This window comes from Pogoniulus pusillus, chromosome 18, assembly GCF_015220805.1.
Source record: "Pogoniulus pusillus isolate bPogPus1 chromosome 18, bPogPus1.pri, whole genome shotgun sequence".
NCBI classification, from domain to species: domain Eukaryota; kingdom Metazoa; phylum Chordata; class Aves; order Piciformes; family Lybiidae; genus Pogoniulus; species Pogoniulus pusillus.
Window position 1 is genome coordinate 22,499,936 of NC_087281.1, and position 65,979 is coordinate 22,565,914.

Sequence of the window (65,979 nt, forward strand, 5' to 3'; positions counted from 1 at the left end):
AACTGGATTTCCCCAGGGCAAGAACCATAACTTCTAATTACCAAGGGTAAAAGATAAACTGGAGGGAAAAAAAGAATTCTCTCAGATATGGCTAAAATTATGATGTGGTTCTTAGAAATATTTATCTTTCCTTCCATAAGTGAACATTCTTCTGGTAACTTGGAATTTTTCTTGGACTGCTTTTACTGTTTCACAATGATCTGAGGCTATATTTGTAGTCTTAATGCTGCTTATATAATTCCATAAACTTTTAAAAGTTAGGATGTCTGATAATTCTAAATTCCAGTTAAAATGAGTCAATTGAAATAGGAACTATACCTCAGTGGTTCAGCTGCGCTTCAGAGGGTCATGTATTCCTGTTCTCAGTGGGCTACAGAAGGAATGATCTTGTCACAGCAGATCATCAGGAGGGCTTTTTTAATTCCCCAAACTAATTACATGTGTAATGTGTGTTCACAAACATGTTAGGCCACAGGAGGCAGCAGTATCCAAAATCTCTGGTTGTCCTGAAAAAACCCTAGAGGTAATGAGACTGTCTTCACTGAGAGACTGTCTTTGAGAAAGCAGTGAAGAAAGCCCAAGCTGATTATCTGGAAATATGGAATTCAAGCTGACTGAACAGATACTCTCATGCAATTGAGGTCAGGACCAGCTGAACTCTGCTGCAGATGCTTCATCTCTGATGTGGCACTGCCATACATACCTCTGGAGTTTCAGCAACCTACTGCCACTCTGCAGAGTAATTCTTCAACACCAGCCCAGTAATTAAAGCTTATTCTTCCTATAAATGTCAGAATGATTGCACAGGTCCAAAGTGGCTGCATAAAGCATGTGGGGTATATCCTATGATCACCAAACCACCTGGTGGTGTGTGGGTGAGGCAAATATCCCCAACGTGTGTCCCCGCTCTGTGGTTATCCTCGACTTCATAGAAGCCAGCTCCAAAACTGTCAGCTCATGTGTCAGTACAAGGCACATGCAAAACAGTACCTGACCTTCCACCAAGAACTAGGAAGGCTGAAACTCCCAGTCAAATGTAGAAATGGATCAGAATTTCCCCAGGCAAGATTTCCAGGCAGGAAGTGGGCACATGCTGGCAAAGGGAAAGCAAACAACGACGGAGCAGACGCACCAGCAGTGCCAGTTTTGCTATATCATTCACAGCTGTCAATGTATGTTATTGCTGTTGGAAAGTATGCAAATGTAAATTTGGAAAGTCCTTCTGCAGAAGCACATCTTCCTACTGACTAATCAAATCATGTAATCAAAAGTCTGTGTTTTATTATATATTAATGACTGGAGCTGGATCAAACTTGATTTGGATTCGTCGCATAGTTTCCCATGATTACAGTTCACCATTTTCTGCTGCTCAGGTCAGAAAGGTCTTGTTAAAGACATACAACTAGAATAATTTCCCTTGTTTAGGATTAAAGGAAGCCTTGAGGAACAGGCTAAGACATGCTGAGGAATTCTCTCAGTAGCTGTTCATAATGAAAGTCAAACACTTCACAAGATAGGTGACAAAAAATACAAAGCATTTCAATAATGCAGTGTCTAGAAGGAAGCAAAACTTTCAATACGTTGACTAGAAGTAGAATATGTTGCCAACAGAGTAAGCTGGGTTTTGTAGGCAGAGCCCTTCACAGAGCACAATGGATCTGACTGCAAGCTTTCACAGATTACAAAGTAATAGCTTAATACAACAGCTCAGATCTTTTGCACATGCTCTCCACAGTGGTCTACAAGAAACTTTTGTAGGTGAGAAGTCCCTAAGGTTTTGGCTGGCTGCCAGTCTCAGGAAGATCACTTTCAGCATCGGCTAGAGGATAAAAATGGCAAAAGAATAATGTAGGAAAACATTCAAGACATCTCTTAGTACTGGGTCCCACTCATAGTGCACATTGTTGTGTTTGGACTGCTAACAAAAGGAGCCAAGACAGAAAGTTAAAGCAGATCAGAAATCACTCTTATTTCCATGCTGCAATATGTACTAAATGCTGCTGGAGGAGTTTGGCTACCATGCCCTACTCCTTGGAGAAAACATTCTCTGTCTAGTAAGAATTTGTTGAATGTTGAATGCCTCCCTATCAACTGTTAGTATCAGGGCCAAGAAATGTGCACCTGTGGATCCCAATACCCAGCTGGAGAAACATTCCAGAAGGCTCCTGTAATGATTCATCAGCTCTGATACAGTTTATGCCTCCGATTAACATAAACAATCATGCCTTCAAAGTCCAGTTTTAAGCCTTTTATCTAGAACCACTTGTCCATTGATAGAAAAATAATTAATTGCTTCCTCTAACACACACAGAGATTCAGGACATTTTACAGAGAATGCCAGAAAAGAATATTCATCTATGCTTAAAAGCTGATTTTCATGTCAGTGCCTTATATGAGTCTGTTACATTAAGGGTTTTCTTTTAAATAGCACAAAGTTGTCTGCTTAGTGCAGACTCTTATTGCCTCCTTTATTCATGAATTTAGGAAATTATCCAAATATAAGGTAGAAGAAAATCTAGACACTTGTATTGGAAAAGCAAACTGACTAATCGCTGCCAGATTAAGCTTTCTGCTTCAGACTAAACTATCAGCAAAGAAAGGGCAGACACAAAACCTACCTCTTTTCTTATGAGATACAAATATTATCACTGGTTTGGGGTTTTATTTCACATTAGAGCTCCCCCCAATACCTGAGAAGTTCCCTTCTGATTTCCACTAGACTTAATGAAAGCAGCATCAAGCCCTTTATCAGAACTTGGTCTGTCAGCATAGCCTTATTTTTCTTACCCTGAGAGTAACAAATAGGACCTCTGGGTAAAGGCCTTAAGCACTAGGCTTTCAATTTGATGAATGATGAAGTGGTAAATTCTGTCAGCCTTTCCCTTTCATAGAATCACAGAATCAACCAGGTTGGAAGAGACCTCCAAGCTCATCCAGTCCAACCTAGCACCCAGCCCTAGCCAGTCAACTAGACCATGGCACCAAGTGCCTCAGCCAGGCTTTGCTTCAACACCTCCAGGGACAATGACCACCTCCCTGGGCAGCCCATTTGAACACCAATCACTCTCTCTGGGAAGAACTTCCTCCTAACATCCAGCCTATACCTCCCCTGGCACAACTTGAGATTGTGTCCCTGCATTATTTGGTTATGCCATTGTCTTTATGAGCTCTAGGTTATGGGAATTAATACTAAAAATTACCTCTTGATTGCTGGTAGCAAAAGTCACAGTGACTGTTTGAATCTGTTTACCCACAAGATCACTTGAAATACTCTTTTCATTCTTTGAATGTTGGAAAAACAAACTCAGTGAAAACATTAGGCATGGATGAACTGTGAGGAAAAGCAATCAGCCCTGATAAAAGTTACACAATCATTGGGTAACTGCAGAGAGAGTAATGACAAAACACTGTGCAGTCAGCCACAGATTTAATCCAGTCCCTGCTTTCCCTTTGGAGTGCCCACAGCAGAGCCTTGCAGTGGCCAATGAGACTGAGTTTCTGCTAAACCCACCCCCTGCCTCTGCAGCAAATCCTTTGATTCACTCCCAACAGCTGCTTATTCCGTGGTCAGAAGGATGCCAACACAAGAGGGGGAGTCCTGTCCTGCTCCAAGGGCTGCACACCCTCAGTGTGGAGAGTCCTCAAGCCTTCTGTGGCTGTTGGAGCTAGATTTCCAGCTCAGGAATAAACAAATCAGAACAGAGAAACTTAGAAGCTCTGAGTGGAGAGGTGAACATTGTAGGGATAGGCCACATAATGGCAACAATGGATAAGTTAATATAATTTCATTGGCACATCAAGAGCTTTATCTCTGGAACACAGCTTGTACCTTCCCCTTGCTGCTTCTGCTGCTCCTGCTGCTCCTGCTGCTGTTTTGACTGCTGCTGCTTTTGCTGTTTCACCACTGCTTGACCACTTCCCCATCTTTGATAAGGTGATTACATTTCTGTAGTAGTTTATTCTCCTTATACTCTTATATTTAAACTATAAGAAATACAATTTAGTGTTCCCCTGACTTTCCAAAAAGAAGTCTGTGTTGTAGTGAGTGTGTTTTGGTGAGGAGAACTAGATCACAGGCTGTGAAAGGAAAACAATGGTGATGTCTACTTCTCTCATAGAATCAACCAGGTTAGAAGAGACCTCCGAGTTCAGCCAGTCCAACCTAGCACCCAGCCCTAGCCAGTCAACCAGACCATGGCACTAAGTGTCTCATCCAGGCTTTGCTTGAACATCTCCAGGGACAGTGACTCCACCACCTCCCTGGGCAGCCCATTCCAATGCCAATCACTCTCTCTGCCAACAACTTCCTCCAACATCTGCCATTTCTCTACGAATCCACTTTGCTTCCTAACCCCCTGGCCAGACCTCCATTTTTCCTTTGGACTGGGGTAAGGTTGAGAGGGGTAGGGGGTAGGTGAAGGGACAGTTGGGAGCCCCTCCTGGGGACTCAGGTTTCTGGGAGGGCTGCTGTGTTTCTGTATTACCTTTAACTTGTCTATTTCTGTCTATAACTGTATCTACTGTAAATATCTGCTTGTATATTGTGCTAGCTGTAAATATAAGCTTCATTCAATTTCCAGAGCCAGCTGAGTCTAGTCTGGGTGATTTCCAAAGTGGGGGGGCAGGGAACACCCAAACCATCACAGTGAGTTTATTCTATCTGGGGAAGGATCTGCCCTAACCCGGGACACCTTCCTACTATCCCCTGCTCATCATTCTGCACCTAATTACAGGTAATGACTGTGGAGGGAGAGAAAGGCTGATTCCTAGAAGGCCATTACCTCTGGAAAGCCAAGAAACACAGTATGGATGCTGTGGAAAGAAGTTTTCAGTGAGATGCAATCAAGGGTAAGGTGTGGCTCATGTGTTTTGAACCTAGAGAGGGATGACTCTCACGGTCAAGCCAAACTACCCCTGCAGAACTGGCCTGAGGCCTGTCTAAACTGGTGGATCCAGAAGCACTTCCAATCCCCTGGGTGATGGCAGCTCAGCTGCTTCCTAGCTGTGTACTGGAGCCAGAAAAAAGCTGCCTCCTCCCAGCCCACGTTTCTGCAGGAAAGGGAGCAGAGAGCTCCACATGCTCAGGGCAAGACTGTTACAGAGCTGTGAGCAGACCCTGGACCCTCACTGCATACCAGAGCAGGCACCAGCCTGGGTGCTATGCCTGCCAGGGACCAAGGGTAGCTGTGCTGCACAGGGCACGGGTGAGATCCTTGAGCATCAGTGAGGTAAGGTTTGTGTGCAGCAGCTGTGAGCCCAGTGTGATCTAATGGTGCTGCAATTCCACGTCCCCACATTCCTAGATTCAAGCCTACCATGAGCTAATCGATGATCCATTTCTCTCCCCATTGGACAGCAAAGAATAGGGGTTTAGATGCCAAATAGGAACGCAGCACAACAAGGGAAGTTTAAAGCTCCTATTTATTTGGGACTTCCCTATATTGAGATTAGCAGTGATAGGAGGGCAAACTGAGCAGGAAGGATATTACAGGCTATTGCCTGGTCTTTGCAATCAATTCCTTTCAAATCCATGCAGGATGTAGCCTTGTTATCCTGTTTGAAAACATTCTTTGCGTGTTGAGAGTATTCAGTTCCAAGAGAAAAGGTGGCTTAAAGGTTTCTTATGGCTGCAGGGATCAGGAGACATGTATTTGTGAGGATGAGCGTCACAGAATAAGTCTCTATCATCCTGCTAGCTCCCTGCACCTGTGCAGGCATTGTGTTTTTGAGGAAGTGTTTCAGCTTACAATATCCTGTACTGCTCAACTGAAGCCACAGCTATTTTCAGACTATGGCAATACTGCTCCAAAATGAGAGAAGCTGGAATGCAGAAGTGTAGTGTTTCTAGTGCTGGCTGTCATGTCCCCACCTACAGAAAAGATTGTTTAGCTGTATGGTAATTCAGCTCAGATCACTGTTTACCCCTACAGTCAATGTTTGCCTTTCAGGCAATTAATTTTGAGGGGAGGAAAACTTTCTTACCTTGCAGAAAAGGAATTAGGGAGGTTATTCTGCCCCTGTACTCAGCACTGGTCAGGCCACACCTTGAGTGCTGTGTCCAGTTCTGGGCCCCTCAATTCAAGAGAGATGTTGAGGTGCTGGAAGGTGTCCAGAGAAGGGCAACAAAGCTGGTGAGGGGCCTGGAACACAAACCCTATGAGGAGAGGCTGAGGGAGCTGGGGGTGTTTAGCCTGGAGAAGAGAAGGCTCAGGGGGGACCTCATTGCTGTCTGCAACTGCCTGAAGGGAGGCTGTAGCCAGGTGGGGGTTGGTCTCTTTTCCCAGGCAAGCAGCAACAGAACAAGGGGACACAGTCTCAAGTTGTGCTGGGGGAAGTCTAGGCTGGATGTTAGGAGGAAGTTGTTGGCAGAGAGAGTGATTGGCATTGGAATGGGCTGCCCAGGGAGGTGGTGGAGTCACCATCCCTGGAGGTGTTCAAGCAAAGCCTGGATGAGGCACTTAGTGCCATGGTCTGGCTGACTGGCTAGGGCTGGGTGCTAGGTTGGACTGGATGATCTTGGAGGTCTCTTCCAACCTGGTTGATTCTATGATTCTATGATTCTGTGATTTAATCTAGACACACACAGAGTATAATATCAAATTAGATATAAATAACTTGGTAGTCAACATGCTCCAAACCTGTAAATGTTCTTAGGCATATTGCCAGGCAGAGAGCTACCTGAAGTCAACAAATTGTCCTTTGAACTCAAGTAATCGCTGGCAAACTCTGTGGGTTTGCTCCACAGCAGAGAGTGCTGGGCATGGTGATCAGCTTTACAGACCAAGCTTCTCATCTGTAAGTTTGTATTTTTGAATCATGACATTTTTTTGGGGGGAATAATGTCACACTGGTGTGTGTGGGTTGCTTAAATGTGATACCCTTGTTTTGCAGGTCAGCATGGGCTTTATGGAGCCTCTAAGCTCTGGCAGCCTTTTAGTGGGGTTAGACCTATACTCTGAAAGGCCACCCAGTACAAAACAGGGGTTTGGCAGAATACAGTTACAAGGATTTGGAAGCACTTGTTCTGTTTCACAGATCAGAAAGGCAGTTCCATTCAGAGAGGGGATTATCAACCAGCATGCAATTTCTGCAGGATGTCATGAATCACAAGTTTTGGGACATCCTCCATGAATTCTGAGTCACTTTGAAAACAAACACTACACAATGGCAAGCAAGGCCAAACTAAGGTAAATACAAAACCACTGAGATGCAGAAATAGGATCTCTTCCTGCATCTCCTCTCAGCTGATACCTTCCTCTGTTCTTCAAACCACTGGAAGTTCTGAGAGCTCTGACTTCCCTTCAGGAATGATTGCCTTTGCATCTCCATGTGCCCATCTTATCAAATCACAGCCTGAGTAAATCTGTGCTCAAGACTTCAGGAACTGGTTGGCTGTGAGTAAATGCTGAGTAAGACTACTCCTTCCTTTCTTGAAAAACTCCACTAGGGAATTTGCTATAATCTGCTTGGGCATTTTTTTCCAATGATGCAAAGTGAAAATGTCCTTTTCATAGCTGGACACATCATGAGGAGGTCATCACATGACAGTTTTCTGAAGTGCCAAGGTCTTTTTCTCAAACGTGCCTGTATGGCATAAAATACACAACTGTGATTTGCACATCAGTTAGGAATCCAGTTAAAAATGGAACAGACTGAGTGGAAAAGGCATCTCTTCAAGAGTAGAAATGTGAGATAGTCACATATAGCTGAGCATTAATATCTTCACCATGAGAGTGGTGAGAGCCTGGAATGGGTTGCTCAGGGAGGTGGTTGAGGCCCCATCCCTGGAGGTGTTTAAGGCCAGGCTGGATGGGGCTCTGGGCAGCCTGCTCTAGGGTAGGGTGTCCCTGCCCATTGCAGGGGGTTTGGAACTAGATGATCCTTGTGGTCCCTTCCAACCCTGACTGCTTCTATGATTCTGTGACAGTCAGTGTCCTGACAAAAACAAGAAGTGGTGGCTTAGTGTGAGCCATAGGTATTTTGTTCTGTAAAGCCTGAGTACACATTAGAGGCATTGCCCAGTGAAGAGCTGCAGCAGTTACCTCTGCCTCTGTAAGTCTGCAGATGCCTAAGGAGTCACAGAAACTGAAGCCTTGAGGCTGCAGCTGGAATTGCCTAAAACTTAGTATCTTTGACTTTGATCTGGAATGGTAGGGGAAGTCATTGTCATCTTTCACAGATTTCTCTGCTGTCTACAACTACCTGAAGGGAGGATGTAGCCAGGTTGGGGTTGGTCTCTTCTGCCAGGCAAGCAGCAACAGAACAAGGGGACACAGTCTCAAGCTGTGCTGGGGGAAGTCTAGGCTGGATGTTAGGAGGAGGAAGTTGTTGGCAGAGAGAGTGATTGGCATTGGAATGGGCTGCCCAGGGAGGTGGTGGAGTCACCATCCCTGGAGGTGTTGAAGCAAAGCCTGGATGAGGCACTTAGTGCCATGGTCTGGTTGAGTGGCTAGGGCTGGGTGCTAGGTTGGACTGGCTGATCTTGGAGGTCTCTTCCAACCTGCTTGATTCTATGATTCTATAAGTAAAACATAAGGATGCAGTGGATTTTGTAAGTATTCAGACAGGCTGTTTAAACAAATGGGCTGGAAAGTGGCATGGTTCTCTGCTCTGTGCAGAGCTAGCTTAGATCCAACCAGGTCTGTTAGATTCTGTGTTGTCTGCATTTAGAGGAGGGCCTGTCACAACCCTTTTTTTTTCTCTTTTTTTCCCCCTTTTCATTCTATCATCACATGAGACCAACTCAAATGTATAATCTGGTTTGAGTTAACACATGCTTCTGTTTTGCATCCTGAAAATTCAGACCAAATAGAAGGAACTATTCTTAGACATTTCTGAGCAGCACTGGCTGCTGCAAGTAATGGAAATCTTGAAACAGAAACATGTTGTGTGTTTCTGGTAAACTGACAGATGTTACTGACTATCCCCTCCAGTAGTTTTTACAGATGCTAAGTGTAATCAACCTATAGAAAACAACATAAGGAAAACAAAACAAACCAGAACAAAACCAACCCAACATTAAACATGCCAGACCCAAAGGAAAAGCCTGTAGAGTATTGTGGTGACTTAAGAAAAACAAATGATGTCATTCATCAGAAAGACTCTCAATTAAGGTTTGCTACACTCTGAAATGTGTATTCCAGTCATACCAGTTTGCTTAAGAGCTTGCTCAAAAAAAAAAAGAACAATTTAGCTAAAACATAATGGGGTTTAAAATATTCCTTGTGTGCCAAAACATAGGCATCTGGTTATGGACTACGTTAGTGCAAACAAAATTCCTACTGATTTAAGTGAGGGGGTTCTTATTTTAGGCTTAAACACTTTTTGCCTCAAGGTAATGGCCAATTTGTAGGCTGTTACCACATTTTAAATGACTTGTCCAGTTTCTTTCCAAAGAATCTGCTAGGATGATAGGATATTGATATATGCATGGGATGGAGAGGAAGAGAGAGAAGGAGTTAACAACAGTTAAATTCTTTAGATGAAGGCATTTTTTGTCTGGGAAAAGAAAAAAAGCCATCATAATTTACTAGAAGTAAGTTAATTTTCCCAGCACTGACATGTTACTATTATCATTATATGCATTTTAATCACTGTTTAGAATGTTTGGGTGAGAAGAACTAGATTACAGGCTGTGAAAGGGAAACAATGGTGATGTCTACTTCACTCATAAGCTTGCTGAGATGTATAAGAACAGGAGTATAAACACAGATTAAGGCAGTTCAAGCACTGCCTGAGCCTTGAGCTTCATTTCTCTCCAACCTCACCCTCTGTCTCTCTGATCAATCCACTTGCTTCCTAATGCCCCTGGCCAACCCTCCATTCCTCCTTGGGGCACAAGACAACGTCTGGGGTAAGGTAGAGGGGTGGGAGAAGGTGGGGTTGATGGATGGACAACTCAGTGGATACAGAACTGGCTTGGTGGCTGCAGCCAAAGAGTGGCTGTCAGTGAGTGGATGCCAGTGACAAGCGGAGTCCCTCAAGGATCAGCACTAGAGCCAGTCTTGTTTAACATCTGTGTTGGTGACATGAACAGTGGCATTGAGTGCACTCTCAACAAGTTCACAAATGGCACCAAGCTGTGTGGTGCAGATGGCATGCTGGAGGGCAGGGATGCCATCCAGAGGGACCTGGACAGGCTGGAGAGGTGGGCCTATGTCAGCCTCATGAGGTTCAGCAAGACCAAGTATAGGGTCCTGCATCCAGGTTGGGGCAATCTCAAGCATGGATATAGGCTGGGCAGTGACTGGCTTGAAAGCAGCCCTGAAGAAAAGAACTTGGGAGTACTGGTGGGCCAGAAACTCAACATGAGCCACCAGTGTGCACTTGCAGCCTGGAAAGCCAACCACATTAAGAGAACCGTGACCAGCAGGTGGAGGGATGTGATCCTCCCCCTCCACTCTGGTGAGACCCCACCTGGAGTACTGCATCCAGTTCTGGAACCTCTGTTACAAGAAAGATATGGACATGCTGGAACATGTCCAGAGAAGGGCCATGAGGATGATCAAAGACCTGGAGCACCTCTCCTGTGAGGACAGGCTGAGAGACATGCAGTTGTTCAGTTTGGAGAAGAGAAGGCTCTGAGGAGGCTTTCCAGTATCTGAAGGGGGCCTACAAGAAGGCTGGTGAGAGACTTTTTGGAGTGTCAAGTAGTGATAGGACTAGGGGAAATGGAGCAAAACTGGAAGTAGGTAGATTCAGATTGGATGTTGGGAAGAAGTTTTTCACCATGAGGGTGACGAGACACTGGAACAGGTTGCCCAGGGAGGTGCTGGAAGCTCCAGCCCTGGAGATTTTAAAGGCTGGGCTGAATGGAGCTCTGAGCAACCTGATCTACTGGAAAGTGTACCAGCCCATGGCAGGGGGGTTGGAACTAGGTGATTCTTGAGGTCCCTTCCAGCCCTGACAAGTCTATGATTCTGTGATCCAAATCTACAGAACACAGGGCAGGAGCTGTACCCCTATGGTGACATCAGGAGATGCAGAAGAGCACACCATAGTAAGCATACAGTAAAGGCTTGTCTTTATGAGGTGCATTTCTTCCTATAGTTATCTTGTACATCTGCATGTCATTTCATGCCAGCATCATGCCCTTGATCTTAATAGTTACTCTTGAATGACAGTAAAAGCAGCTAATCCATCAATTTCAGAGTACTCAACGTGCAAAGTGTAACACAAGAAAGGATGCATCATTCCTTTGTTTCTTGGTGGGAATGGAGTCTCCAAAATGTATCCATGGAAAAGCAAATGGGTAATTGTTGACTTTCAGCTCAGCTCTGAGCGTGTGAACAGCAGAGCTACGCTCAAGTGTGTCTTCTGTATTCAGTTATGGGACATACTGTGGTGACTGAGATTATATACTGGTTTTACCTGCATGCTCCATTACACCACTCTGAGTTGGGCTGTGGGAAAACTGCTCTGTCTGTTGTGAGTACCTGTACAGAGGAGACTTTGTCACATAAACATAGTACACTACTTTCAGCTTGGCACCGTTTTCCCTCTGCAACCTCTATTCCAGTCAGTGGTAAGGCATCAATCCAAGTTGGAGCACTGATCTGTTCCAGCTGTTGGCATTAATGCAACTCTCTTTTTGGAACCAGGAGGTAAATGCAAGACATGAGATGTGTTTGAAAGCGTTTTGTCAGTGACTTCTTGATAGCCAGCATAATTTCTCACTAGCAACATGCAAACCCAGGGGCAGCTGAAACAGATTTTTATGACTGTTAAATCCCATAATGCCAATCACTGATGTTGTGATAGGGCTACAGGCAGAGAGTAATCAAACAGCCCTGTCTTGCAGTCCAGAATAGGTGTCAGAGGAGCCAGAAGCTGCAAGAGGCAGCTGCTGAAAGTGCTTGCCTCGTCACCTGTCCAGTGAAGATGAGCTCCTACTGAACTTGTAAAAAGAAAACTACAGGAGACCTTCTGGTCCTTCAGACATGCCCCATCCCATGGAGCTGGGATTGGTTAGCCTGGAGAAGAGGAGTCTCAGGGGAGACCTAATTGCTGTCTACAACTACCTGAGGGGAGGTTGTAGCCAGGAGGAGGTTGCTCTCTTCTCTCAGGTGGCCAGCACCAGAACAAGAGGACACAGCCTCAAGCTGTGCCAGGGGAGATTTAGGCTGGAGGTGAGGAGAAAGTTCTTCACTGAGAGAGTCATTGGACACTGGAATGGGCTGCCCGGGGAGGTGGTGGAGTCACCGTCCCTGGAGCTGTTCAAGGCAGGATTGGATGTGGCACTTGGTGCCATGGTCTGGCCTTGAGCTCTGTGGTAAAGGGTTGGACTTGATGATCTATGAGGTCTCTGCCAACCTTGGTGATACTGTGATCCAAATCCAAGAATGAAGAAAAACTGAAGCTACATTACAGCTGGAATTGTCCCATCATCTAGGTAGGTCACTGTGCTCTAAAGGTATCTGCAGCCATTTGCTGCTTTATCCTCCTAACTGAGGGAACATGCAAGGACCTAAAGGAGACATCTGCCTTGCTAATCTCTCTTTTCTCATGTGGTGGGTGGAGGTGGCTCTGCAACAGGTGACTGTTGGGGAAATACAACCTTCTATGAGGGTATGCATAAGAACTGCTTTCTGCAAGAAACTGGCTGCCTCCCTCTGGAACCTCTTGCTGCTAGCACTGAAATTCAGAACAGTCTCTAATTGTCATCTGCACAGAAAATAAGAATGTGACCAAATCTGGCCTGGCCTGCTCAGCTTGCAAAATGTTTACAAAAGAGTTTTGTGGAAGTGAAACATGGGGATCAATTGCTTACCCTAGTAGCAAAGCTATGAGGAATGTGAGATGAGTATGGGATATCTGGGTTCAGGACTGAAATCTAAACTGTTACCTTTGCTTCATCCTCTGTGGACTCTCATTTTCAGTAAGTAAGGTCATGTAAAATGACTCCTTAGCAGCCCACAGCCATTCTCAGTCAACTTCAGCATTTCCTAATTAGGTTATATTCAATCTTTATAATGTGCTTGTAATAGATGTGGCACTGTAGTGTAATCTCAACTGATATTATTCACTTCCCAGGAATGTACAGCTGAAGCAGCTCTGCAGGCTCTGACTGAAAACAATGAGTGTGCAGCTGACAAATAGAGGTAGCTATTTTACATGCACTGGTCTATTTGGATGCCATTGTTTGAGTGATGTCTGCTGAACAGGTATTCAGAGTAGAAAACAAGCACAATTACAATTTTCTGATGTGGCAGCTATTTTTGAAGCTCATTAAAGCTTGCTGGTGCTTTTCCCATGCAATGAAAAACTGGAATTGCCTGTTGTAACATTGGCTGGCAGATATGAATGGTTCCAGCTCACATTTTATAATGAAGAAATGAGCTCATGCACTGTAATTGTGGGCTATCCCCAAGAATATTTGTATTCAGCATTATTGTCAGATTAAATGAAAACCACTGAAGAGCCTGATGCCTCAAGATGCCAGCCAGGTGCTCTCAGCTCCCACAGGACTTAAGGGAAGAGTACTCAGCAGTTGTAGAATGAAGTCCCTACATGCTGATCATGATGCACACATTTTCACATTAAGCAAAACAATATTTTGAAGAGCTCTCATTGTTCTTGCAGACTTATTTTTCTCTATAAAGTGAGCAATCATTGCTAAAAATATTATTTATTCCATACCATATCCATTTATTATATTTATATGAGCTATGGCAATAGCCTTTAAAGTGACTGTTGGTTCACTTTTGCTCTTCTAAGCTTCAAACAACAGTTAGGGTCCTTTAATGAAAAGTTCGTTCTTGATACATTTAAAGCTGCTGCTGATTATACATGGTGGCATTGGTCTGGCAGCACAGACTTGTTTTAGTAGGCTGAAGATGAGGCAGCAGTGTGCCCAGGTAGCCAAGAGAGCCAATGGCATCCTGGCCTGCATCAGGAACAGTGTGGCCAGCAGGACAAGGGAGGTTATTCTGCCCCTGTACTCAGCACTGGTCAGGCCACACCTTGAGTGCTGTGTCCAGTTCTGGGCTCCTCAATTCAGGAGAGATGTTGAGGTGCTGGAATGTGTCCAGAGAAGGGCAACAAAGCTGGTGAAGGGCCTGGAACATAAACCCTGTGAGGAGAGGCTGAGGGAGCTGGGGGTGTGCAGCCTGGAGAAGAGGAGGCTCAGGGGGGACCTCATTGCTGTCTACAACTACCTGAAGGGAGGTTATAGCCAGGTGGGGGTTGGTCTCTTCTGCCAGGCAACCAGCAACAGAACAAGGGGACACAGTCTCAAGTTGTGCTGGGGGAAGTCTAGGCTGGATGTTAGGAGGAAGTTGTTGGCAGAGAGAGTGATTGGCATTGGAATGGGCTGCCCAGGGAGGTGGTGGAGGCACTGTGCCTGGAGGTGTTCAAGAGAAGCCAGGATGAGGCACTTAGTGCCATGGTCTGGTTGATTGGCTAGGGCTGGGTGCTAGGTTGGACTGGATGAGCTTGGAGGTCTCTTCCAACCTGGCTGATTCTATGATTCTATGTGGGGACGCAGTGAGAGAAGATGACAAAAGAAAGAAAAAACTCCTTTGCAATAATTAACTACCATCTCCTTCCACCAGCTGAACCATCACTTCACCCATGCACTCCCCCAGACAGGACTGGGCAGCCTGGGAAGACTGGACATGGAGGGAAAGATTGGTGTCCCCACACACACAAGTGCTTCCACTTGGCATTTTGTAGTGCAGTAAGAAAAAGAAGATTAGGAAAACAAATGTTTCTGCAGTGTTTGAATAACAAAAAACAGTTGAAAGTGAAACATTCATCATTAATATGCACAAAGTCAGGCAAAACCCTTGCTCAAACTGTGGGTCAATTAGTCCTTTCTCCCTTGGGTCCAAAGTGTTATCACCATGGAGGATAATGAGCTAAAGCCAAGCAAGGTCCTCTGGAGCTCAGAGGTCATGGAACAAGAGTTGAAAAAAATGGGTTCCAAATATTGTAAGTCTTTCAACACTGTTTTCTAGGTATTCTGTTAAATATCCCACTGGGACACTTCTTTTTGTCAAACCTAACCACATTTCTTTGGACTTGCTTCTCTGAGTGATTGCAAATATATAAAGAATTTAGATGAAAAACAGACCTGTGGGGTTGGGTTTTTTTCATTGTTTAAAAAATGGTAGTAAATGTTCACTTCTCAGAAGAGTGATAGTGATTTTATTTATAGAAATTCCCAAAGTGACAGTTACAGAAATAATCTGTGGCAAACAAGTTGCAGAAGATTTTTCCCTCAGTCAGATCATGTTCTTTCTTTCCAACACTGCATAAGAATTGCCAGGGAAAGAAGCTGTATTATGTAGCCCTCATCATCGTTTCAACTTGGAAGGAGAAAACAGTGAGGAAAAGCTATAAGGCTGGGGAAGATAACAGCCTCCAAACAGGATAGATATAAAGAAGATAGTCTCACTGTGCTCTGGGCTCAGTGAGAGGATAAAGCAGACTTACTTATTATTATTTGTAGTAGTAGTACTGCTAGGAGTAGCAGTGATAGAATCATAGAATCATAGAATCAATCAGATTGGAAGAGATCTCCAAGCTCATCCAGTCCAAGCTATCCCCCAGCTCTATCCAGTCAACTAGACCATGGCACTAAGTGCCTCCTCCAGGCTTTTCTTGTTGGGAAAGTGTTAAAAATACAGGTAGTGAAAAGACAAAACTATGGAGCTAGCTCAGGACATTGTAGCATTTCCATCAGTGAGTGATTTTATGAACAGAGGGTAAACAAACACATGCAGGGATAGCTTAGGTGTGTGGTTGCCCAACTTGCCCACAGTGCCACAGGGATCTGGGAGGGACTGTGAAATGTGTCTGAGGAGACTAGTTTGTATGCACCACCCAGCATCTTGTTTAAGGGAACTCTAAAGGGACTGAATGTCCTCTGGAAAACAGCACAGCGAGGCACAGAGATTTTGGAAGACGTTAAAAGTGAAGTGCTTGATCTTGTATCAGGGCACAACATGGAAATGACCTCAAAGTCCCTTCTGATCCTACGTTTCTGTTGCACTATGAGGTAACCTAGCAGAAATGTTCTGTGTTTGGATAGGTGTGCATTGGTAACTCCCAGGAATTACAATAAAAAGAGACACATATTTAGCCTGGAGGAGGCTCAGGGGTGACCTTATTGCTGTCTACAACTACCTGAAGGGTGGTTGTGGCCAGGAGGAGGTTGCTCTCTTCTCTCAGGCAGCCAGCACCAGAACAAGAGGACACAGCCTCAGGCTATGCCAGGGGAAATATAGGCTTGAGGTGAGGAGAAAGTTCTTCACTGAGAGAGTCATTGGACACTGGAATGGGCTGCCCGGGGAGGTGGTGGAGTCGCCGTCCCTGGAGCTGTTCAAGGCAGGATTGGACGTGGCACTTGGTGCCATGGTCTAGCCTTGAGCTCTGTGGTAAAGGGTTGGACTTGATGATCTATGAGGTCTCTTCCAACCTTAGTGATACTGTGATACTGTGATACTATTCCTATAGAGCACTGCTAAGCACCATTTAGCATATGTATTTCAGAATAGAGTCTTCAGGAACACTGGAAAATAGTACTGGACAGTTTCAGTAGCATTTTCTTGTTTACAATGGTAGTATGAAGAGTGTTTACATCAAATAGTCAAAATTCTTAGCTTCCAGACTTTCTGTTAAGCATGTGGACTTTAAGGCTAGTAAAGCCTTTGTCAAAGTACAGCTCTAAAATAGTCCATTTCAAAGAGTAACAGACTGCTCAACAATCCTCACTAAACTCATGATAGAGATCCAGCTGACAAAAATGCGACAGCACTGTGAACTTGAGTTTGGCATACATAAAGAAACCCAGTGTTGTGATGAATAGATACCATCCTGACTCAGCAGAGCACTCAAACAGATACTTGCATTCTCCAGATATCACAGCAACTCAAGTATTTGAGCATTCAAGCATGCCTGCCATTCAGGAATCTTAAGACCGTGCTTTAAATTTCAGTTTTACTTTCTAATGAGAGAGGATTGAAATGACAGGAGAGACAGCATACATCTGCAGCAGAAAGAGACCAAACAGCAAAGGATCCCATCACTTCTTGCTGGTGATCAATTCAAATTCTCTGTGTTATTAATAATGCTAGTATTTTAACCACTCAAAAGCTGAAGAAATTCAGGACTGAGGTTCTCCCATGAACCTTGGTACTGCCTCTGGCCCCTCTGCTCCTGTCTTGCAGGGTTTCCTGTAACTTGCTAAGCCAGGGGAGGGATTTACATTCTTTTCTGCAAAGAAACAGAAACTTTTCTCTAAACCCTTGCTGCCTGAAAGCACTAACTGCATTTATGTGCATACAACACTCTCCTGTTGATATGTCTGTTGCTCCTTCAGAAGAGAACAAACCAGTATCATTACTGCCTAAGATGGTGCAGTGGGGTGCAGCGCAGAGCAGAGAACGTGCTCCTTGTGCTGGGAAATGCAGCCTGCTTTTGACAACCTTGGAATGACTAACATGGGATGGGAATAGGTAAGAACAATGCTTTAAGAACAGCAGAAACAGCGTGGCTGCAGCTTTGGGCTGAATAGGCTTTTAGGGCTAAAGAAAAGCAGGTCAGCTCGTCCCAGTGAGAACAAGGGATAAAGACAAGGGAAAACTGAAGAGGAGAAGCTGGAACAAGTGCTGCAGGTCAGAGGCACAAGAGGTCACAGTGTGGAAGAACACAAGAGAGAAATTGTGTGTGGCACATGCCCAGCCAAAGGTATTTTTCTCAATATTTGCATAATTGCCATCACGTGTAGCGTGCCACCAACTGCGGCACACCACAGTGGCACATGGAGTTTTGGAACTCAACTCTGGAAAAGAGTCCAGGAAAGTATTTAGAAGAAGCTAGGAGGTATGACTTGACTGGGACAAGCTTGTGTGTGTGTAACTGAAAACTGTTGCCAGCCTGTTATTGTAGCAAATGAATCTGTGTGTCTGTGTTTTGTCCTCAGAAACAGCAGTGTGGATTTTCTTCAGCTTCAGCACATGGAGCCATACACATGCATGCCCACACATGTCCTTTCTGAACTGAAAAGCAGTGTGAGCAATCTCATCCCTCAAGTGTCCCTTTGAAAAAGTTTTAAACCACTTAAATTAGGTTCCTAAATGAGAAAGTGGTTTCAAGAGTAGAGTTCATAGATTAAAGGAAGAGTGAAGCGCATCCACAGAGACTAAATAATTGAATCATTGCAAAGCTGGATGGAAATGTATCCAAAAAAGCTGGGATTTATTGCAGAACTCTTTTCCCTCTTGCTTACACAAACTTTATAATAGCTGTTTTCTGTGACTATTCTGTACAAACTGGGAGCAGCCTCTGGGCTGCTCTCAAATTTACTTTGGCTTCTGCAATAGTAATTAAGAGTTACTGGAACTGTGCAGTCTCCTGCCATGCCTTTGGTACTGTCAGGCCAGGATGCAGAACCATCCTGCTTCCGTGGGCAGCGGTGAGGCTGCTTCCTCCAACCACCTGCTCAGTGGGTGCCTGCTCCCAGCCAGGGGCCGCATGCTGGGCAGGGACCACAGCTGTCTGCATGAAAGCCTTGCTCCAACAGCCCACTTCCCCTCAGCTCTTGAGCTGACACGTGGAGAGGCTCAGGAACTTTTATTTGAATCATTTGTGTAAATCAATGGCTAAAAGAGGTTTTGTAGATTTGAAAATATTTCAGCAGTGAGAAATTTCACGTGGGGCCACAGTCTCAAGTTGTGCTGGGGGAGGTCTAGGCTGGATGTTAGGAGGAAGTTGTTGGCAGAGAGAGTGATTGGCATTGGAATGGGCTGCCCAGGGAGGTGTTGAAGCAAAGCCTGGATGAGGCACTTAGTGCCATGGTCTAGTTGACTGGCTAGGGCTGGGTGCTAGGTTGGACTGGCTGATCTTGGAGGTCTCTTCCAACCTGGTTGATTCTATGCAGCTTAACAGGAGTGTTTCACTAAACTTGCAGCTTTTAATGTGGTGGCTTTTATGTTGGAGATGGAACATGAGGCACTTAGTGCCATGGTCTAGTTGATTGGATAGGGCAGGGTGATAGGTTGGACTGGATGATCTTGGAGGTCTCTTCCAACCTGGTTGATTCTATGATTCTATGATTCTACTTTCTGCTTATTTCAGATAGCAGGATTGATGTAAAACATCTGTGTGACCTGATGCTTCCTGCCTAGAGACATCACTCTGTATATGTAAGGACCCAGCAGTCTGCAGGCATGCCGAGTATTACAGGGTTGACACTGTGAAAATATCCTCTGAATGTGGATGCTGTATTTACAGAAAAGAAAATACAATTGCACTGTGACAAAATGCTTTAGTCTTAAGTTGCTCCAATGCTAACAATGCAAGGAGAGCAAAAGGGAAAATTATCTCACCTGGATGTGGGGGTGTAAACATATTTTAAACTCAGCCTACATTTATAGGCAATGCATGCACTGTTTACACCTTTTTTCAACTATAGCCCGTGGTGGCAATTATGCAGATATTGACAAAACTACCTTTGGCTGGGCATGTGCCACACACAATTTCAGTAAAGGCATCTGCAGCGCTCGTGTGGCCAACACCAACATCTTCAGAAATGACCCTGTGCTAAAGCTGTCAGACGTGGAGTGTTGGCTTCAGGTACCTGCCAACAGAGACCCCGAGGAGGATGTCACTGGGAGAAGTGAAACAATACTGGGGGCTCTGTCGGGATTAACCAAGGAGCTTGTAAAAAAAATAACATCGGCTCGGTATTTATGGGCTTCTCACTCAGTAATCTGACGGGCTGCCAGCAGCCCTTTTTACCGTTTGGGCAAGGCAGTTTCACTTGCGTAAAACAGATGGGCAGGTACCCTTAAATGTGTCATTAAAGGGCCCTTGGCCACAGCGAGTCCTACGGAGGAGATGCTGGTGCTCGGTGCTCCGCGCCCGGCACAGCACCTCCGCGTCGCGGCCCCTCCGCTGTGCGGGGGGGAGACGCCCCTGCGCCTCGCCTGCTCTCCACGCGGAGTCGCGGAAGCCTGAGCGCGCCCTGAAAGCGAGTAAAGGATGGAAGAAAGGCAGATGAGTGAGTGAGTGAATGAATGAATGCGGTGGACGCTGCTGCGGAGAGCGAGCTGAAAGCCTCAGCCTTGGCTGAGGATCGGGGCGTCGAGAAGGTGAGGGGAAAGAGGGTTGGGGATGAAAAATCATCATCTTTTAAGCACCTCTCCGAGCACCCCCCGAGCTGGGGGCAGGCGCGCAGGGTGTCTACCCGCAGGCTTCATCCGGCCGCTGCCGGGGGCGAGGGTGAGCAAAAAAAAGGGAAACCCTTTATTGTCCTTGTGGCTGTTCCTCGCCTCCCCTGCCCGCCTCCCAGGCGGCGCTCCGCGGTGCCAGGATTTCCTTGCAGCCGCCCTCCCCACCCGCAGCCCTGCCGGCAGCGCCGCCTCTCCGCGGCTGCCGCTCGCCGCCCGCGGCCCCGCGCCGCGCCCCCGGGACACGGGGAGCCGCCGCCGCCGCCCGCCCGCCCGCGCACTGACAGCCGCTCACACGTGCCGCGGCCGCCCCGAGTCGCGGACGGGCGGTTCTGCTGCCCTCCCGGCTCCGCACCGGCGGCAGGGAGGAAGGAGGCAGCGGCGGGGAGCAGCCGGCAGCGCCGTAAGTCGGGGAGCGGGCGCGGCGTGCTCGCGGGACTGTGCGGCCGAGGCTGGCGGCCGGCGAGCGGGCAGGCAGGGGCCGCTCCCTGCCGAACGGCGGAGGGGCCGCTCCGCGCCCGCCTCGGCGGTGAGGGCCTGGGGGAGGGAGGGAGGGAGTGCGCAGGGACGGAGGCTGAGAAAAGCGAGGAAGCTGTTCGGGGTGACCAGGGAGCGTATCCACTAATGCTTGTGTTTGCCTGGGGGATAGGTGCCGCAGCAGTAGCACCGCGAAGAGCGTGTTGAGGTGTTTCTGTGTCGCTGCAATGGCGAAATTAAATTCGCCCCTGCAGTCGGTTTACCTTCTCCGGCGTACTTTGACATACCTGATCTTGCGCCTAGTTGGGTGGGCAGGAGGCTACCTACGTGTCCCCGAAGCGGTGCGGGCACTGGTGTGCGGGGTGTGCCTTTTTGCTGCGCCTTTCCGCGTGGGCTTAAAGTGAGCCCTGCGCTCGGCTGCGCCGCCGCTGCCGCACTGCTGGGGCTGCGCCCAAGGCACAGGCAGCGCCGGGAGATAAAGGCAGCGGCCCGGCGAGGTGCTGGTTGTGGAACAAAGCCTTCAAGTCAGTAAGTCAAGTTAAGAGTTTGTATGGAGTTGCTGGTGAAGGGATGAGGAGGGCAGGTTAATAGGAGACACTTGATGCGTTTTCAGCTGACATGAAAAAGCGGCCGAAATAGAGGAAGTAATTAATTTAGGACTTGCGTCACGGGAGACTGTTGGTGTGTTTTAAAACTAGGGAGAGGTTTTATTAGGAAATGTTTAAGGTCATAAATATTATCATGATCTCTTACTTTCCTTTAGAAAATACTTGGGGGAGGCAAGGAGAGCTCCCAGGAGTTACATTACTCATGCATAAACCATTATTTTCACTTGCATGTAGGTTATGAGTATGGAACATGGTAGGGAGAAAAAAAATCAGAGGCTTTAAGGTATGAAAATCAAAGACTAAACAATTCTTAAAAGACATGCAGTACCAGAAACGTTGTAATCCGTCTGCTGCAGTTCAGACGCTTAGAGGAGTGACAGAGATACCAAAAAAGGCATCATGAGCCTCAGCACAATTCCAGGAGCAGAATCTTCTTCACTACAGAAAAGGAAAGCTCATTTCTGGAAGCAAGAAGTGACAGATGTGGCATCTCAGCAGCTGGCTAAACATGAAAGCATGTATCAGCAGGTGACTGTGGTGGCAAGGGTTTATTTTTGAAGTGTCTTGTACTGAAAGGGTCCAGCCTTTTCTAGCACTGGTGTGGAGATTTGCTTTAGCTCTATGGCATGTTAAAAATAGTCTTGAAGCAGAAGCATTCAGAGAAGTGTGAGAAAACTCTTACATTCAAGGCACTCCTTGCCTTAAACATTTGCTTTTTGTTATGGCATGCAGAGGAGAGGAATTGAGCAGGTTCTTCTGTCAGTAGGGTAGTACTGAAGGGAACGTTTTTTCTGGCCTCAGCATGGGCCACTGGTATCTGGGAAGGAAACAGTGGGGCCTATCTCCTCCTTAGATGAAAGATAATCCCTGTTCTCTCAGGGGCACCTTGTGCATCCACAGAAGTGAAAGTCACGCTGCAGAGACTGCCTCGGTGCTGCGTTTCTTCCGCGATCCGTACAGCCAGCCAAACTCCACCAGGAGGTGGCCTGGGTGAATTTTGGAGAGGAAAGAGATAGCTATCACCTAAGAGGCAGCCCGGAGAGGCTCTTGCCCTCAGGCATCGTGGCTGTTTTCACTGCTGTGGCTGACTTCAAAGAGGCATCTAAAACTATTGCGAGCCACTTGTATCAGCTTCGCTGTAAGCAAAGAGAGCCATGGTTCATGGCAAAACATGTTTTGCTCTCGGCTTTTCATAATTGGGTATGCTGCCTTGGTTTACAGTCTTCTAAGCTGCTGTTTTTAGGAGAAGTTCTGGTCCTCTGCCCAAGTCTTGAGAAATACTCTGGGCTAGCAGAGGGAGCTGGCATTTAAGAACGCTTCCCTCTACCGTGCAGAATTTGCCATCAAGTTCTCCTTTGCTTCTTGGCACTGAGATTGTGTCCCAGAGGCTCAATGATACCCTCTGAGCAGTTCTTCCTGTGCATTGCCCACGTTGAGAGAATAGCTGTGGAACAGCTCACCTCTCCGTTTTGCCTTTTCATAGTGGTGTAAAACACCACAGCCTTTCACCCTCCCACCGGAAAATGTCACCTTTGTAGGGAAAAAAACAACCCCAACAGCAGTATAAATAAAAAGTGATGGGGTTGCTGGTTCGGTTTGGTTTTGTGTTTTGTTTTTGTTGTGACCAAGGCAGAGTAAGTATTTTGTCACAATCTGAACCATCTTGGGAAGGAGTGGCTAGCTTTCCCTCCTCCAGTGGTGAAAACGAACAGGGTAGAGCATGACAAAGGATTTGAAGCAACACCTGGGCAGGGGAGGGTTTTGTGTGAAACAGGACAGCACACTCAGGTGCAGCATAGAATCAACCAGGTTGGAAGAGACCTCCAAGATCATCAAGTCCAACCTAGCACCCAGCCCTAGCCAGTCAACTAGACCATGGCACTAAGTGCCTCAGCCAGGCTTTGCTTGAACACCTCCAGGGACGGTGCCTCCACCTCCCTGGGCAGCCCATTCCAATGCCAATCACTCTCTCTGCCAGCAACTTCCTCCTAACATCCAGCCTAGACTTCCCCCAGCACAACTTGAGACTGTGTCCCCTTGCTCTGTTGCTGGTTGCCTGGGAGAAGAGACCAACCCCACCTGGCTACAACCTCCCTTCAGGTATTTGTAGACAGCAATGAGGTCTGCCCTGACCCTCCTCTTCTGCAGGCTGCACACCCCCAGCTCGCTCAGCCTCTCCTCATAGGATTTGTGCTCCAGGCCCCTCACCAGCTTTGTTGCCCTTCTCTGGACACCTTCCAGCACCTCAACATCTCTCTTGAATTGAAGGGCCCAGATCTGGGCACAGCACTCAAGGTGTGGCCTGACCAGTGCTGAGCACAGGAGCAGAATAACCTCCCTCGTCCTACTGGCCACACTGTTCCTGATGCAGGCCAGGATGCCATTGGCTCTCTTGGCCACTGAGTACAAGCTCAGGTAAAGTCCATACTTGAGCAGAGAGCTTTTTCTAGTGCTCTGTTTAAATAAAGACTCGTGAGTGACATTGCTGCAGACAAGCATTGTTTACCACATTTGACAGCATGTGTAACAGGAGCAGGCAGAACTGGCTAGCAAGGCGTCTTGCTTCCTCATAGTTTAAGGGTTAAATCAAGACACAGTAAAGCTTCAGAAAACATACTGCCAGGGTAAAGTGAGATAATTACAAATGGAAGGAGTCAGCCAGGGTAACAAGATATATTTATACCTTTACTAGGGTTTCACTGACATTTATGGCATGAATAGTCAGGTGTAGAATCAGGTGGTTTATGGCTCTGCTACCAGCTAAGTCCTCAAGAGCACAGTTAGTTAATAATTTTTGTAACCAGCTAGAGATTCTTATGAGAAGATAGTGAATTGCTAACTGTGGTTCACTCCTTTATGTTTCTATAGGTTTTGTTGTTGGGTTTTTTTTTTTGCCTCCCCCTTTATTTTTTATGGGGGGACATAAGCCATTTGCAGAGCATTTACAGGCTTACCCTGCGTTATTAACAAACACATCTGAATACCAAAAGCTCTCAAAATGTAAAAGGAACCACTGAATACCTGGACTGAATTGTATCTTCGTGACTATAGAAGCTTTTTATGTGAGGTCATTTTGTGTTGTTTAGCAAAAATCATCTGAAATAGTCATACTTGCCATTGAAATTATGCAAGTTGCACACCCAGGGAGCCACATTAGCCACATGAAGGGTTTCAGCCCCCGCTATGTGTGGGGCAGCAACGTACAACTTGGCTATGTAAATGTTGTGCTAATGTTGTTTACTTGCAGTGAATGCAAGAAGAAAGCACACCAAGTGTGATACAAGTTTAATAGGGGAAAAGTCAGATCATGAATTAATTGGCTGATCGAGTGAGTTACTGTGCTGGGGTTCCTTCTGCATGAGCTAAGGGAACTCTTCTGTGGTTACGTGTCCACAGCAGCTGACCTGTAGAGATACAAGTGCTGATGAGAAGCTGTGGTCCAGGAAGCTAGGTGTGATTTGCTTAGTCAGGTCTGCAGACCTGTTTAAATGTATTTAGATGGCAAATTTTTTTAGTCATCTGTAGACAACTTTTAAAAAATAAATACTTCTCCCTGGCTTTGCTGGTGAGATCTAAAATGTAGGGCTTGGAGTCTGTATTTTTTATCCCACTGCTTTGAAATACCGAGTGCTTCAAGTCTGGTTCTCACTGTTTTGCTGTGGAACTTTTGTGTGCATCTGAATGTTGTCAGTGTGCTTTAAACAAAGGAAGCAGGTGTGGAGTCTTAATTACAGGTTTGGGTTTTTTCATGTTAGGGTATTAGATGCTGTCATAAAAATAGTAAATAAAATCAAACCCCCTGGAAATAGGTGTTGGGGGGGTTTGATTAACTTTTAAAAAACCCTGTGCAACATATCAATAAAGTCATAGAATCACAGAATCAGCCATGCTGGAAGAGACCTCCAAGATCATCCAGGCCAACCTAGCACCCAGCCCTAGCCAGTCATCCAGACCATGGCACTAAGTGCCTCATCCAGGCTTTGCTTGAACACCACCAGGGATGGTGACTCCACCACCTCCCTGGGCAGCCCATTCCAATGCCAATCACTCTCTCTGGCAACAACTTCCTCCTAACATCCAGCCTAGACCTCCCCCAGCACAACTTGAGACTGTGTCCCCTTGTTCTGTTGCTGGTTGTCTGGCAGAAGAGACCAACCCCCACCTGGCTACAGCCTCCCTTCAGGTAGTTGTAGTTCAGACAGCAATGAGGTCACCCCTGAGCCTCCTCTTCTCTAGGCTAGCAATGAGGTCCCCCCTGAGTCTCCTCTTCTCCAGGCTAAACACCCCCAGCTCCCTCAGCCTCTCCTCCTGGGGTTTGTGTTCCCAAAGTCAAGCAGACCTACAAGCCTAAAGCCTGCTATGCTGTAGGAAAAAATGGAAATAACCACAGCAAATGCTGATGCTTATGTAAGTGCATTATGGCCTCATTATTTCTCATAGCCCTCCTGCCTCAAACAGCATGTGGGGTGAAAAGCTGAGAAGTAACAAAAAGAGAGGCTATGCATAAAATTCGATGTCCTGCACTGTCATAGTCCTTTTGGGTGGTGCTGAGCAATACTGTAATGTGGGTGGTGAAGAAACCAAATAATAGTTGCACAAGGAATATAATCTTGAGATTTCCTAACTTTGTATTCTTGAACTTTGCAACCATATCATGTGCTCCACATATGATATTTCTAATTATGGGGTTCAGAACTCTCAGTGATACCACTTTGCAAGAAAGATCAAAGGCCGTTTGCTGCCACCACAGTCAGCATCTGTGAAGCATTTCTCCAAAGAGGTTGTGGAACTCGTTCTCTGGCCAGCAGAGCACTTTGTCATGATCTTTACAAGCAGAAACCTTGATACCTGTAAGAGAATGAGTAGTATTGTTTCAAGTCTTCATCAGGAAACAAAGAGGCAGGACAGAGATGGTAGACAAGATCTGAGGCATACGTCTTTAGCAAAGAAGAGGTTGGTGGATCTTGTTGCTTTGATAAACACTTTCTCTTTTACTCCTATTCTAGTAAAGCTCCTGTGCTGGGTTTTGGAATATTTTAATGAGAGAAATTAGGTTATTGGCTGTGAAAAGAAAACAATATGATGTCTATTCCACTCATAGGTTTTCTTAGACATATAAAAACAAGGGCACAAACAAAGATAAGTCAGTCTGAGTCTCTCCCTGGCATCTGCTGTATTAACTGCTCCTGCCTGACCCTGTGCATAACCCAACCAATCATTTCCTTCTAAACTCCCTTGCTGGTTCTTCCATATATATATTCTTCTATCTCTGTAATACAGTGTAAATATCTGCCTGTATATTGTGCTAAGCTGTGAGTATAAAGCTTCATTCCTTAACTTCCAGCCAGCTGAGTCTAGCCAGGGTGATTTCATTGGGGGGGAGGTTGGTAACTCCCAGAAGCACTACAGCTCCTTACTAGCTTTTAAAAGGATGTTTTTCTCAAGCCAAATAAGTAGGTTGGTTCCTGCTCTTTTTTTGTGTGATGTTTTTCTGAGTGCTTGGGTGGTGCACACTGGTGCTGTACACAAGCATAATGGATTAGAGTTTCACCCCCACGTTTATGTTCTTGCATTTTTGTTTCCTTTTTGCCTTATTTCATTCGTTTATGAGTGCATGGATACCTCTCATTAAGGAAGCATTTACATTTTACAAGAATCAATATTTAAATCATTAGAATGTTAAAAAAAAAGAATCTTTGTGGTACCAGCACATTTTTTTGGTGTCCCTTCTCATACTAATACTTGCTAAGTCTAACCTTTCATGTTGTATTTATCAAGCTACAGTGGTCAGAAATAAGTCCCATTCTTTCTTTCACAGAATTAACCAGGCTGGAAAAGACTCCTAAGATCATTGAGTCCAACCTATCACCTAGCCCTTCTAATTAACTAAACCATGGCACTAAGTGCCTCATCCAGCCTCCTCTTAAACACCTCCATGTCGTTTCACTGAATTTGGGTTGACCAGTTATTTCTTCCTGCTGAGTTGTTTGTGGAGCTAGAGCAATGTAAAGAGAAGGGGAGGTATTTTGATAGAGAAGGACTTCTGGAAGACTTTAGCTGGCACTAAGCTACTGAATCATTAAAAAATTACATCGTTAAAATACCTTAAAATTAATTGTCCTAGTAAGACACAGTGTCAGGAGAAGACACATTCCCAGATACAAATATGAATGTCAGGACTAGCTTTAAAAGAGCAGAAGTGGCAGAGCCTGTGAATTTTGATGGGTGATATGTACATAGGAGTAAAGGGCATTGTGCTAGAGCAGGGGAGTACAAATACGTAGTTTTGTTTAGTCTCATTAGAGAAACAGTTTAACAGCTGCAGTTAAACTTCTCCCACCTCTTTCTAATCCTCCAGTAAACAAACACAGATTGCTGCAGAGGAAGGGTAGAAAATGTTGGCTTGAATGGAAGATGATACTTATAAGAAACTTTGAAAGCAAAGTCTGAAATGAAAGCTGCCAAGACATCTGAAGGGTAGGTGGACATGCTAAAAAGGCATCATCTAAGAAACTGAGTGTATTCTCTCTGTAATAAAACAGTGTGTGGCACTTGCAGAAGTTAGGACCAGCTGTCTCTGTGTCTGCATATGTGAGCCTGTGTCTCTGTTAAAGATCCTTCTCTGAAATGCTACCAGATGATTGTTCAGGTGCTATGATTCAGTGTGTTCTGCCAGTCCCCCTGGTGAGGCAGCTGGTCACTAGTTAGTGGCCTTTATGAATTTCAGAGTTTGGTGGGTTTGGGTTAATACCCTGAAAGTACAAATGCGGTTGCAGAGTCAAGTTTTGCAGTGTAAACAATGTATAGGAGCTTGCAAAAAGTGGTGAGGTAGCATGCTGCCAAATTTGAGAACTACCTCAGTTTCTGATGAGTGAAAGTGAATGAAGCCACAGCTAGTTGTTTCACTGTGCTTTTCTTCACAACTGAGGAGCTGAAGTTTGACACTGGAGCCGCCATCCCTGGAGGTGATCAAGAAGAGACTGGATTAGGCACTTAGTGCCATGGTCTAGTTGAGTGGCTAGGGCTGAGCACTAGGTTGGACTGGATGAGCTTGGAGGTCTCTTCCAACCTGGTTGATTCTATGATTTTGCTCAGTCATGGATTTGAGTTGCCTTTGTTAGAATGTTGCACTTCACAATGCTTCATTTTCCCTGTTCACTCCAAATAGGGTAACTTGCTGTGAAATATATGCCCCTTCTGCTTGCACAGCATTGGAGGAGAAACACCTTTTAAAGCTTGCAGGTCTGAAATTGTTCATGGCAACTTGAGAGGAAAGAATTAATTCAGTTCTCCATGCAGGATTCAAAGTAGTGTCAAACATACATGTCTGCTGCTTCCTCTTATTTCTTTTAAAGGTCATAAATAGGAGTTGTACTTGGGGTGGAGGTTCATTGCTTTGCAAATGTAGCATGTGTTCCAAGGTGTTACTTGTGTTGCTAAACCTTGCAGTACTCAATTGAGGGCATGAATGCTAGGTTTGGCCAAGGAGCAAATGGCTATTTCCAGGTATGTTGAGGTGCTGGAAGGTGTTCAGAGAAGGGCAACAAAGCTGGTGAGGGGCCTGGAACACAAACCCTATGAGGAGAGGCTGAGGGAGCTGGGGGTGTGCAGCCTGGAGAAGAGGAGGCTCAGGGGGGACCTCATTGCTGTCTACCACTACCTGAAGCAAGGTTGTAGCCAGGTGGGATTGGTCTCTTCTCCCAGGCAATGAGCAATAGAACAAGGGGACACAGTCTCAAGTTGTGCCAGGGGAGGTCTAGGCTGAATGTTAGGAGGAAGTTGTTGGCAGAGAGAGTGATTGGCATTGGAATGGGCTGCCCAGGGAGGTGGTAGAGGCACCATCCCTGGAGGTGTTCAAGCAAAGCCTGGCTGAGGCACTTAGTGCCATGGTCTGGTTGAGTGGCTAGGGCTGGGTGCTAGGTTGGCCTGGATGCTCTTGGAGGTCTCTTCCAACCTGGCTGACAAGGATACCTGGCTGCTTCTGTGGCTTGGATGCTGACAGTCTTTACACTGGTTTTGTTTTCTGAATTAGTGGAGGTTTTTCTTGTCATAGTTACTGTGTTTTAATCTTTGACTTTGTCTTTGACTTAGTGTTTGAGCAGAAGTCTTTGTCAGCACTGCAGGTGCCTATGCAGGGATCTCTGAAGGCTGGTGACGTGTACTAGGCAGGATATCACTCCTCCCATGACTTGAATTCTGACTCCCTGAAGCTTGGAAGAGTCATTAAAAATTTGCTTTAAATGGCCTTCAGGAAAGGAAAAAGTTCATCTTATTAAAGGATTAAGTAAATAAAGATGCCCTTTACACAGGAAAGTAGGTCCTCAAATGATGTTATTTTTCTGCCTGCGCTGTGCTGCCTTCCATACCAGCTGTGTGAACCGCTACATGAATGACTTTGCAGCCTGTGGTAACAGCTCATTCTTGGTCAGGTTTAAGGTCCATCCATGCCCAAAGGGATTGCTGCACCTCGTTTCTGTGCTGTTAGAGCTGTGTAAATAAGACATGTGATGACCAAGTGCAGTTATAATTGTCTAGAAGGAAATGTCACACTGCAGCATGCAGCCTTGGTGTATATATGCTCAGTTTCAGTACTAGCTTCTCCCAACTCTGAATTACTGCAACTTTGATAAAGTATAGGCTGAGTATATTTAACTGGGGTTGGTTTAGTCAAACCTAAACATAATTTTTGCCTTTTGCAACTGATTGCTCCTCCTTACCAGTCCTCCAGTATGCTCTATATATATGAGGAGCAAATATCTGAGATTTCTAAGAGGTATGCTGAAGCATTACCACTAAGACAGGTTGTTAAACTCAGGTTGAATTTGGCTATCAGACACCTGGCAAAGTTCTCAATATCCTGGGAGCCGAGTCCTACTGCTGATCAGTCTTAATTCCATGGGCAGTGGTTTTGACAGTGGATTATATATTTAATGGTCAGCTTCAGGATCTTGCTGTTCTTTGACTTCCCTTGTCAAAAGCAGGGAAAGGAACAGGGCAGCTGGTGCTGAGTGGCATGTTTAGCAGGTAGTTGATGCTTGTAAAGGGAAGTGAAAGAGACCTTACATGCAAGGCTCTGCTTCTGTACTCAGCACTGGTCAGGCCACACCTTGAGTGCTGTGTCCAGTTCTGGGCCCCTCAATTCAAGAGAGATGTTGAGGTGCTGGAAGGTGTCCAGAGAAGGGCAACAAAGCTGGTGAGGGGCCTGGAACACAAACCCTATGAGGAGAGGCTGAGGGAGCTGGGGGTGTGCAGCCTGGAGAAGAGGAGGCTCAGGGGGGACCTCATTGCTGTCTACCACTACCTGAAGGAAGGTTGTAACCAGGTGGGATTGATCTCTTCTCCCAGACAACCAGCAATAGAACAAGGGGACACAGTCTCAAGTTGTGCTGGGGGAAGTCTAGGCTGGATGTTAGGAGGAAGTTGTTGGCAGAGAGAGTGATTGGCATTGGAATGGGCTGCCCAGGGAGGTGGTGGAGGCACTGTGCCTGGAGGTGTTGAAGCAAAGCCTGGCTGAGGCACTTAGTGCCATGGTCTGGTTGTCTGGCTAGGGCTGGGTGCTAGGTTGGACTGGCTGATCTTGGAGGTCTCTTCCAACCTGGTTGATTCTATGATTCTGAGGTAGAAGAGGGGAAGATAAGTGGATTTGAATTTCATCTTGAAGGTCCTTTCCAACCTAGATGATCCTGTGATTCTGTTTGGCCTGTGAGGGCTGCAGAGATGCAGTTTGGTGTTGTAATCTGTTACCTAATGTCTAGCCTAGTTTCTGTTGAAACATCTGATTGCTTTTGGGGTTTTCATTAATGTGGGCTTTGGGGCAAATTAAATGTAACCAAGGCCCCAACAAAGATCTGACATTCATTTTCTGCTGAAGAGCTCTTTATACAAGTCAACACCAATTTGCATCATTAAGCACATGCTCCACTCAAGCTGCCCAACAGGACTGGACACTGAGACAGAAATTGCCTCTTGCAGTGGCTTTCTTAGGAGATGACAGCCACTTAGGCCCAGCTTGCACTTTGGCTTATATATGTGTCCTCCTTTACAGCTTTTGTGGGGAGGCAGTAACTGGTTTATAGCAGTCTGAAATTGATGTGATCCTTTTTGATTGGGCCATGTATCTTGTATTTCCATAGATAATAACTAACAACTGGAGAGTCACCTCTCTTTCCCTGTGCACCCCAAGGATTTACAGCGGTTTAAGGTGTTTGGGAGAGCTTGTTCAGGTAGGAGAACGCATCATAAAAAGCTGCAGCTTGTCTCTTGCAACAAAGGCAACTTGTTTTGGTTGAGCATGGTGTTACACCACTGTGTTTGCCAAGTGTCAGGCTTTGAATAGGATACTGTGCAATGAGTTTGTTTTCTCGTAGTCTGTAATCCTTTCAGTTTAGCTAACATTAATGAGTGGCAGCATTACTGTGGCTGATTTTCTTTTGATCATGCACAGCTCTGGTCAGGAAATGAGTGAGGAGCATGAGTCATGATTGCATTACCCTGATGTGACTGCCTACTAGAAGTGTTCTTTTTGCTGCAAATACGTTTTCCCTTGACACTACTTCTCCAAACAGAATGTCCACTTCCAAGCACTTTGAAATACTGACCTTTAAGCAGAGGCATTTATGCTCTCTTGCAGTCTCAAGGCAAAGTTCTATGCAGGAGCCCCTGCAGAGTGCAAAGAGAACACAAATGTCTGCAAAATGCTTTTCCAGAAAGCTGCAAAGGACAGGACTTGACTTGCAGTACATGAGGTCTACTTGGCTTCATTGGATACCACATGTTTCCCTGACCCATTTAACTGTTGTGCTCTGTTGCCTGCACATGCAAGCTCCTGGTTGTCTTCTCTATATGCAGATGCTGTCGTCTCAAGCAATGTCTTAGAGGTCTACTTATCTTTTGAAGTATGGCTGCAGTAATGGACAGTACTGGCTGAGGTAAAACCCCTGTGAGTGTTGAGTAGGTAGTTTGAGTGGGAATTTGGACAGCAGTATTTCAGGCAGTTTAATTAAATACATGGCATTTAGAGTTTGAAAGAAATACCAGCTGCTAATCAGTGAAATAGCTTTATTACTGAATTGCCACTGTGCCATTCTGAGTACTCAGGCAACATAAATCTGGACAAGTGCTGATGATATTAATTTCTCTCAAAGTAAATGGATTAACTCTGCTGAGTTCTAAGAGCAGGATGTGAAATACGCCTTGGCACTTTGATACTATGGATAGACTTCTGTTCTGGAATATAATCAGTTTAGTACAAGCAACTCAAGTTAAAAGGATTGAGCATCTGTGGCAGAGAGATCTCAGGAGGAAGTGGAGTCCCCTGCTTTTCTGTCCATCATGATGCCTTCCTGTCCCCTGGGGCATGCCACAGGTGTCACTGGCATGCTGCAGAACAGAGTCAGGATATGACATATCCTTCATTATCACTTATTCTACCAGGTTCTTACCTCGGCTCAATTTTTGCCTGCCCAGGGAGGTGATGGAGTCACCATCCCTGGAGGTGTTCAAGCAAAGCCTGGATGAGGCACTTAGTGCCATGGTCTGGTTGACTGACCAGGGTTGGGTGCTAGGTTGGAGTGGATGATTTTGGAGGTCTCTTCCAACCTGCTTGATTCTCTGATTCTATGAAACTGGTGAAGTTGTTTTGTTAGGTCTATACTATGAACTCACAGTGAAGATGTCAATGTGTTTCTGTTATTGTTTATTACAAAGATGCTGATAAACTAGTTACTTATGTTAACAGTCAACCTTGAATTGCGTATAGATAGCATTCTAGAAGTCCTCTTTAGTCCATAATTTCATCTCCATTGCTAAAGACACTGGAGAGGCCACACCTTGAATGCTGCATTCAGTTTTAGGCTACTCACTACCAGAAGGACATTAAATTGCTGAAACATGTCCAGAGAAGGGCAACAAATCTGGTGAGGGCTCTGCAGAGCAAGTCTTATGAGGAGCAGCTGGGAAGATTGGGGTTGTTTAGTCTGGCACAGAAGAGGCTGAGAGGAGGTCTTATTGCTTGCTACAGCTACTTGAAATGAGGTTGTAGTGAGGAGGAAGTCAATCTCCTTACTGTGAAGTGATAGAACAAGAGGAAATGGCCTCAAATTGTGCGTTAGGTTGAATATTAGGAAAAAATTCCTTACTGAAGGAGTGGTCAGGCATTGGACTAGGCTGCTCATGGAAGTTGTAGTCACTGCACCTAGAGGTGTTAAAACAGTGTAGACATGGCACTTCAGAATGTAGTGTAATGGCCATGGTGGTGTTAGGCTGATGGTTGAACTGAGTGATCTTAAGGGTCTTTTCCAAGCAAAGCAATTCTGTGGTTCTGTGACAGTGGCATGAGATGGGCCAAAAAAAGAAACTGAGTGAAGATTTTCATAATCCATTGAAGGATTTCCTTGTTTCTGCCTGTTGATCTCATCCTAATGACTGTTCAGCTCCCTAAAGGAGGCAGAATTGCAGCAGAGCAGAGAATTCATCCTACCTCATTGTCAGCCTTTGTATATAGAGAGCTCTCTGGCCTTCAAGTTTGTTTTAAACCTAGTTTATCAGCCACTTCAAGATGGCAAATACTATTTCAAGTGAAACACTTTGAGAATTGAATAATAGGAGACTTGGTGATTATAATCTGACTGGCTCACATGTATGTTTCAAGGAGATGATAAAGAATATTTGACTTAGAGATGAAAGGCTGATGAGGATTGGAGGTGGGGAGTTCAGGTAGGGTGTTTTTTGGTTGGTTGAGTGTTTTGATTGGGATCTTGCAAGGTGCTTTTATTTGAGATTGCTTTTTGTCAGGAGCTTTCAGTTAATCATAGAATCAACCAGGTTGGAAGAGGCCTCCAAGATCATTGAGAACACCTCCAGGCACAGTGCCTCCACCACCTCCCTGGGCAGCCCATTCCAATGCCAATCACTCTCTCTGCCAACAACTTCCTCCTAACATCCAGCCTAGACTTCCCCCAGCACAACTTGAGACTGTGTCCCCTTGTTCTGTTGCTGGTTGCCTGGGAGAAGAGACCAACCCCACCTGGTTACAACCTCCCTTCAGGTAGTTGTAGACAGCAATGAGGTCCCCCCTGACCCTCCTCTTCTGCAGGCTGCACACCCCCAGCTCGCTCAGCCTCTCCTCATAGGGTTTGTGTTCCAGGCCCCTCACCAGCTTTGTTGCCCTTCTCTGGTCACCTTCCAGCACCTCAACATCTCTCTGCAATGGAGGAGCCCAGAACTGGACACAGGACTCAAGGTGTGGCCTGACCAGTGCTGAGTACAGGGGCAGAATAACCTCCCTTGTCCTACTGGCCACACTGTTCCTGATGCAGGCCAGGATGCCATTGGCTCTCTTGGCCACCTGGGCATGCTGCTGGCTCATCTTCAGCTACTATCTACCAGTACCCCCAGGTCCCTTTCCTCCTGGCTGCTTTCCAGCCACTCTGTCCCCAGTTAAGGAACTGTTAAGCTAGAAATCCTTTAAAAGAAACACACCAAAATGAAACAGAAGAACTGTAATGGGAAAATTTTCATTTCAGTGTGACAGCAGCCTTGGGAGCTTAGTGGAGCTACCAAGTCATTTGGAGCTACCAGTCTATCAGAAGTTGATAGAATCTGTGTGTAATTTGGTGCTTTTTCTTGCAGAAGAGTTGATGAAGAGTTGCCCATTCCTTCTGCCAGAACTCCTTGATCTCCAAGAGTGATGTTTCACAAAGCAGCTGAGATATTCAAGTGACTTGTTACAGATGAAAGTCGCAGTCTCCTTCCTAGCCTTGTGATCTTGCGCTCCTTTCTCAGTTGGTTTTCACACAGTGCAGTGTGCTCAGCTGGCTTAGAAGGGGTCAAGTGTATGCACACAGTAGGGGGGAAGGGGCAGAATGCCTTTCTGACAGCAACAGTTATATTGGGCTTGAACTCTATTGAAGCAGTGCTGTAAGTCACTCTGCAGCTGTTGGTTAAGACGTTGCTGTAAACGGAGTCAGTAGGGAGAATTGCTCCTGTGACTGGTTGTAGGTCTTTCTGCCTGTGGTGGGTGCAAGGCACTGCAGTGCAGAACCAGCAACCAGTACCCAGAAGAGAGGAATACAGAGCAGGAACTTCTTAAGCTTTGAGGTCTGAGCTGTGTTGGGGGACTGCACCGTCTGTGTCAAAACAGAAAGCCATCTGTGCCAACCTCCTTCAGAATTACAGAGAGTGTCAATTTGTAATCCATTTAAACTGATAGGAGTGCTGGTGGACATCAAAAGGGGCAGTACTGCCTGTCTTAATCCACGTCTTCCCAAATTCTTCCTTATGGCAATGCCAGCACTTATGTGAACGAGCTTTGAGTTGTGTCAGGCTGCTGATTTGGCTAAAAACTGCACCTTGGAAACAGAATAGTCTTTCAGTAAGTGCTTTACCTGGGACACTGCTTGAGGATCCAGGTTTCTTGATGTTCGTGCACAAACAGCATTTTGAACCTTGACCCTTCGTTTGTCTCTGGCTTTGTAATCTTAGCAGTTGAGGTGCTTTCTGGCAGTCTGTTCTTTTAAAAGAGACTGTGGAAGAAACTAAGGCATCCGTGCAAACTGAGCTGTGTGGAAGGTGATGACTGCTGAGTGGACAGAAGGTTCACAAGGTGGATTGAGAAGTGCCTCTGGAAATATTAGTCTTTAATACCAAGCAAAACGCTCACTTGAGAGTGTGGAGTGACAGGAATGAAAAGGAGCAAGCGTTGCAGCCCAGCTGAAACTTTGGGTTTTGCTGGGCTTGAGTTCCCCTGGCTTGGCTCCTGTTTGGATTTATTAGGAAAGGGATCTAACAAATCTCTTCAACTGGAAGAAAAGTCCTTTCATGTTTTTCTTTTTTCCTCCTAAATAAGGTCTTCCACTGTAGACTGTTGGTCTAGGACCATAGCCTTCAGGTCACACATTGGGTTTTTCAGGTGATTTCTCACTCAGCTATACAGTCACTTAGTTACTGAGTTGAAAGTAGCCAAAACAGAGCCTCTTTTAGCAGCCAGATCACAAAAAGGTCTCGTTTTAAGGCAAAGCGAATGTTAGTGCATGGCTTGATGGAGAGATTAGAGTGTGTTCGGTCCCTTTTCTTAGCCCATGTGTGCTCTTGGTCTTGCTGAACACAAAGACTGTGTAAGTTCTTGTGACAACTTTGTGGCCTAGTTGTTTTGGTTTTGCAGGATCTGAACTAGGGGGAAAGGGTCATTAATCCCCTTTTTATGTGCCAAAACTGGATTTATTATATTTTCTTACCATAACAACTACTTTTAAAACCCCAACACACTATATATTGATAGATCCTTCCTTATTTCAGTGTAAATTAAATATGACTAGCAACAATATTTTATACTGAATTAGTATTTCCAAATTTGTATTTCATCTTCATTATTTCATATTAATATTTAATCTGCCTGTAGTCTGTACTCCTTTGGCAGTAGTTGACAGAGAGGTTAGATATGCAAGAAAAAAAGTCCATTTGCTTTGAAGCCTATGTTAATGGTACAGAAAGCTTGCCCATTGAGGAGGGAAGCCTTATCTTTTACTTACAAGGTGGAATGTGAAGATTTTCAGTAGAGTGGCTAGTGAAATCTGCAACAAGGGGAGCTCTTGTTCTCAGCAGAGAAAGTGATGCTTGTCTTAAAAGCACATCGTTGTGAAAGTTCTTACCAAGTGTAAAGACTCTTGCGCTGGCCAAATGGTAGACGAGGTCATCACAGTTGCAGGAACTGCTGTCTAGAAAGAGAGGATTATAATTCCTAACGCTGGAGCCTCTTGCAAGGACGTCTGAGGTAGTGTGGTTTTACACTGCCCCTTACTGGGGTTTTCTCATAGTGCAGGAATTAAAGGAGATTGGGATGCCCAAAAGTTTGCTCTGTTTTGGAGGTTCACATTCTGCCTCTCTTCCCCCTGCAAACAGCATTGAGCTGAGTAAGATGGAGTGCTCTTTTTGTATGTCAAAACGAATTCTTTATATCAGCAGTTGCTTTACACTTGATTTTAGTATTTCTTGATGCTTGGGTGTTTCATTGTGTCATAGAATCAACCAGGTTGGGAGAGACCTCCAAGATCATCCAGCCCAACCTAGCACCCAGCCCTAGCCAGTCAACCAGACCATGGCACTAAGTGCCTCATCCTTCAGGTTTCTTAGAAGTTCTCTTGAGAAGTTTAGTGATGCTTTTTGGAACATACCCAAAATGGTGGAAGCTATGAGGGCTTTGAGTGACCTAGAATCTGTCTTTCATTTTTTAAACAAGTGACCAACAGGCATAACTTTGGCCAACACTGACACTACATTGCCATTCATTCCAGACTAAAAGATCTGAAAGAATCAGGAATTAAAAATCAGAGACAATTTGGCCTGTTACTCCTGAAAAGTGAGGCAGAGCCAAGTTCACTAGATAAACAACCTCACCACTTGGATGCTTTGCTAAGAATAGTCTTCTCTTTGGAGTCAGGGGTATCGTGACAACTAGGTGGTTGCTTGGTAGAATGATAGAGGGAGAAACAATGCAGTGAATGTTTCCTTTTAAAACTGAAAGGTTTTAAAACTGAGTTGACTGATCAGTTCTGCTCCCATGGCATGTGGCACAAGTAGAGCTCTTACTTAGGACTTAATTTTCTATCTTACAGTACTCACATGGAGTTAAGGTGGTGGAGCTTTGGTATGTAATTGAATCTCCTGGTATTCTGCAGACCTTAATGAATTGCCATTTTTTGGTGTAGAAGGAAGCTTTAAAGTGTCTTTAACTGATAGATGAAATCAATTTGATTTTCAGAATTGTTCTTAAAAGTATACAAAGTCCTCACCACTGACTGAACAGTTAACTTTCATTTATTTATATGTGTTGTAATTTGTGGGGGAGAACTTCTCAATGATATTTGAAGTGCAGTTAATATCTGGTGGGAATCAAAAAACCAAAATACTAACCTGGCTAGACACCCAGCTCTCCTTGTTATGGACAGGTAGGTACTTCACTGTAAGAATTAATTACTTGGGTTAAATTACTTGTGAAAAGACTTAAATACTTCCTGGCAAAGCACAAAGCTTTAAAATTGACAATACTTACTGGGCTTAATTTGATGAACAAAGTGTCTGCTAGGGCATGGATAAAAGGCAGCAGAAGATGTCTTCCCTTCACTTACTGCATGTAACAGTCTTGCAGTGCAAAACATGGAAGCTTCTTTTATGGATTAAAGGTGATGATGGACAGTGTCAGGGATTCCTGCCTGAGTATTGTGGTGAGGAGGAGTGATCTGTGATGCCCTGGTGGTCCATGGGCATAATAGGGGAAAGCACAAAATCAATCAGGAGAAATATGCATTTCTAAGATAGTTCAGGAGTCAGCAACTGGTACTGTGTGGAAGAAACACTCCATTAAAGAGTGTTTTACCATGAACTGTTGGTGCAGTAGCCTGTTAGCACATGAAGACTGCTTCCTCAGACTTTAGAGACCGCATTCTTATAGGATGATTGGGTTTGCAAACACCGTGTGCTTTGATTGCACAGAGCACTTCTGAGTCACTCATGGCCTGCCTAACTCATGAGGTAGGCTATAACTAATTGCTATGAAGAATTCCTGCAGTCTAAAGGCTGTGGTCACAAGAATTAATCTCTTATAAGGCATCTGCATTTGGATGTTTCTAACTAATTGTAAAGACTTGGGCTAGCATTTTTTTCGAGTGCCTAAAACTGTCCTGTTCTCACTGTTGTTAGTGATGGTTGGTCAGAGTCCCAGCACTAAATGGGGGTTCTGAATTTCTCTAATCCAAGGTGGTCTACTCCATTGCCAAGAAGAGTTTGCTGAATGACTCTGTCAGTCTGCCTAGTTCTACCAAGAGCTAGATGCTGAACGTTAACAAGGTGCTTGTGCATCACTCAAAGGCCAGCGTTCTGAGCGACAGAACAAGGAGAAGACTCAGATATTAATATTTGTCGAATGAATTGTGCTCAGCAACCATGTCTGAGAAACTCTGACTTCAAAAAAAAGCTGTGAAGTCAGAGAAAGGTTAACCAGCCCTTGCTAATCTGAACTCTTTCATCCTGCCTAATGAAGGGAAGCAGCATCATAGAGCTGAGCTGTAGACTGGAACTGTTAGCATTACTAATTGATTTTTTTTTTCCTTGTTTGTAAAAATGAAGACTGAATGAACCATTTAAAACAAAAATCAATTAATGATAGTGTGATTTTGTGTTCCATGCAGGTCTTCTCCATTTCTGGAAGTAGCAGAGCATTTGGTTGCTGTCTGACCTGAAACTTGTACTCTACCTTGGAAAGATCTGCAGTGGGAGACATTCACCTTCACATACTCCACAGTTCTTTGCATCAAAAGAAAGGGTCTTCGTGTGCAAGAGTGGTTCACAATTATGATGTGATATTGAGAACACTCAAGGTCTCCTGAGAAAAACTGACTTTTGTAAGAGGCTTCTCCTTCCCCTTCCTGTTTTTGGGGTGGATTTTTGTTGGGTTGGTTGTTTGTTTGGTAAATATCTTCCTCTCAGAAACTGCAAGCAAGATGCCAGCCAAGACACCGATGTACTTGAAAGCTGCTAACAATAAGAAAGGGAAGAAATTCAAACTGAGGGATATCTTATCTCCTGATATGATCAGTCCACCCCTTGGAGATTTTCGTCACACTATACACATTGGAAAAGAAGGACAGCATGATGTTTTTGGAGACATCTCCTTTTTGCAGGGCAACTATGAGTTATTGCCTGGAAATGAAGGAGAAACCAGAGTTAGTCAGTCTGGTGGCCACAACGAATTCTTAAGAGCAAACAGCACTTCTGAATCCATGTTTACAGAAACTCCATCACCAGTCCTTAAAAATGCTATTTCCCTTCCTGCCATTGGGGGTTCTCAAGCCCTTATGTTGCCCTTATTGTCACCAGTGACATTTAATTCAAAGCAAGAATCCATCAGGTCGTCAAGAAATCCCAGGCTTAGCTGCGAGCCAGTAATAGAAGAAAAATTGCAGGAGAAAAGCAAACAGCTGGAGGAAGGAGAAACATACAAAGATGACATATGGGAGCAGAACGGTGGTTCCTCATGTTTTTCTAATGGTAGAGACAGTAACTCATCCAGCTTCTCTGAACGATGCACTGATTGGCACACAGTGGAGTTGTTTGATGACAGTCGACTTTCATGCGAACTGCCCAAGACAAAGACTGCGTCAGAAGAATCCCTTTCGGATCTTGCAGGCTCTCTGCTCTCCTTACAGCTTGACTTGGGACCTTCGCTTTTGGATGAGGTTCTCAACGTAATGGACAAGAACAAATCTTAGAGCTGGTACTCCTTTGCTTCTTTATGAGTGATTCACTTTAACAAAAACCAAATGAAAAGCCACAGCTGCAAAGCAGAGATGCTCCAAATCAGCTGTGCCTGCGGTTGTTTGACGGGTTTTCTAAAGACACTCTTAAAGTACTATTTTTTTACTTCTTGTTGTTGTCCATGGTTTTTATCACACTAAACTCTCTTAGCTGGAAGGCAAACGTTAATAATGGTTTTCAGCACATGTGAAAATGTGGTTCAGTACCAGGATTAACGATCAGGAATTTAAGCAGCAGAGTTTGAGGGTGATGCTGATTGTGGCATGCTGTTGGCTCACTTCTACAAGCTTCTGAATGTATGAGAATCTGAGCGTCAGAAAGGAGATTGATACTAATTATTCACTTTTATAGATCATTTTCCATGCAGGCCTCTTTATAGAGCCTTGTGTTTGAGGCTTAAATAGTGGTTTTCTTCAGTTTTTCCATAGTACTATTTCTGTTCTACCTTCACTGTAACTACTTCTAGTCTTACACTTACCACTCCGTAGTCAGATGTGAACAACCTGAAGGCTGTTTCAGCTTGGATACCCAGTCCAGAGTCTTGACTGCTTTAAATGAGTATGCATAGATTTACACAAGTTGGGGCTTGGGCCTGACGTTGTATATGAACTGATGTTGTAAACAGGTGACACATGCAAGGTATTATGGTTAAATTATTTTTAAAGTTGAACTATATATTTTTTGTGTGCATATTGGCTTTTGACTTCAGAGCCTCCACGTGCAGTATCTCATCGGAGTAGTAGCTTAACATTATTGGTGCTCTTCTGAAAATGATATATTTGTGTGTTTGAAAAGAAATATGTATTGATACTCCTTGCTTTTTTCCCCCCCTTCATTATTGCCACACGTGCTTCAACTTGCAAGCAATTGCTTTAATTTTTGAAGAAGGCACTGGTTATTCACAATGCTTGTGATGTGTGCTGCAACAAACAATGTTTAGGGACATTACCTACGTGGATTGCATAGATATCTTGTGCAATACAATAAAACAAACAAACCCTTTTAAATTTTGTGTCTTTGCATGGCTTTAGGAAGGGCAGGTCCTGTCTCACCAACCTGATCTGCTTTTATGATCAAGTTACCTGCCTGGTAGATGTGGTGAAGGCTTTGGATGTAGTCTACCTGGACTTCAGCAAAGCCTTTGACACTGTCTGCCACAACAAGCTCCTGGCAAAGCTGGCAGCTCATGGCTTGGACAGATTCACTCTGTGCTGGGTCAGGAACTTGCTGGATGGCCAGCAGGACAAGGGAGGTTATTCTGCCCCTGTACTCAGCACTAGTCAGGCCACACCTTGAGTCCTGTGTCCAGTTCTGGGCTCCTCAATTCAGGAGAGATGTTGAAGTGCTGGAAGGTGTCCAGAGAAGGGCAACAAAGCTGGTGATGGGCCTGGAACACAAAGCCTATGAGGAGAGGCTGAGGGAGCTGGGGGTGTGGGGTTGGTCTCTTCTCCTAGGCAACCAGCAGCAGAACAAGGGGACACAGTCTCAAGCTGTGCCAGGGGAGGTATAGGCTGAATGTTAGGAGGAAGTTCTTCCCAGAGAGTGATTGGCATTGAAATGGGCTGCCCAGGGAGGTGGTGGAGTCACCGTCCCTGGAGGTGTTCAAGCAAAGCCTGGATGAGGCACTTAGTGCCATGGTCTGGTTGACTGCCTAGGGCTGAGTGCTAGGTTGGCCTGGCTGATCTTGGAGTTCTCTCCCAACCTGGTGACTCAATACACAGACTCACTAAAACATGAAGTTTAGTTTTCTGTTCTAGTGAAATGGTCTGTAGCAGAGATGTGGAAACATCCCACCCAGGGGCAGATCGATTGTGCTCTCTTAATTCAATTCTCCAGTTTGGTTCACTTGAGACTTTTAAGGGCAAATTCCAAGCAAATAGGACCCTCTGGTATATATACTGTCTTTAATTGGAGACAAGAGAGTAATACTTTGGTCCTTGTGATGTTAATGGCAAAGTTTGAGCAGTTTTCACCTCTTTAGGCAAAATCCTGACAGTTTGTAAACTCTTCTTCATTAGATAATTGCATTTATCTGTACCTCACTGTCTGAACTTGTAAATCATAGATAATAAGTACTATTTATCCTTAACATGTCTATTGAGTCAATGCCAGCTAATTCTACACATTCAGTGTGGTTTTTGAACATAGTCATTGTGCCCATTTCTGGTTAAGCACTCAGATTATTTTGCTGTAATGTGCCAGGCAGATACAGTCTGCAAGGTTGGATGTGGCACTTGGTGCCATGGTCTAGCCTTGGGCACTGTGGTAAAGGGTTGGACTTGATGATCTGTGAGGTCTCTTCCAACCTTGGTGATACTGTGTGTGTGTGATATTATTCTCATAGAGGAGCTGCCTGGCAGAATGGCCAAGAGCTGTGTTTGTTTTTAAGATAATGCTTAATTGCTTTTGACTTCATAGTTTCTATTTATAAGCCTGGGTCACATTTCCAATGCATTCCTGATCTAAGAAGAGCTGTGGCTGTAGAGCTTTTTGTATTTTAGAAAGCAGGTTCAAGGCTCTTCTTGGCCATGTGTTCCTTATGGGATCTGAAGATTTGGAACCTCATGAGAATTTAGGCTCTAACTTTCACTTGAAAAATCAGTCATTAGGACAGAGGAAGTTTGAGTGCAATGATGATTAGACATCTGCTGTGTAGATCAGCTTCCACTGCCATGGTTGGAAGATGAAAAGTGTTTGCTGAATGAACAGTTGGTGTGTTGTAGGTACTCTGCAGAAAGCAGACACAGGCTGGTAACACCAGCTATTGCCATCAGTACTCTTTCTGCCTTACCATGTTCTTTACTTGATTGCCTGGCTTAGTCTGCTGAAAAATGTCCCATTATTGCAGGAGGCTTTGCCTGTGTTCCCCTTCCTGTGTGACTGCTGTTCTTAGGTCCTCTGGTGAGGGTGGGTGGTCTGAACTGAAAGAGTAACCACCACTCTAGTCCAAAGAACTGTGTTGTGGAGAAGCTTTGCTCAAGTCAAGTGCAGAACTTTTACACTGGCAAAGTGTGTTTGGTCGTTCTGTAACGCTTTCATGCAGTTCCCCTCAGAAGCTGGATGCCTGAATCGCTCTGATCTGCTCGGTCTTACGTGTAAAGACCTAGAAGCTGCAAAGCTGAAACATGCTCAGCTTGTTCTGAGATAGTCTTCTGTGACATACTGCTTTGTGTGATCTGATCTGGCATCTCAGCTGTCACAACACAGCCTGTCAGATCGAAACCTCGAATTTCTGATTTGTGACAAGTTCTGCCTTCTTGAAGCCCTGATAAAGTTCTTAATGGAATTTAGTCTCTCCAAGGGGGAGTTACACAGCAGTTACTGCTGCATGTTGGCCTCGTCACTGTGTCCTGGAGTCCTGCACCCCTCAATGCCTCTCCTGCCCGGACTTCGGGGGGAAGGGGGAAAAGCCGCCGGGTTTCCCCCCCCCCCTCGCCTGCCCTGCAGCCGTGACGGGGGGAGGGCTGCCCCGTGAAGGGCGGGAGGGCTGCCCCGTGACGGGGGGAGAGCTGCCCCGTGACGGGGTGGGGGGGGTAGGACTGCCCCGTGAAGGGCGGGAGGGCTGCCCCGTGAAGGGGGGGAGGACTGCCCCGTGAGTTCCCGCTCTGGAGCCAGGCCGGGACTGGCCATGCGCTTTCGCGCCTAAGGTGTGGTAACTCTGCCCTTTGTCTAGCGAAGGTTATAACTATTGGGGGTCTTCCCGCCTTTGGGGTTCCCGCTTTGGAGTTTGCCTGTGCCTGCACGTATGTGTCTGCCTGAGCTCACACACTCCCCTGTGCCTGGACTGCAGAGACCTTCAAAGCGTTTGCTTTCCTATTGACACCTTTGTGTGCCTAACGACCCTTAACGACCCTTAACGATCCACCTGCAGCCGCTGGAAAAGGAGAGGAAGACAGAGCGCAGGAGTCAGCCTGGGTGAGTTACTTGGCTTAGCTTAATTTAGTAAGAAACCGCTATTAATTAATAGCTGAGGCTTTTTCCAACTTCTGACTTCCAGTATGGTCAGATTAGTGACGGTGTCCTTGTAGGTTAATTCTCAAGCGACCGAATCTGCTGATTAAACTAAATGAATCTTTGTAACTATAGTTGTGGGGGCAGGTTTTGGGGAAATAAAAAATAACTATTTGTGATAAATTCCCAACTCGGCCACATATTAACTCCTGCTCTCTGCAACAGACTGCAAGAGAGATCTGAAGGAATTTGCCTCTTGTTTCACATCAGTTTTCTGTCACCAGAGGAAGAAGGATGCTAAGTGTACAACTGCCCAGGTGCTGCAGAAATCTTGCAGTGTGCTAGAAAACACTTATTCCCTTCTACTAACTAAACATCTTTAGGCCTTCACTGTACTACTTCTCTCAATGTGTCAGAGGTGAAAGCAGAATCCATAAAGCATATGCCTGATTCCTGCATCAGGATCTGCTAAATCCTTCTCCAGACCAACCCTACAATACCATACAAAGACACACCAGAAAGTCCAACACTGATCCAGTTTGAGAACCTTTGAACCCCTGTCCCAGTTCCCCTTGCCCATCTAACAGCTGATCGGTGTTGTACTGAGGATGTCAGTGGGAGGTAAAGAGCAGGTCAAACCCTGGTGCATCTCTCGCTCTGTTTTTCTAACAAAGATCAAAAACAATGCTTCAGAGGAAACTGAAAAGCAAAGCAAACCTCCAAGTTAGAGCATAACTGAAGAGTGGAAAGCAGCTTGATGAGGAGGCTAGCAGAACCCCAGAGACAGGTGTGTGATGCACACACATAGTTTGGCCAAACATAGAGTGGCTTTTGAAAACCACTTGTCTAGGGACATCCAATAATGACTGACTTCATAGCAACCTTACTTTATTCCCCACATTGGCAACACTGTGTTATGGGAATAAAAATTACTCATCATTGATATATATATGCTTGAATTCATGGTCCTGAAACCTTAGTCTACTGAAGGTGTCCATTTCATTTTTACCTCTTTAGGTAAAGACAGAACTATCTGGACTTGCTGGCAAATAGGTCTAAATAATTGTAAAGCATGTTGACATGACAGAATAGCTTTTTAAAAGCTCTGAATAGAGTGGTTTTACCTCATAGTCCTTCGTCCTTTTAGTGTTTCTTTGTGTTAGCAAGGAAGCTAGCTATCGGGGTGAGATTTGTGTAGGAAATCTCAACAAGCAACAAGAATAAGCTGAGACCAAGCTTCAGAAGAAGTTAGGAGGTCTATCAGCTCAAATTTTGTTTCATTCTTGACAGAGTCAGTAAGACTAGGGATATTTTGGATGGCTGACTTTTTGAGCATGTTGGTCATGGCCAGAAATGGAAGCAGCTGCCTTAATATTTCACATATACATAAGCCAGATGCAAGCCTAGAAGACAAGGTGTTGGACTTCTAATAAAACCTCAGATTCTGATTTATAGCAGAATATTCCCAGAGAGAAATAAGTTTCCCAGAATATTTACATCAGGGAGAATAATTTTTTTACAGGTATCTTGCTGTGTTACCCCACTCATTCTTCAAGCTATTTCTTTTCCTCATTAAGACAATTCTTTCTTAGCTTGTACTCAGAGAAACTAAGATTTCAGCTTTATGGATGGGTGACTTTTTAGCCTGTGCTGTGTTTCCTTTCTTTCTTAAGTTATTCATGTATTTAGGAACTTTTATTCTCTTAGAACCTCCTGTCAGGGTGTCATGTGAGCCATGGCAAAGGTGGATGGATACCACCACTCCTATAGCAACATTTAGACTGGGGACTGAAGACCCTGGGCTGAGCTGAAAGGGGGCTTCTGAGCCCATGGACAAGAGTGGGATTCCACCTGAGAACTCTGACACTTCTGGCAGATTTTTGTGGGTAGCATTTTTTACTTGAAAGATTAAACTTAATTTTATCTTCAGTAAGTTGTAACTAGCGACAGAAGCCCTCCAACATAGCATTGGATTTTGCTTTACTATACATGAAGGAGCCTTGGGCCATTTCCTTTTTGCCAACCAGGATGAAACCATCCACCAAAGTCAAACATGTTTCCTCATCTTACAAATTGCTAAGGCCATTCTAGGGCAGTGAACTGCCTTATTAATAAGTCTTGCAGTGGTACAAGACAAAGTGCTGATCAATAAAACTACTGCTCAAGAAGAAAGTTGCTCCCACGTATTGCAGGGACAGTTGTGTTTTGAGGACATTCACACCAAGTTAGCACTTAGCAGCAGTTAGCCAAGCGGGATTTTTGGCCAGTCACTTTTTGCATTCTGTTAGCTCTAAGTGCTCAGAGGTCGTAGTTCCAAGATACTCCCCAGAGATGGACGTATTACAATGTAAGATATGTCTCATGCACTTTCAGAAGATCAATGCACCTAGAATCATAGAATCAACCAGGTTGGAAGAGACCTCCAAGAGCATCCAGTCCAACCTAGGACCCAGCCCTAGCCAGTCAACTAGATTTAATCTCTCTAGAGCTGAGAATAACATACCTAGAATAAGAAAGGCAACACTGTAGTTCTGACAGCTCTTGTCTGTCCTGCCAAATTATATGGGAAAAATGTAGCTAATTTGTTTGGAGGGCAGTGCTTAGACTTTATGCATTAGCTGGAGTATCTAAGTAGTATTGTCATGGAACTGCACTGCTTTACTAGATGATACACCACATGCTATTGTAAATGCCTATGTTCAACAGGCTGTATAAGGTTTCAATGATAAATGCCTTACATTCCATAAACCCCCATGAAAAAATAGATCAATTGAACAAAATATCTAGGCTTTGCTATAAGCAATCATAAGGGAATACGAGTACATGGCTTGTTAAAAAGGGCAAGAGAGGATAGATGGCTTCAGTAAATCTAATATTCAGGAGTTACAGACAAGACTCATGTGTTATTTGACCATTGTTGTTTGTCTTTTTGGAACTGTGCTGGGAAGCAAGGAGTGTTTCAGCCTGTGCCTGGAGAGCAGCTAGAGTAACTTGGCTGTCACCACAGCTGAAGAAATAACACAACACATGTCCAGCAACAGAGCGATATTCACTGTGCCATGACATGTTAGCAGCAGTGTCAGAGGTCAGATTTGTGCAGAATCACTTATATATGAACAGGTGCAACCAGACCACCAGGAAATACCTCTGGTTATGTGCTTCTAAATGATGCATGAGACACTTTACACTAGGAATATTTGTAACTTTAAACCATGCTGTGCCCATGTCCTATCTGTCACTTCCTAAGGCAAGCAAGAGAGAGAAATACACATCCTTGTCACTACTGCATCATGAAAAAATATTTATCCTCTTCATATTTTGGATTTCTTCCTGATGTGGGAATAATCAAAGTAGATTTTAATTTCATGCCATTATTGAAGTGGTCTGTGTGAGGTGACATACTTGCACCAGATGATTTAATCAGGGTGAGAAAAAGTCATCCAGCGTTACTTTGCACTTCATGCAACAAGAAAATGTCTCTAAAAGCCCAACATGGAGCTTTCCCACAAACTGCAGGAAGCTGGGCCGTTGCTCACTGAGTCTCTGCCCTTTCACACCCATCTACAAAACCTCTGTGCTTTTCCACTTAACATGGACATTAATTCATTCATCCCGTGTTGGCATTCAGTGATGGAGAGACAGTGCACACCAATGCCAAGATCCATCATCAGAACAGCATTCAGACATAGCTAAACCATGCCTAGCTCCCCCTGTACACACAGTTCCCCCTACTGAAAACTGAGCCTATATAGAAATGAAAAACAAATGTCTGCTTGAATCTCACTCCAGTCTTAGACAGGATGTTGCCAGAGGACACCCCACAGCCAGAAGCCCAAGAGCACATTCATTTATGCCTTGTCTTAGAGCTTTTACCTGCTGGAATTGTAGGCTTCTCTTCTTTGTCCAATGAGTTGCTCAGATTAAAGTGTGGCTACTGTCCCTTTATTTCCCTGTCTATTGTATAACATGACAGCAAGCAAAATAGGAATCACAGAGTTTTCCATTTGTAGGGCTTCTCTTGCAGTTCTGGAAACTGAATGTGGATTTTTTTTAAAGTCCTATTTCTTCTCTCTCTCTTCATTGTTAACTTGCATTTACAAGGTGCATTCTGACAGCTCCCTTGAATCATGCATCAAATAATGTCCATTTGGCCCTTTGCATATTGGAAGATACATCATGCCAGTGGGCAGATCTGAGGAAAGAACATGAGTTAGTGGCTGACCTATTGGGTAATGCAGGTTTTTTGGGTATAGAATAAAACTCAATCTATTTCTAAGACATATATAGAATCATAGAATCAACCAGGTTGGAAGAGACCTCCAAGATCCTCCAGTCCAACCTAGCACCCAGCCCTAGCCAGTCAACTAGACCATGGCACTAAGTGCCTCATCCAGGCTTTGCTTCAACACCTCCAGGGACGGTGACTCCACCACCTCCCTGGGCAGCCCATTCCAATGCCAATCACTCTCTCTGTGATGCACACTTACAAATAAACCACTATTGCTAATGTTTTTTAAGAGCTTCGACATCTTTGAGAGCAGGGGGAAACCCTGTTATGTCTCACAGGTCTAAAAAAGGCTTCTTTTATGATACAGCCTTTTCTTCCTCGGGGGAGCATGGCATATAGGCACACTTGAAAGGTCTTGCTCTGCTGCCTGGCTGCTTACTTCCATCAGGTTTGTAGCAGATATAACTCAGCCATGTACCTCTCCATGAACTTTGACTGAAACTGCCCAAGGTTTTCAAAAGTACTTCAGGATCTCACACACATACCCACAGTGAGATTTCCAAACCACATCTCTTTACAAAGTCAGCCTAATTGGGCATTATGTTGTATCCCACACCGAAGCCTAGGCAATGGGGCTGGATTTGACTTTGTGTTTTGTTATTCAGATGTGTGCTAAGTGCAAATGACCTCAAATATTATGGAGTTCAATTGAGGCTTGTTTGTTCATTGTTCCTTAACACATCTTTTAATCTGCTGTGGACAATTCTATCTCTTCCTTTTTAGGTAATGTATTAAAGATACAGTTTAAACTATCTCATAAAAGGTTTGTCACTGTCAGGCAGAGATATGTACAACTGGGCTTGCATATGGCTATTTTTTGGATTCTCTGAACTGCTTCCTTTTAGGGGAAAACCTGTTGACAGGGCAAACTTCCCCTAATCTGCCTTCAATGGAGATAGATATATACCGTTATTTGCATTCTATACCAGAGTTTAATGTATATTGTACTTTCTACTTGCATTAAATTAGTATTAAAATTATTTGTTTATATATATATATGCCAGCTTTTCAGATTAGCCAGGTCTTTTGTGTGCAAAAAAGTCTGCACATAATAGAATCAGAGAGGATATAGAATCATAGAATCAACCAGGTTGGAAGAGACCTCCAAGATCATCCAGGCCAACCTAGCACCCAGCCCTAACCAGTCAACCAGATCATGGCACCAAGTGCATCATCCAGGCTTTGCTTGAACACCTCCAGGGACAGTGACTCCGCCACCCCTCTGGGCAGCCCATTCCAATGCCAATCACTCTCTCTGCCAACAGCTTCCTCCTAACATCCAGCCTAGACTTCCCCCAGCACAACTTGAGACTGTGTCCCCTTGTTCTGTTGCTGGTTGCCTGGGAGAAGAGCCCAACCCCCACCTGGCTACAGCCTCCCTTCAGGTAGTTGTAGACAGCAATGAGCCTCCTCTTCTCCAGGCTGCACACCCCCAGCTCCCTCAGCCTCTCCTCATAGGGTTTGTGTTCCAGGCCTCTCACCAGCTTTGTCGCCCTTCTCTATTGAACTTTGACATTTTCCTTCTAACATTCATGCAATAATCAATTCAATCATATTTCCTGACTAAATCTACATTTCATTTGACACTGTTTTCCTGTCTAGATGAAGTTCTCTTCTTGTTACAAATGTATGTATTCTGTAGGAGACTTCACAAAGGTATAAAAGCTTTTTTCATAGTTAGAAAGCCATGCTTCTGGGAAATATCCTTAGATATACAGACTGAATAAGCCAAGAATTCCTAACTCAGACAAACTATCTGCAAAAGAATACATTGAAAAACAATGAATGATACAGCTTTGGAGGTTTTCTTTCTGTTATATAAGATATTGCTTTAAATAGGGTTTCATTTATGTTCTACGTAACATAACTACATACAACTCAGTGATGTCCATACTTGATAAAGAAAGAAGGGAAACTAAGAGATCCCTCAAATCAAAGTGATTTACACATGTGAGGAGTTCTCACAGTACAAGTTAAGGTTTCTCCATTGTAAAACTAACAGACTGAAAACTGTAGATCTGACCTAGGAATAATTGGTATATATTTTCATATTGAATAGCTTTCAGATAACTTTTATTTTGAAGCAGGGTTTAGCTCACTTTAAAATACATTATCTATAGATCTTAGCAGCTGTCAGAATGCAACCAAAGTAACGGAGCTATGTATAGGAAGCTATATGAGTTTATAATGCTCCAGTGGTTCTGGGTTTGCCCCATCTTCTTCCCCTCAATTCCATGCAATAAAACCACAATAAAGTACTAAATGTGTCTTTCTTGTGGCCACTGCCCCTTGACCAGTCTACGACACAAGTAATGTATGCAGAAATTAATACTGAGCTGGGAAATTCTTCACAGAATCCCTACTTAATTTCCAGTAACACCTAGATGGCCTTGGAAGCTTTCACATCAGTCCATTTAGATCACAGATCTGAAAGGTAACCAAGACAGGATCCTATTCTGAAATCTTAGAACAGTAGGGGTTGGAAGGGGCCTCCAGAAATTATTGAGTCCACCCCCCCCCGCCCAAGCAGGATCACCTAGGGCAGGTCACACAGGAATGCACCCAGATGGGTCTTGAAAGTCTCCAGAAAAGGAAACTCCACAACCTCTCTGGGCAGCCTGTTCCATCTCTCTTGCAGTAAAGCTTTTCCTCATGTTGAGGTGGAATAATGTGATTCAGTGTTTCCAAGAAAGAATCAGGTATTTCTTGAACTCACAGATAATCATCACTTGTTTTCTGTGGTAACTTATTCCCGATGCTTATCTTAGGGGAAGTTCAAAATGACCTCATAAATAGTCTTAATCTCATCCATTTATAGACTTGTTTTCCCCTTTTCTTAGCTGCGCTATTAGATCCAGCTGGCCCAAGCTCTTCTCACAGTAACTTCTTAACAACAGCAAGCTCTTTTTGAATTGATTTAGATTTTGGTTTAGAAGGAAATTGTAAGATTGCCCATTAGCTGGATATGCTGAAAGACAACAAACAACACTCTCACAGGCTGCCTGCAAGCACTTACAGCACTAGATGAACAGTGTCTTCTGATCATGTGAAATATAACAGGGCATTTAAAACCAGCAAACCTAAGCCTGATTACAAAGATAGGGAGATCTAATATTTGACTTTTAAATGTCTATTTAAGACTTGTGGAGTTGGTAATTGTAAGACAAGCCAGAAAAACTTAAGCAAGAGTTTGCTTCTTGTGTGGAAAATGTGGTGGTCTAGCAGACACCGCTAGGTCTTTCTTTAGCAACAGGACAGGAAAAAGAAAGATCCTCCTTGGAGACCCTTTTTCATGGAATCATAGAATCAACCAGGTTGGAAGAGACCTCCAAGATCAGCCAGTTCAACCTAGCACCCAGTCCTAGCCAGTCAACCAGACCATGGCACCAAGTGCCTCATCCAGGCTTTCCTTGAACACCTCCAGGGATGGTGACTCCACCACCTCCCTGGGCAGCCCATTCCAATGCCAATCACTCTCTCTGCCAACAACTTCCTCCTAACATCCAGCCTAGACTTCCCCTGGCACAACTTGAGACTGTGTCCCCTTGTTCTGTTGCTGGTTGCCTGGGAGAAGAGACCAACCCCCACCTGGCTACAACCTCCCTTCAGCCATAGACTGCTCAAGAAGCCTTATCTGCAGTAGTTTTACTGCCACAAGGTTTTGTTGGATTTCTTTAGGGCAGATGAATATCCTTATTCAAATGCAGCTTACTCTAGAAGCTATATTGGCTATGTCAGTGCAACATTTAGATGTAAGTGTCCACCCAGCAGCCTTTCCTTCATATAACTGTTTTGGTAAAAGAGTACACTTCTAAGCAGAAGAGTAATAATGGTTAAACTTTTCAAAGTGTATCAGATTGGAATGACCTTTAGGTTCTCAATAGACCCTCAGTGGAAACTTCTTTCGCTTCCTTTTTAGGAAATGTTCATCAAGATTAATTTATCTCATTGAATGATCATCATGGGGAAACAATGGGTTGGACAAAAGGGGTCTTGTGACCTCAGTCACACAGCTGATGTGAATGTCAAATAACAAACGTTAATGTGAAAAATAAAACATAAAATCATCAAAGCTGGGAATGCTGGAAGGGTAAATGTAAAAATAGTAATTTGGAGCTCTAAACCAAGGCAAATATTTGTGCTACTTAGAACCACCATTCCAATTGTTCAGGAGCACTGTCTGGAGTAAAGCAAATCCAGGTTCATTTATACAACCTCCTCTTTTTGTGAAAGAATACTGTTAGAGAACATACAGCTGGTGCTAAGGTTAGAACCATTACCTGCTGAACTTCTGCTGGGAGGTCTATGCCCTCCTTTGAGAAAGTTTGTGCTTTCCATGGCTTTCTGCTGGAGTAAGGTATCATGCAAACATAGAATGCACTGAACTGGAAGGGATCCCTAGAGGTCATCTAGTCAAATCACCCTGCAGTAAGCAGGGACATTCCAACTATATCAGGTGCGTCATCTTCTTACCTTTCACAGCAACATTTTCCTTCTCCTCTGAAATGAAGATGCTTGTAAAGGAAGGGAGGAAAACGATGAGGTGACCAATTTTTGTTAGTAGGAGCAAGTATAATAGTTGAAAAGGGCCTGGTAAGGGAGGTTCTATGCTCTAACCCGAAAAGGACTCCACAGCTTGCATTTCTCTACTGTCTTAGTATCAGAAATATTGTTTATATGTCTACTAGTCCATTGTGGCTGTTTGAGCTGATCCTCTAGCTCAGACATAGGGGAGAGATGAACATTCCAGGGATAGCCAGGGATGGCCACATCCATCCAACAAGTTCATGGAAGCACAGGTGGCCCCTTTAGCAACAGCCTCCCTGGCCAGTCAACTAGACCATGGCACTAAGTGCCTCAGCCAGGCTTTTCTTGAACACCTCCAGGGACGGTGACTCCACCACCTCCCTGGGCAGCCCATTCCAATGCCAATCACTCTCTCTGCCAGCAACTTCCTCCTAACATCCAGCCTAGACTTCCCCTGGCACAACTTGAGACTGTGTCCCCTTGTTCTGTTGCTGCTTGCCTGGGAGAAGAGACCAAGCCACACCTGGCTACAACCTCCCTTCAGGTAGTTGTAGACAGCAATGAGGTCTGCCCTGAGCTTCCTCTTCTCCAGGCTGCACCCCCCCAGCTCCCTCAGCCTCTCCTCATAGGGTTTGTGTTCCAGGCCCCTCACCAGCTTTGTTGCCCTTCTCTGGACACCTTCCAGCACCTCAACATCTCTCTTGAATTGAAGGGCCCAGAACTGGACACAGCACTCAAGGTGTGTCTTCTGTTGTCCTTACAAAAAAGGGGAAGCATGGACAGACAGGAAAGGCTACAGACACTCTCTGGTTTGTGCAGACCTATAGTTTCATTTGACCTGTCCTGCAAATATTAACTTGTGTTTAATTTCAAATATCTGAGAAATCTATTGATGTTAGGTGACATTTGTAAGACACTCAAAGGTCAGGGCACCCAACAGATCTGTCTGTCACACCCATGCCAGCCTACTGCAATATGAGGAGCTATGTTAGTATGCTAGTCCTTTTGCTGCTGGCTCTTTATGTGGAAAAAGTAATTGAATTACTACTTTCCTGCAGCTGCAGTGCAAACCCACCCCCAAAAATAAAGAAAGAAACAAACAAACAAAAAGCAAACACAGTAACAAAAACCCAAACAAACAAAGCAAGCAAGTGTAAATCAAAAAAAGTCATAGTTATGCTCTGAGAAAGCCTTTTAAGGAACAGGATTGAATCCCACCTCTATCTGCTCAGCTAACCCTCAGCTCAAGAGAAAAACAAATGGCATTCAGAGCACTTGATACTGGTGGTCCAAGAAAAGCTCTAGTCCAAGGAAAGCTGAGTTACAGTCCTGGCTGAGGTTACCTCTTTAAGAAGTGGTAGTAGAAGTTTTGCTGCTAGATCCTAGTTGTTATATTTTGCTTGCATTTGTCTCAGTGCTGAAGAGCTGGTTACTAATAAGAGGATGCTTCAGAAAATGAATGATACACCATCTCTAGTCAGAGTTTTGATGATGCATTGCACTAGCTAGCTTACATGGCCATGAGGAAGCCTGGTCTAATGCCAGGCTCAATGGACAGCTCTTGTGTGTTCATACTCTGGTTTGCTCTCTGCCCAACGAGCCAATGAGTGATCCAATGCTCAGGATCATGTTGGGTTTTTTCCCATGGTGGGAGCACAGCACTAAGATTCAATGTACTTCTTGTCTCATTCTGCCATTATTTCACTGCCTGAAAAGACCTATAGACCATGCTAGCACATGAAAGAGTTTTTACCTCGATTTCTTCCTACACTGTTATTCAGGAGGTAAAAACACAAAGAGGCTCACACAAATATTTCACCATGTAAATAATTCTGGCTGGAAAACTACAATGCAACTTATGAGTAAGCACATCTACAACATATTGAAGTAGAATTACTGCTCTGAAAATTAGTTTGTTAAGAATGCAAACAAGGCAGTGTTAGCTTGAGACATTTTCGTCTGTTACTTTATGTGTAAGAAAGCATGCAAACATGATGTTCTAGCAAACATCAAAGCTAAGCACTTTCTTAGGCTGATTATACAGCAGAGCTCTGGAAACCTGTCTACTGCAGCTCCCAGATAGCAACACAAGCAGCAGACTAAACACTTGCACCACGTTTGACAAATTAAGGTAATTAATGGGCAGCTATGTAGTGGAAGAGTCTGGAAAATACCAAAACTTTTCATCCTGAAATGCTTAGCACTGATGCCAGGATATTGATTTAACTACATTAATGTTGCTGAGTAATCCTGTACAGTTTTACATCAGGCACTGCTCTTTACTAATTATTTCTTTTCAATATTTCTTTTCTATTAAATTTTCTCTCTGAACATCTAGATGGACAATAGGGGGGAAAAAAATCACCTGTTAAGTGCAGCTGTTCAAGTCAATTTGTATAGGACTTGTCAGGATTTTTTGAAGTGAGGTTTCAATTGTTTTTTTCTCTCTCTCTCTGAGTAGAGGCTGAGGGAGCTGGAGGTGTGCAGCCTGGAGAAGAGGAAGCTCAGGGGGAATCTCATTGCTGTCTACAACTACCTGAAGGGAGGCTGTAGCCAGGTGGGGGTTGGTCTCTTCTGCCATGCAACCAGCAATAGAACAAGGGGACACAGTCTCAAGTTGTGCCGGGGGAAGTCTAGGCTGGATGTTAGGAGGAAGTTGTTGGCAGAGAGAGTGATTGGCATTGGAATGGGCTGCCCAGGGAGGTGGTGGAGTCACCGCCCCTGGAGGTGTTCAAGCAAAGCCTGGATGAGGCACTTAGTGCCATGGTCTGGTTGACTGGCTAGGGCTGGGTGCTAGGTTGGACTGGCTGAGCTTGGAGGTCTCTTCCAACCTGGTTGATTCTATGAAATTCCATGGGAGAGTGGACCTGGCCCAATGTAGCCATTCTTGCGCATTCCGTCCCTTTGCAAGGTATGTTTTAATACCAGAATAAAACAGTGGCTGCACAATTAACCTGAAAGAGTTACACTTCATTTAGCCTCTTTACAATATGCTTCTTAGAGGCTTTTCTGTTTGCTCTTCTCCTCTGGATCTTAAACAGACATTTTGTTGCTAAGGAAAACAGTGAGCAGGCAATAACAAATGCCTCCTCACATAGAAGCCAAGCACCCTGTTAACCATCAGCCATGCAGATATGACTGAGAATGGAAAAGAAAATGTGAGGGAAAATATTAAACAAATTCCAGCTTTCATTTTTTTCTGTAAGTGAAATACTACATCATTTTCCTAGTTCATCATGTCAGAGTGTCATTGGCTCCTGGAGAAGACAGTCATCTGCTGAAAGCATTTTTATTGCTCAAGAATGCTCAGCAGAGTCATGAGCCTGAAACAAGAGATTTTGAAGAGCCTCACTTGAGTTACACTTCACTTACATCTTATTCTAGGCCAAAAAGAATAAGGGATCTTTTTCTTCTGGGATTTTCTTATTCCTAAGAAATTCTTCAAGGGACGTAGGTGGGAGTACAATACCTTCAATCCAGTCAGACTTCATCTTGCCTCAAGACTCTGGGAGCACTGGAGAAATACCAGTGAGAAAAAATTTGACATTGGCCTTGAGCTTTGATTTGCCACCTCAGATGCTTTCCAGGGTCAGCCTTGAAATTCAACATAACACTGCTCTGCTGAAAGAAAGCAAAAGCTGTACAGTAGAATTTCCTTTCTCAGTGTGACTGTTATAGCTTAGGTTTTTTAATGGTCACATAGGACTCAACATATTTTTAGACCACTATTTTCATTCTGGTGTCTCTGTTTTTTTCCATCTCTATGCAGTTTTCTTTAATAATGAAACTGAGTAAGCAAAGTTAAAGTCAATATTCATACAGACTACAGAAGCTGGCAGTTTAAGCCTTTGTTTCAAGAGGCCATTTATGTTGTGGCAGGCTAAGAACAGACCAGTTACACTCTTCTTACTGAAGGCAGGCAAAACTAGGTCAAATCCTACAGGGCTTACTCAAGCAAAACTCGGGAAGAAACTTTGCCCCAATTCACATAAGAACAATTCACTTGGTGCCATGGTCTAGCCTTGACCTCTGTGGTAAAGGGTTGGACTTGATGATCTACCTGGAGGTGTTCAAGAAAAGCCTGGATGAGGCACTTAGTGTTGTGGTCCAGTTGACTGGCTAGGGCTGGGTGCTAGGTTGGACTGGATGATCTTGGAGGTCTCTTCCAACCTTGGTGATACTGTGACACTGTAACAGTGTACTCTAAAAACCCAGGTTGTTCTTTCTGAAATCACTCTTCATGCATGGCTCAAAACTGTCTTAATGCAAATGTAAAAACTCAACTAAAAATATCTGTCAGAAACCCTGTCAAGTTAAAGTTCCAATTAGAAGTGACACAAAACCTAGAAGATTCCCCACTATCTGAAATTAAGGTGTTTTAATATTTTACGGTGAATAATATGGCCTGAAAAACATTCACTGTCTCATGAACTTAACTAGAGCAGCAGTAGCACCACATCTGTCTCCCTGGATAAGCAGCAGATCTATTTTTTTCAGGAAAATAATCATTCATAACATTATTAATTTGATATTCAGGAATCTTAGAATTTCATAGAATCGTAGAATCAACCAGGTTGGAAGAGACCTCCAAGCTCATCCAGCCCAACCTAGCACCCAGCCCTAGCCAGTCAACTGGACCACAGCACTAAGTGCCTCATCCAGGCTTTTCTTGAACACCTCCAGGGAAGAGTCTTTTGTTACAAATGTTTCTTAATATTTTTTATTATTTAATATTATTTATTTGATGCTCATGTAAATAAGTCTCTGACTTTCCTAATTTCTTTCTGTTAGCAGGATGCAGAGTTTCTTTGTATGGTGTGTGTGTGTGGTAATCCACCCATGCACACAAAGTTTTCTTGGTAAGACATGGCCTCTTCATCTACATTTTTAAGACCTTTACTCGGTCAAAGAATATTGAGGCTGTCTATGGAGCACGGCATCTACAGTGCTTGTTGTTTTACCTAGTTTCTAGTTGCATTAAGTGAAACAGAGAGGTCTTGCTGCACACATATGATTATGTTTTGACTCAGTATAGGAAACAAAACCAGTAAGAGACTTTTACTGACCTTTAGTCACCCCTCTGTCTCTTAACAGAAATGTTTTCCAGTTAATGATTTGGACTAAATTCAAGTTTATAAGCTTAACATATTTAATTCAATTTCCTGCACCAGAAAAAAATCAATTATCTGTCATTATTTACCAGGAAGGTAATGCACCTGCAACATAACAAGGCAGTCCTGCAGGGAGAGTAACAGACTTCTCTGAACACTAAAAACTTACAGTAATATTTTACTTCTCCCTTGGTAGGGAATCAAAGAAAGCTGTAGGTATTCCAGTTCAACCCACATCACAGCTGAAACGTCCAAAGAGGAGCTAAGGTTTCTGATTCAGCCACTGATATGTAAAACAATGCCACAAGAACATTCCCATGTCAAACCCACAGTTTTTATAGCCAGCTGAATAGCTCTTTCAGGCAAGGAGCAATCAGTTCAAATGTATGCCTTAGTCCAACTAAAACAGAGATCTGCTGCATATCTGTTCATGGAGAGTACTTAGACTAGACTCTAATCTCTAGAAATTGGCATCATTTGAAGGCACTCAAGAGCACAACCACTCAAATTACAGACTGTTAAAATAGGAAATATGCTAAAGTTCTACTGGCAGACTTGGTTGGACACTTCTCCAGTTATGCTGCTGTACAAATATAACTGCTTTGTGTATTAGCTTGAAAGTCATTAGGGGTCACATTTTCTGTACATGAACTAAGATGAGAGCTGCAGATTTAACTTGAAAAACTAAAGGAGATAGAAAGCCTCAAGAGCGCACCCTCTAATCACATGTATGGAAAGCTCTTTTATGGGTATACTATGATGGATAGAGGGGCAGAGCTAGCTTTTCATGGAGGAGTGATAGATTGGACCTCTGTCTTCTGTTGATGTCTTGAACTGCTTTCTACTTCTCCTGGTTTTTACAGCCTAATTGCTCAAATTACCTTGGTTATCCCATAAACATAGTTCAGCTCCAGTTAGAGACAAAGCAAGGCAGAATAATGCTAGTCTCTCTTTCAGTCCCTAGAAAAGCTAAGCATGTGAAGACATACCACATCCATAATAACTCATAAAAGCTTGCTCCTTCATTCCATCTTCTCCTATTGCAAGTTGAAGGTTTTCCAGACTGCACAAAGCAGTATGAATATCAAAGCATTCCATGATTGATGTCTCTGTCTCCCAGTTTCATGACTTTTGCTCACAGCTGAATAGGTAAACATTTATTCTCAAGGTTCTTGTTCTGCAAAGTAACTGGAAGTCCTCTTTCTAACACTCTTCCAAATTGCTAGAGCAGCCATGAACGAACAATCTGTGGAGCAAAGAGTATCAAGGCAATGAGGAAAAATGCTGGCTTTGAAGTCCTGTATTTTCTTCAAGACAAGCAAGAAGAGAGATGCTCCATTTTGCACTAGTAACTCTGATCACATTCTTTGATACTATCTTGTTTGTTGAAGGATCGTTCCTAGCTGTTTCATGTGGTTACCAAGGATTGATTTTACTGTTCAGGAGATTAGGAGCACCTTAGAAACCTACCTCGTGTTTAGACATCCAAAAATCGCCAAAAGAACCTGTCCTGAATAGGTGGAGCAAAAGATTTAACTTCATGTACTTCAGCAAAAAAAAAAAAAATAAGAACCATATCCTTTAGCCTGCAGAAGAGGAGGCTCAGGGGGGACCTCATTGCTGTCTACAACTACCTGAAGGGACATTGTAGCCAGGTGGGGGGTGGCCTCTTCTCCCAGGCAACCAGCAATAGAACAAGGGGACACAGTCTCAAGTTGTGCCAGGAGAAAGTATAGGCTGGATGTTAGGAGGAAGTTCTTCACAGAGGGAGTGATTGGCATTGGAATGGGCTGCCCAGGGAGGTGGTGGAGTCACCATCCCTGGAGGTGTTCAAGAAAAGCCTGGATGAGGCACTTGGTGCCATGGTCTAGTTGACTGGCTAGGGCTGGGTGCTAGGTTGGATTGGATGATCTTGGAGGTCTCTTCCAACCTGGCTGATTCTATGATCCCATCTAAAAGTCCCATGTTTTTTCAACTCTTCCTTAACTTTGTCCTCCACCTCTTTTACCAAGGGACATACAAGAACTCCAGGTTTCCTTTATCATGCTATCATTCGTGAGGTTGACAACAAAGGATGTTTTTTCCCCACTTCACCAGTCTAGCTGCCATGGGACATACAAGAACTCCAGTTTGGACATACAACAACTCCAGTTTTACTTTATCATGCTATCCTTCATGAGGTTGAAAACAAATGATGTTTTTTCCTCAGCACACCAGTCTAATTGCAGACTTCTTTATTGACATTACACTTTAGAACAGCTTTTCAGATAGCTGTTCTCAAAATGAAAGAACTAGATCAAATAAAACATTAAGAACATAAACCAAATTATTTGCTCAGAAAGCATAAGTTGTTTTCACACATCAGATTGTACAGAAAAAATGCCTTTCTTGTGTAGATGGAATCTCTGAATAGGAATATCAAGCAATGGCAGAGAGTATATTTTACATTTAAAACTTCAGTTTGGGGGAAACCTCACTGAAAATAGTTAAAGATCTTGAACTTGGTGGAAATTCCATGGAAGGAAAGAAATGTGTCCCTCTCCTTTGAGTATCACTGGAGGAATTTATTCCTTCACATAAAGCTGTTCTCTCAATCCTCCTGCCAAAACATCTACTGCTACAAAAAGCTGTTTGAATGGTGTTTCACTAATTTTAAAGCCTGCACATTCACCTGGGCTCCAGAGCAATTTCAGGAGTGGAAATGGTTCATTAGAGCTGAAATAACATTAATGGAATTACACATATGACCTTCCAGAACCTACAAATGTAGATCTCCAGGTCCCTAGCAAAGCATCTTTCTTTCTAATGTAGATATTCACATACAGAAATGGAAATCTGTAGTATTTTTCACACCTGACACTGAAACCCACACAAAAGGTAGCAGCAAGCTCAGAATGAAATGAAGTGCTAGAGGAAATAAGAATAATAATATTGAATTTCATTGATTCTTCTGTGAATGTTTGGCAGTGTTTCTCCGAGAAGATTGAAGTTTAGCATTTCACACATATTTAACGCCTGGTTAAACACCATGTAAGCCCATGGCAGTGGCCAAACACACCTCATTAAGGAAAACTTGTGGCTACTGTCCTAATTAAGTCCCAGACTTTTCTATGCTCTATCACAAATTGATTTTCTAGAAACTTCTTCAATAAAGCAGCTGTCCTGATTAACTGTGTGCAAAATAAGTGAAACACTATTTTATTGAAATAATGGCCTCCAGCTGTGGTTCTTTTTGTCACCTGAAAATGTGTTTCTAATAATCATAGGATCAGCCAGGTTGGAAGAGACCTCCAAGATCAGCCAGTCCAACCTAGCACCCAGCCCTAGCCACTCAACTAGACCATGGCACTAAGTGCCTCATCCAGGCTTTGCTTCAACACCTCCAGGGATGGTGACTCCACCACCTCCCTGGGCAGCCCATTCCAATGCCAATCACTCTCTCTGCCAACAACTTCCTCCTAACATCCAGCCTAGACTTCCCCTGGCACAACTTGAGACTGTGTCCCCTTGTTCTATTGCTGCTTGCCTGGCAGAAGAGACCAACCCCCACCTGGCTACAGCCTCCCTTCAGGTAGTTGTAGACAGCAATGAGGTCACCCCTGAGCCTCCTCTTCTTCAGGCTGCACACCCCCAGCTCCCTCAGCCTCTCCTCATAGGGTTTGTGTTCCAGGCCCCTCACCAGCTTTGTTGCCCTTCTCTGGACACCTTCCAGCACCTCAACATCTCTCTTGAATTGAGGGGCCCAGAACTGGACTGCTGTTTACAGGAGAGCAGAGGTCAAATGTTTTTAAAGAGTAAACAAAAAATGTTGACATTGTAAAAGGGAATTTTTCTGGACACCTGTATTTGGTCCTGTGGCTTACGTCCCCTTCCTTTTTGACTTCCTTTGTGCACTGACTAACTCTTGCCATCATCTTGCCCACATTCTCTGAAGAGCTTTGCAGGCCAAGTGTCTTTTACCTCTCTGCTTTCACCCCAAGAGGTCAGAAGTTCACTTACACCACTTTGGAACAACTCACTTCAGTAACAATTGTGTTCAAGCAAGCAGTGACTGTGTCCAAGAAAGCAATGACTGTGTCCAAGAAAGCAATGACTGTGTCCAAGAAAGCAATGTTGATTATATTAGAAACCAGAGAGAGGAATTAAATGAAACAAAAGTTGAACAGGACAAACCTCCTTGTATCTGGCAACTGCACTAGGTTTAGCTCACCAGTTTACAATCTTAGTTATTACTGACATGTTCAGGCCCACTAGAAAAATGTATCAGTGCTTTTCTAACCTTTCTTCTCGTCGTATGGATCACAGATCCATCACAACACCAATGTCTACCAGCAGCAGCTTCAGAAAAGAAGCATTCTGGCAGCCATGAGCATCAGGGAAATGCTTCATCTTTTGAACCTCCCTTCAGCTAAGAAGCTCCTTTGTTAGGATGACTGATTGTTGGGAGGTTGTGCATTTTTGGGGGGGCTGTTTTGTTTTGGTGTGGCAGGTTGTGTGAAATACATTTTGAGGACACAAGAAAAAGAATAAACTCTTTCACTGCCTGCAGAACATCTCCAATTCTACTCAGTAATCAGAGCATTTCCAAGCCTTTACATGGCCACTGCAGCCTTCTGCTAGAGGTGTCGGAAGACTTTGTCTTTGTGAACAGATAAAAGGAAATATACAGCTTAGCTTACCTGCATTTTTAGTTCTCTTCATGAAACTGGGAAAATACCTTCCTCAGTGGAGAGAAACAGAATTAGTAATTCAATACAGTTAGTCAAAATTAGCTGTATTTAAGTGTGTCCTCTGCAGGCAGAGGTTTCTGACATAAGGCACGGAACCTGACAGGCTGAGGCTGGTTTATCAGGGTGCTGTGGTAGGCCTGGTAGGCCCAAAAGGGCTTATACATGTCCTGCCTTGCCTAGGCATGGGGTTCTGCTCCACCTGAGAGGCAAGTGCAGGAACAGAACACGGAAGGACACTAGAGGCGGCGGAAGCACACCAGAGGACCTGTAGCCACTGAGCCTGGCCTGCCCAGGGCCCTGTGGTGTAAGGCACACACTTAGCTTGTGCCTGCCTAGTGCAAGGCCTGTGCTTTGCCCAAATTAGGGACAAGTGAGCCTGTGGCTTTGCCTAGCATGGTAAGGTTTGGCTAACTGCCATCCTGAGTGGCTATTCTGTGTCCAAAGGGCAATTAATCTCAGCCCACACTGATAAAAGGAGATAGGCAGGTGAACAACCTGCTTTTGCTTCCCTGCTTTGCTTCCCTGCTCTGTGCCTGCTCTCTCTGCTGTGCCCAGCCCTGCTGCCATTGCACACTGCCTTAGTGCTGCCTGCTAAACTCTACTGCTGCCAGTTACCAGCAGCAGACCCTGGATGTCTGCACACGATCAGCCTGTGTGGCCAGCGTGACTGTGCTGAGACTGCACACATCTGCCTCTGCACCTGAAGTCCTGCTCAGAAGTCCAGGACACAACAGATCATCCAGAAGTAGCCAGGAGACAAGGTCAGAGATTGTCTGCCTCTTTCCCCAGAAGCCAGGAAGATCAAGTCTCAACGTCCAACAAGACAGAGTCCCCTGAAAGCATTTGGACACTGTCTGGACTGTGGCTAAGCCCCACAAGTGGGTAATAATTGGTGAGTAAAGGCTTAAATGCCTCTTTGTAATTCTCCACTGCCTTCTGCCATAGAGCAGAGAGAGCTCCTTGAGCTCATCTCCTAGGCAAGTGGCATATTGACTCTAAGCAGCATTTGATCACAGGAACCCCAGTTTAGGAGGGACATTGAGATGCTTGAGCATGTCCAGAGAAGGGCGACGAGGCTGGGGAGAGGCCTTGAGCACAGCCCTACGAGGAGAGGCTGAGGGAGCTGGGATTGGTTAGCCTGGAGAAGAGGAGGCTCAGGGGGGACCTTATTGCTGTCTACAACTACCTGAGGGGTGGTTGTGGCCAGGAGGAGGTTGCTCTCTTCTCTCAAGTGGCCTGTGCCAGGGGAAATTTAGGCTTGAGGTGAGGAGAAAGTTCTTCCCTGAGAGAGTGATTGGACACTGGAATGGGCTGCCCGGGGAGGTGGTGGAGTCGCCGACCCTGGAGCTGTTCAAGGCAGGACTGGATGTGGCACTTGGTGCCATGGTCTAGCCTTGAGCTCTGTGCTAAAGGGTTGGACTTGATGATCTATGAGGTCTCTTCCAACCTTGGTGATACTGTGATCCTTTCCACAGCAAACCACTCCTTCAGGAAACCATTCACCACACTGACTTGAACAGACACCAATATTATTGGGCACAGTCATAGGAAATAACAGAGACATAAACACAACCTAATCCTTACTATGTAACAGAGTCCCTAGTCTTACAGATTAAGAAGATAATTTGGCAAACTGGGGACAAAGGTGGCTTATGTAGCCTAGAGATTTAGGCAGTTGTCTGTGCTGCTTCTGACCATGCTTTTGCCTTCAGTTGAATTCATTGCCCCAGGAAAGTTACTTTGCATTTCAGGTTGGTGAATGTATTTTGATTTCTATGGCTTTTATAGGAATGGCACAAATCTGTCCTAAATAGGAGCTTTATCCTGGCACGACATAAGCAAATGCAACTCTTAAGCAAGCATAATGGTAGAGAAAGAGTTTCTATATAGAACTCTTAAAGTTTTCTGTATATTCTCAAGCTCTCTCAATTGATTTTAACCAGCATGGAGTTGGACAGAAAGTTAAAGCCTGATTGAAGTATTCATCTAGGAAACTATGATGTAATCAGTGGACTACTGCATTCTCAATGTTGAGAGCAGGCCACAAAAAATAGAGCTTGGAACATGTGCCAGACATTTCTGAAGGAAACTGGTGCAATTTCAAGTGAGTTTAATAGAGCAGCCATTTCATGAAGCTCATCAGGCCTATTTCCCTCATCTTAGCAAAGCTGTTGAAATATTAATAGAATTTTCTACTACTCAAACACAAAGCAACACTTTCAAATGGTCATGCTTTGCCCTGCATTTAATCCATGCTTCCTTCAGCTGTGCAAGCATGTGATACTCAGTGCAAGATGCTTACTCTGTAGAGGGTGACAGAATGTGCAGCAATGTCCAGTTCTGGGCTCCTCAATTCAAGAGAGATGTTGAGGTGCTGGAAGGTGTCCAGAGAAGGGCAACAAAGCTGGTGAGGGGCCTGGAACACAAACCCTGTGAGGAGAGACTGAGGGAGCTGGGGGTGTGCAGCCTGCAGAAGAGGAGGCTCAGGGGGGACCTCATTGCTGTCTACAACTACCTGAAGGGAGGTTGTAGCCAGGTGGGGTTGGTCTCTTCTGCCAGGCAACCAGCAACAGAACAAGGGGACACAGTCTCAAGTTGTGCTGGGGGAAGTCTAGGCTGGATGTTAGGAGGAAGTTGTTGGCAGAGAGAGTGATTGGCATTGGAATGGGCTGCCCAGGGAGGTGGTGGAGTCACCGTCCTGGAGGTGTTGAAGCAAAGCCTGGCTGAGGCACTTAGTGCCATGGTCTGGTTGAGTGGCTAGGGCTGAGTGCTAGGTTGGTCTGGCTGATCTTGGAGGTCTCTTCC

The 65,979-nt window shown here is 44.5% G+C and overlaps 1 protein-coding gene across 4 annotated transcripts; it reads left to right on the forward strand.

Moving 5' to 3' along the window:
• The first annotated feature begins 4,832 nt into the window (after nt 1–4,832).
• CDC42EP3 (CDC42 effector protein 3) lies at nt 4,833–41,574 on the forward strand. 4 transcript variants are annotated; one of them, XM_064158734.1, is made up of 3 exons: nt 20,434–20,577; nt 31,393–31,482; nt 39,442–41,574. In XM_064158734.1, exon 3 carries the CDS (start codon nt 39,754–39,756, stop codon nt 40,519–40,521), a length of 768 nt encoding a protein of 255 aa, XP_064014804.1. In that variant the 5' UTR covers nt 20,434–20,577; nt 31,393–31,482; nt 39,442–39,753; the 3' UTR covers nt 40,522–41,574. The 4 variants fall into 4 exon arrangements, with proteins under 4 accessions (XP_064014806.1, XP_064014803.1, XP_064014804.1 ...); XM_064158736.1 differs by lacking the exons at nt 20,434–20,577; nt 31,393–31,482 and adding an exon at nt 4,833–4,848; XM_064158733.1 differs by lacking the exons at nt 20,434–20,577; nt 31,393–31,482 and adding an exon at nt 19,830–20,096.
• Nucleotides 41,575–65,979: the final 24,405 nt, after the last annotated feature.

Coding starts and splice junctions, on each gene's coding strand:
- CDC42EP3 (XM_064158736.1), top strand. CDS start 39,754: ATGCCAGCCAAGACACCGATGTACTTGAAAGCTGCTAACAATAAGAAA.